The sequence below is a fragment of the Poeciliopsis prolifica genome, unplaced genomic scaffold (genome assembly GCF_027474105.1).
Source record: "Poeciliopsis prolifica strain line A6 unplaced genomic scaffold, Auburn_PproV2 SCAFFOLD185, whole genome shotgun sequence".
Lineage (NCBI taxonomy): Eukaryota > Metazoa > Chordata > Actinopteri > Cyprinodontiformes > Poeciliidae > Poeciliopsis > Poeciliopsis prolifica.
Genome location: NW_026562560.1, coordinates 48,021 through 118,636, shown reverse-complemented (window position 1 = coordinate 118,636; position 70,616 = coordinate 48,021). Strand labels below are relative to the sequence as shown.

Here is a 70,616-nt window from a genome sequence, read left to right as displayed (position 1 = left end):
CACAAACAGGTATGATTTTGCAGCTGGTTAGCATCTCAAAAACTCAGCTAATACCTGAACTTTGACCCCAAGAGAGAATCCTTCCATCATATCCAACGTCTCTTTATCCATACGGCCAGACAAGGTCTTAAAGATGAGCAGCAAAGCAAAGGAGGTGGATTAGCACAGCTAGCTAACAACTGATCATTCAGGACGTGCTACGGTGGAATATCGTCTCTGCTGCCATGACATCGAGCTGTTAGCTTGTCAGTTGCATAGCAACAGTCTTCAGTCAGAGGCCTCTTTGATTTGTTGTGAGACTGACTGCTACTGGGGATTCATCCTGTTCACACCATCAAAAACAACACTTAAGATACTTGGATTATATCAGATATGATGACATTTAATTTCCCTTTGAGATAAATAAACTTCTAATTGAATTGAATAAATTTATGCTTTTATATTTAAAATATGTGCCTTTGCTCCCAGATCATCTTTGATTGATTCATTCTCCAGGCTGACCGTTCTACTGGTTCTTCAACTTGTATTTTTATAATTAATACTTCATCACCTGCTCCTGATTTCCCTTTATATTAGCAACTATCATGAAAACATCCTGAGAGACTGACAGGCTCTTAGCTTGTTTTCCTCCTGTGGATTTCACTTCCTGTTTGGTTTTTTACATTCTGTCCCCATAACAAGGATGATTTATGACTTTAAATCTGCAGTGAATTGTAATGTTGATGTTTGTGTTGCAAGAAGGGTGTTTATTTGTTTTGTCTCTAAGCCACAGCACAAAACAGATCCTAAAATTAGCCGCGTAAATTTCCAAACAAGAACAGGAGTGTTGGAGCTGCACTGCGGTGGGCCAACATCCTGCAAACCAAACACCATCAGATCCTGGTTACTTTGTGGAGGCAAAGCAGGAACAGCGAGAAGCTGTGATCAAAGCCTTTTTCACTCTAGAATTTGTGCTGTTTAGCTTTTTCTGCTCTGTTTGTGCTTAAATCAGGTTTATACATATTTAATCTGCCAATGAGGCGAGCGGAGGCTGGTTGTACTGAGCCTGTGGTAAAAACAAAGGATGTCACTGAACAAAATGAGGTTTACAGGCCTGAACAGAGGAACTGCATGACTTTTCCTTACCAATCAAATGAGAGAACTTTTATCCTAATCTGTTTACAGAGGCATGGAAAAGTTTTACCATATGATAAAATAACATAACATACTTTTAACATACATTACAATTAAATGTCATGGGAATTATACATGCAAAAAGAGTATCCCTCATTTATTTATTCACAGAATTCATTTTTCTCAAAAATAAAACAAACACATAAACCATAAGCAACTTTCACTATGTTCTGTGTGTGTCGGCCATATTGGATACCAAACGTCAGGCTGGTCTTTCACATTTCCAACTTCGTGGGGCTTTTCTGGAGCTGAAAACTCAGAATCTTAAGTACAAAGACGCCACACCCAACTAGCATCTACTTCAGCCTAGAGAGAAGCAACTCCTGCACTGACCATGAGGTAAAACATTGGCTTCACATCTCGGTCCGCCATGGTTGTTGGGTTTCTTCCCGCTTGCAGAATCAGTGACGTTTGTCGAGTATCAGTGACGTCCAGCTGGGGTGAACCCAGTCTGGTCAAACAAACTCAGGCCACAATGAGAAGATCAGATGCTTATTGGATGTCCATGAAGCCTGGGTTGTGCTAGAAAAAAATCTGCTGTGTTTTGTTCTGATTTTAAGTGAGTTTAACGTTCTGCTGCGGTTTCAGGTTCAGCCATCCCGGTGGGCATCGATGTGCAGGTGGAGAGCATCGACAGCATCTCTGAGGTCAACATGGTGAGTTTCTGACTTTTCCTGTAACTCTGTGAAAGGCCCATAAAAATCCCTGCAATGCCGACTCCCATCAAAGAGAGAAATTTAAAAATAATGACACAATCCAAACATCCTGGATTAACAACTGAGAGCGGTGAGAATCTCCTGAAGTGTTTGTATAAATATGTTCTGTGAAAGTGGATTTATTTGCTGCTCCATTGTCGTCCATGAAAAGAGGAAGAATGACGTGGAGCCGCTCCCTGCGGCTCTGCGACCTCCAGGTTAAGCTGCGACCTCCAGGGTTCAGCTTTGAACTGGGTTCAGCTGCGGCTCACGCAGAGGAAGGTTTGGTCATGAACTGGAACGGAGAGCCACATTTAACTCTGTTAAACCCACTAATATTCCTAAATTAGTTAATAGTTTTATGACTTTATTCTCATTCAGATTTTTTCTAGTGATATTATTCTTTGTCAAATATTTGATTATTTACATTAATATAAGACTGATATAGATTGGAACAATTTCAGTGTTTTTAGGATTTTAGCCTCTGCCCCCTGCTGATGTGAAATGGTACTGTTGGCATATTTTAGGAAACTACGCTATGTAAAATTAGCATATGTTTCCCACAGCATCTGAGCATATAAAATATAGTTTTCACAATCAAAAATACCACAAAACCACAAAGAAAATGTAAATATTCAAACAGAAAAAAATAAGTAGGAATGATCTGAAACTGTCAGGAGCTTGTTTGGTTCAGCTGATTCTAAAAGTTAATGAAGGTGAAATTAAAAGTGGATTAATGCCTCCATCCATCAGGACTTCACCATGACTCTGTACCTGCGTCACTACTGGAAGGACGAGCGGCTGTCGTTTCCGTCCCGCACCAACCAGAGCCGGACGTTCGACTCCCGGCTGGTGAAGAAGATCTGGGTCCCTGACGTCTTCTTCGTCCACTCCAAGCGCTCCTTCATCCACGACACCACCATGGAGAACATCATGCTGCGGGTTTACCCCGACGGAAACATCCTCTACAGCGTCAGGTACAGACCACAGAAAACACAACGTCCTCTCACTCCTCAGCTGCACAGAAACCTCCTCAGCCTCTCTCAGAAAAATCACAAACTCAAAGAAAGTCTATTCACAGGTGGAAATGTATCCTCTGTTAATTCATCAGATTTTACTGTGGGAAACGTTTCACCTGAAGGAATATGGCTCCTTCTGTACTGTATCCATGCTAAAGTTATACTTTTTTCATTCATTTGTTTTTATACTTGAATATTTTATTTGTTATAAATATAATTCTGCAAGATTTTTCTTGCTTAGCTTGAAGGAATATTCAAATCCAAAGCCTCCATAAACATAACAAAGACAAATATGGAGTTCCACACAGCTCAGTATTTGGTCCTGTTGTTTTTAAATCCATGTAGACTGCTGAGGATGTTAAAGATGTAAAATGAAAGTTATTTCTGTGTGTATGTGTGTGTGTGTGTGTGTGTGTGTGTGTGTGTGTGTGTGTGTGTGTGTGTGTGTGTGTGCGTGTGTGTGTGTGTGTGTGTTGCAGGGTGACGGTGACGGCTCTCTGCTCCATGGACTTCAGCAGTTTTCCTCTGGACACTCAGAACTGCTCTCTGGAGCTGGAGAGCTGTAAGAATCAAATCAGTAACAAATCCCTCTGAGCTGTTAACCTGCTCAAACTGTAAGACAGAAACAGTTTCCCCCTCTTTCTGTTCGTAACCTGCAGATGCATATAATGAGAACGACCTGATGCTTTACTGGAAGAACGGGAACGACTCTCTGAGGACGGATGAGATCGTTTTGTCCCAGTTCTTCATTGAGCATTTCCATGCCTCCAGTGGCCTCGCCTTCTACAGCAGCACAGGTACGACACTGACACACTTTTCATCTTTAGACTTAATGATATGCAGAATCATTTAACTGTGCTGCAATCACAGCTTTTTGTTTTTAGAGACAAAAAGTTGTTTATCACACCTAATATGGCTAAAATCACACATGAGCCTGAAATTTATTCTGTTAAACCTCAGATGTTTAGTTTGATGCTCATAAAGAAATCCATCTGAGGCTTCAGGAACCATACGCTGCAAAAACACTAAAGATTACTAAGTATATTTATCTAGGTTCTTGTGCAAATTTCTTCGTATGCTTAAAATAAGACAAAGCCAGCAAGATAAATAAGCTTTTAAATAAATTATTATTCAAAATATAATTTAAAATAGTAATTTATCTAGTAATATAGATAAATTACTACTTCTACAGGCAGAGAATTTCATGTGAAAAACGTCTTGCGATGATGAATTATCCACCAACCAAGTAACAACCAGTTTATAGTTTGCACTTATAAAATAACATTTGGAACAAAATGAGTTCTGTTTGCATATTTATAAGTACATTTTTGACAAAGAAAAACTATAACAGTGATTAGCCACATGGCTATAGTGTGATTAATCTGATTATCAGAGTTATTAATCTCGTTATCAGGGTTTGGAGTTAATCTCATTAATCTGAACTCAGAATAATTTCTGTCACGTCTCACACATGCAGAAGTCTAGATTATTCTACGTATGGCCATGTTCTGCATTGTTATACTTTGTTCTGTTGTTGCCACATTTTGGAGTGAGACACTGTAAAACTGAGTTTTTAACTGCGTTAGTTTTTATTTCCATTTCCATCCTTGGTGGCCGTAGAAGAGACTGTTGGTTCTGGTTCTCTGTCCGGAGTCGTAGATCGATCCCAGTCTGTTTCTAACTCACTGCGACTGTTAGTGCATGTTGTATGTATGTCGGATGGTGTTAATCCATCTGTCAGACTTTTGGAGTTTTGCAGTAAACACTAACAACAGGAAGTTAACCCGTTGTGTGTGTCTGCAGGTTGGTACAACCGACTCTTCATAAACTTCATCCTGCGGCGCCACATCTTCTTCTTCATGCTGCAGACATATTTCCCCACCATGCTGATGGTCGTCCTGTCCTGGGTTTCCTTCTGGATCGACCGCAGAGCCGTTCCCGCCCGCGTGTCTCTGGGTAACACACGCATTATGGATGCTACTTTGAATTATTTCTTCCTTTAAATAATGCTGTTTCAATGTCACCACCTCCCACACCTTTACATTGCGTCTATCTGAGCAGAGATTTGAAATATTCCTGGATAAACTTGAATTTTTTGTTATTAAGAGTGTAAGATTATAGTTTCTTTGAATGGTAAAGTATTCTTGGTAGTTAAATCACTATCATATTATGATAATAGCATGACACCCAGTAAATATAGTAGTTTATTACATTAATGAGAAGTTTGTTTATGATTAAACTGATTTTTTTTAAAGATATCTAGGATTTTTTCTGTTTTTTTCAGTATTTTCTTAGGAATAAGCAGCAGATATATTCTAAAAGCACAGAAAACTGCTAAAACTCTTTTTGTTGCGTTACAAACTGCAGAATTGACATTATTTTAGCCTCTTCTTCCTTTCCTTACTTCAGGCCAAACAGGCGCACAGCGCCCTCTGTTGGACTTTTGTGAGAATGACAGTGATTAGGCAGTAATGTCTGACAGAACCGCCTGCTGTGTCCTCCTGCAGGCATAACCACCGTCCTCACCATGTCCACCATCATCACCGGAGTGTCCTCATCCATGCCTCAGGTCTGGACGTCTCCATGAAGACGGACACTTTCTCAGACTCTCATACTGACTCTGGTTATTTTCTGGGTTTCTGCCTTAGTTTTCTAAAGAAATCAGTGAGATAGAAACATGGAAAGACAGTCACCTTGGAAATTATACTAAATAGCATATAACTTTATACTTTCATAATTCAACTAAAAACTTGAATGTAGCTTTTTAAAAAGGTTTTGGTCAGAATCAGTCCAGTTTTGCTTTTCAGATGTTTATATTTGACTTTTTTTTCTCTGCAACTTCTGCTACACATGCCATCTGACCTTCAAAAAAATTAGCTAAATAACGCAATAAAAGTTTGACTAGAAGTAAATGTGGGGTTAAAAAGGAGCCGTGTTTCACTGTGCAGGTGTCGTACGTGAAAGCTGTGGACATCTACCTGTGGACCAGCTTCCTGTTTGTCTTCCTATCTGTCATCGAATATGCTGCTGTCAACTACTGCACCACCCTGGAGGAGATGAGGAAGATGAGGAGGGGGAAGGTCAGGAAGGAGACCCTGTTTCAAAACCATAACAACATCTACAGAATTATGGCTTACTTTGTCTCCCCCCTGTGGTCACACTTTGACATTACAAGAAATTTCTAATTTTAGAAAAATAAAAAATTCTTTGTCAAGAGCCTTGAAATTGATTTTAATTTTGATGTAGAACTGGATATCAGATTTTTTTGTTTTCCTTCACATTTTGAACTATTAACATCTAAAGCAAGAGCATCTAAACATCTAATGTCTTCACTCATTTACTTTTATTTATTTAACAATCTTAAATAAATACTCTATGTAATAAATATTAAATTAGATATAAATATGAGGTGGTTTTTTTTTCAAGCAAGTGGAATATTTTTAGTTAGTGCAAAGTGGATGCCTGAATTAAAAATTAAATGTTTATTTCTAACATTGTTTGAAATTCTGTTGGAAATAATTCGAAAATAGTTTAACAGGATTAAGGCACATATAAATTCCTTCCACTTTATATATTGGAGGTTATTAGCATGTAATAATAATAATAGTAATGTTATTTGAGTGACACATACACATCTGGGCTATTTGTTCTTGATTTATTTGAATATATTAAAAGAATCTCAATATTTTTTAAATATATTTTTGTATAGCCATAATTTTAGAGCTATATTTTTAGATTTTCTTTATTGTCCTAACTATGAATATAAACATTAAAGTAACTAATAGCTACACATCATATAATTATGACTAAATTTTGATAATTAGATATTTTATTTCATAAAACAAATCATTTCTTGCCCCTTTCAGATCCCCTCCACCTTCAACGCCAGCCAGGCCATGGCCTTTGATGGCTGTTTCCATGACAATGACATCGAGCTGACCACCTTTCCTCGGATGGCGACGGCACTGACCTCCGACCCCCTTACGGCCCCGAGCCCGAACTCGGACCTGCGGCCGCCGGAGGGGACGCGTCTGCGGCGGCAGCGGTCGGTGCGGGAGAACGTGGAGCTGCTGGTGAACAACAGCTACATGATCGACTCGTACTCACGCCTGGCCTTCCCGCTGTCCTACCTGCTCTTCAACACCGTCTACTGGAGCCTGTACTGCTGACCGGGTCCATGCTGACTGGGTCCGTGCTGACCGGGTCCATGCTGACCGGATCCATGCTGACCGGATCCATGCTGACCGGATCCATGCTGACCAGATCTGTGCTGACCGGGTCCATGCTGACCAGATCTGTGCTGACCGGATCCATGCTGACCGGATCCGTGCTGACCGGATCCATGCTGACCGGATCCATGCTGACCGGATCCATGCTGACCGGATCCATGCTGACCGGATCCGTGCTGACCGGATCCATGCTGACCGGATCCGTGCTGACCGGATCCATGCTGACCGGGTCCATGACCGGATCCATGCTGACCGGATCCATGCTGACCGGATCCGTGCTGACCGGATCCATGCTGACCTGATCCATGTTGACCTGATCCAGGTTGACCGGGTCCATGCTGACTGGGTCCGTGCTGACCAGATCTGTGCTGACCGGATCCATGCTGACCGGATCCGTGCTGACCGGATCCATGCTGACCGGATCCATGCTGACCGGATCCGTGCTGACCGGATCCATGCTGACCGGATCCGTGCTGACCGGATCCATGCTGACCGGATCCGTGCTGACCGGATCCATGCTGACCTGATCCATGTTGACCTGATCCAGGTTGACCGGGTCCGTGCTGACCGGGTCCATGCTGACCAGATCTGTGCTGACCGGATCCGTGCTGACCGGATCCGTGCTGACCGGGTCCGTGCTGACCTGATCCATGTTGACCGGACCTGTACAGCACAATCTGCAGAACTGGTTCAGTCAGCCAAACGCTCAACATCCTGACAGTACAGCATTACTTTATTTGGATTTTTTAAACTGTGATGGTTTTCTTTTTGTGTTTTGTCATAAAATGTTATGATATTTGTTTATAAGAGCTAAAATAAAGTTGAATTTATGTAAAAATGGCTTCCTCTAAGTAAACCGTCCAGTTTGATTGAGGCGATAAAACTCAAACATGTTAGCTATAAATTCTTGTCACAATATGTGGCAGAACTGTGGAATATGGAAAAGGGGGTGGAGCTTAAAGCAGTTATGGATAATTGATTACTAATCACTGGGATGTGTTTAAGAACAAACTGAAGCTCAAACACAACTTGTCAGATTGTAACACAACAATCTCACTACAATTATTTATTTTACACATAAATCGATGGTAAGAAAAAAAACAATAAAATCAAGCCTAATAATGTTCTTAACAAAAAATAAACATTTTAGAAATTTTACTTGTGTTTAGAATCAAGTATGATAATATAATATAATACAATACAATACAATACAATACAATACAATACAATACAATACAATACAATACAATACAATATAATATAATATATAATATAATACAATACAATACAATACAATACAATACAATACAATACAATACAATACAATACAATACAATACAATACAATACAATACAATACAATACAATACAATACAATACAATACAATACAATATAATATAATGTAAATGATATAAAATAATATAATATAATACAATACAATACAATACATTTGTTTGCTTTGTGCGCGCGCATCCAATCAGCGAATGTTGTTATTTCTTCCGGCGGTCCCTCCCACTGTTTCCATAGCAACCACAGAACTTAGGTATGAGCAGCAAAGTGTCAACGGTTGACGCTTTCATGGACGCTAACGCGGAGAAAGTCCCACTGCCACGAACACGGTGCGAGAAAACCTCTAACCCGGCGTGACTCGAGCCCACGGAGGAGGCGGGAAGGAGGATCCAGGTGGGTTTCTGAATCCGGGGAAACGAGCCGAACCGAACCGAGCTGCTCTCTGCCGAGCTGAGCGCCAAAAGTTAGCAACAGCTGGAACCGTTAGCCTAACAGACGTTGAGCGGGAGGATAATTGACTGACTATTGAACAGAAGAGGTTATTTATAAAAAACAAACAAAAACAAAACAATGCAAACAGACAAACTCGGGTGTATCGACCTCGGCTAGTTTGAGCCAGAGAGGCGGAAGCGGTGATTTGTGATTTTCTGTGAGGTTTTTGTGTTGTTTACTTCGAGCTGTCCGAGTTAAATCGGCTGTTTGAAACGGAGAACTGACGCCAAGCTCATCAAACCACAGCAATGATGAATATTTACACCGAGAGACCTGGAAATGTTTGGGTCTAGTCTGTTTCTTAGAATTTTAAACTGGGAATATGTTTTAAAATGTTTGTATGTAAAGGGCAGGGCACAGCAAGTTGGCTGGAAAGTGACGCAGCCGTTAAAAATCAGTTACTGAACTCCAGATTTGTGATCAGTTAAAAGCTTTTACACAGTTCCTGTTACATTTTTAAGGTTTATATGTTACTCAGCCAGCAAGATACTGCAGATTAAATAAAAATAAAAACGTTACAGATCATCTGCGCAAGTTAAATCTTCTGAAACTTGATCTTGGCTTTAGGTCAGTTCTTATGCAGATGTTTTAATGATTTCTATTGCTACTGTGTTTGTATTTTGTTTTTTCCAAACAGGTCTCTTGTCAATGAGTTTTATCTCACTCGTACAACTTGTATGAATAATGGTTAAATAAATCACAATAAATGAAAAAGTATTCCTGTCGCTGGTGGGTCTGGACCACGATCTGGACCACAATGCGGTCCAGATCGTAGTCCTGCAGCACGGGCCTTTTCTCATTGGCTGGCAAAGAGTAGAGAATCACCCAGCAGGTCTTTATCTCTGCTTGCCAGTTTTCACTTTATCCAAAGATTTTCTGTTTTATAGTGAGCTGGACGTTTTCAGGTTTGGTGCGTTCAATGAAAAAAGAGAAAGGAGCTTCAACTTGGAAAAAAAACTCAAAAAACCTTAATTTCTGACATGTAATCAAATTTAAACTTTCAAACTCAATTTACTTATGTTTGTTTAAAATGATAACTTGATAAACATTACATATTGAATTACTTGTAACAAATTCACTTTTTTTAAGTGTAATTTATTTTTCCAATGGTCTAGAAAACACTGGAAAAAGTTCTCACAGGTATCTCAACAAGGCTGAGGCCTGGACTTTGACTGGACCATTGCAGCTTGATTCTTCGTGTTTCTTTCTTCTTTTTTTTCGCTATTTTATTGTTGGCCCACGTCTCATTTTGAGTTCACATCCATGCTGAGTTAGCTAACTGCTGCTCTGCTCCCCCCAACAGTCTCCGTGGCGACCAGCAGCAGCAGCACTCGTCCCATTGAGCCGACGTCCTCCATGACGTCAGAAGTGAATCCGTTCTACCCAGCTGATCTAGAGGTGCAGCTGACGCTCGGAGAGCTGGTTCCTGGTTATTACTGTGTTTACCAGGTAAATCACCTCAGAGGGCCTGTCGGTGTTCAGAGGGGGGCTACAGACACATGATGCGTTTTCCTTCCAGTGCACTTTTACTCTCTGCTTGTGATTATTAAAGGAAATCTAGCTGTCACTGCAGCTTTCTGTCATGTTTCTAGAGCCGACTGACTCATAATTCAATTTGTTCAAAAAACAAACAAAACAAAACTCTGACTATGTCAAAAACAACATTTTATCCACACCAATTGCTTTTCATTTCTTTGTTTAAGGTGTATGGTTTTGCATGTTTTGTTAATGTCATGTTTTATCATTTTACATTATTATTGCTATTTCACTAGAAAAACCCATCTAGGGCGAAGTTTTGCACATTAGCTTGTGCTATTAGCATCATGATTCAGGCGTGGGACTGCTGCTTCATTCAGGTTGTCTGTTATTGTGTTTGTCCCTAACAAATAAAGCTAATGAGTAAAATCAAAAATAAAAGAAGGATCCTCTATGGACAGATTATCCTCACACATGGCAGGTTGAGAAGGGAAGGACCTGGAGGGGGGAGGGGGATTTCCTGGAAGAACCCAGCTCAGTGATTGGTGGGCTGTTGGATCATGTGACTCCTCTCTGTCTGTGCCCTAATTCAAACACATAGACCACCTTCCCTGGGTTGAGTGGCAGGGACATGTGAGCCCCTCACTCCGGCTATTCTGGGAAGGCCGGCGGGGGTGCGGGGCCGAAGGGGGGAGCGTTCCTGTTCCCGCATGCGGGCCGGCGGCGGCGAGGAGCAGCTGCTGTGTTACTCTCATGTTGTTTGGCTCTTGGTGAGTGCGGCCGTAGCAGACTTGTGTTTTACTCTCCCTCCAGGCCGGAGAAGATGGGCTGCTGCTTTAGTAAGGAGCTCGGCCCCGAGCCGCAGACTGAGAGGAGCGTTCTGTTATCGCCGCCCCTCCAGGACGGGCTCAGCACGCTGACGGAGCAGGTCAGGAGGCAGGCTGAGGCCGTGGCCCACAGCGCCCGCCTGGAGGACCAGGAGCCGTCCAGGGAACAGGATCGGCCCGACCCGGACTGCACCCAGGTGGCTCTGTCTGGCGGTGAGGCAGAACCGCAGCAGCCCCACAAGAGCCCAGAGGCCGTCATCACCACAAATACACGCACAGATATCAGAGCAATGGCTACTGGGACGCGGGAGGCCAGTTCCGGCCGTGGGACGCCTCCCTACATGGAGGTGTCCACCCAGAGTCCGCTCGGCCCGGAGACCCTGGAGACCGCCACGCACCGGGCCGCGGGGTTCAGTGGGGCGCCGGAGCACGGCGAGCAGGGAGGGCCAGAGCCGGGTCCCCAATCGGGCCCCCAGGTCGCAGCAGGACTCCCGCTCAGCGCCGCAGCAACGCACCGCAGCTTCTACAGCATCTGCCCCATCGGAGCCGAGGAGCTGGAGCCCAGCTGGACCCAGACGGCTCTGCCCGGCACACCCTGCAGCCAATCAGAGGCCAGCATGTTCAGGGACCATGCCCACGCAGGTATAGCCTGGTCACATGACCTGGAAGTCATATCTGCTGACAAACTGGATCCTGGCTCGGTTCTGGAGAAGGACGGAGTGTTCAATCAAAAGGGTGAGGCCGCCTTGAGCGGCGAGGACCCTCAGGCATCCACAGTGGACAACTATCAGCTGAAGGACTTCGGCGCCACCACAGAAGAAAAAACATCCGCTTAAGGAAGAAAGAAGCAGAGCAACCAGGGATGGGTCTGGGTTCAGAGCGGAGCAGGAAGTCCAGAACCGTCCGGGTTCAAAGACCATCGAGGTCCGAATGTTGCTCCAGGAGGAAGATGAGGATGACCTTCCTCTGCTGGAGGGGCCGACCCTCCGACTGCGCCACACAGAGGTCATCTGCAGGGTCATCAATGCTAGAGCGACCCCGACCCGACGTGGTCAGAACGCCACCCCGCTGGCTCCCGGGTCAGACTCCTTCCATCAGGAACCCAAAGAGCCGACAGGAAGCACTAAGGCAGCGCTCGTGATGAAGCTTTGCAGGGGTCAGAGGTCATCATTCAGAGAAGCCTTGCAGAGGCTGGTGATGCTGCCTCTGGTGTACAGGAACCAGAGGGTTGGAACCGGATTGGACCTCAGAACCATGAAGGTATAAGCCACCATCTCCCCAGCCGCTCTGGGCCGCCACCTTCCTCTCCTGTTTCCTCCTCTTCCTCACACGAGGAGACGCGGTCTGACAGGTTTACTCCAGCGGGTCAGAGACGCCCCCCCAGCCCGGATCGGACCTCTGACTCGTCCTCAGACAGAAACAACATGGAGGAGATGAAGAGTTTACTTCCCGTTGCCCCAGACTGGATGGTTACTGATGCCAGCTGCCAGGAGAGTTCTGGTTCGGTGCCAGTGGACCCGGATCAGATCGATGTCTATGCCTCCACTCCGTCCTACGAGATTCACTTCCTGAACCAGGAAGTCCCAGCCGCTGAGGAAGAGAAGGAGGAAGAGGAGGAGGTGGAGAAGGAGGGCGGGATCAGGGACATGGTGTCGGAGCTGCTGGGAGAACTGGCCGAGGCGTCCATCTGCCGCCTGTACCCACAGCCCTGGATCCGGCTGAGCCCGGACCAGAACACCGACGCTCTGGCCCAGGGCGCGTCGGAGGTGGACAGGACGAAGGGCGAGGAAGAGGAGCAGATCCCGGCCCTGGTGTCAGAGCTGCAGCCCTCCATGGCCCTGCTGGGGGCCTTCCCCTACAGCACGGCGACGCCCCAGGGGCCCTGCGTCTGGGACTGGCACACCACTGGCTCCCAGGCTGTAAGTCTGGCTCCAGCTCTACTGCTCCATGTGTCACACACATAATTTTGCTGATTTTTTATTTTTTTTAGGGGTTTCCATTTATTTCATTCTATAAAGTGAAACATTCTTTGGTCAAATTTCAGTTTTAATTAGAATTTAACTAAATTATAGCAGAGTTTAAATGTGACAATCAATCAGGTTTATTTATCCATCACATTTAAAAGCAAATTTCTGTTGATCAAAACTTCTTATGTAATCATGTAGAAACAATAAAATATAAAATAACTAAAATCACACAAGATAAAACCATTGAACCAGAGAGTTAATAGCAGCTGAACACCATCTGATCAGCACACTGGTTTCTGCCTCTGGTTCCCAGTCTGGAACTGGGAATCCTTATCAGTTTCTGGTTTGTGATGCTGTCAAAGTTCTGACTACTAAAGTTGCTCCAACCACTCAACCTGGAAAAAACAAGAAATAAACCTGTTGACTCATTTACCTACTGAAGTCTGAACATGAACATTCTGTTTTAACCTGAGTGAACTGAGAACTAGTTAAGGGTTTGATGAACTAGTTAAGCTGTTGTTAATCTGAGAAGTGGCTCAATATGCTGAACCAGAGTCTGTAAACTGAACTCAGGACATTCATCAGGATATGGATTTGTTTCCTGTCTGCTCACATCACCAGCAACTCTGAACATTCTGAGTTGAATGTTGTTTGTTTCAGGAAGCTGCTGCTGCTCCGTGTCTCAACCCTGAAGCTGAAGTATGGAACGACCCCAACCTGAGCTTCCACATCCCCGACCCAGACTACCAGCAGCTGCAGCAGCCGTGGCTGCAGCTCCCCGACAACCTGAACCACCAGGAAGGTGAGCCCAGGGTCCGCCGCCTCACCGCATCACGCCGTCCTCTTTACCTAACCTTCCCCTGTTGCCATCCCATCAGGGTTTGTGTCGGAGTTTGAAGGGAACGTGGGCCTGGCGGAGGCCGAGTATCTGACTCAAACGCCTGAAGCTCTGGCGGTGAACGGAGAGACCTCTGATCCTCCGGTTACAGGTAGGAGGATTCACGCTCTCCAGCAGCAACACTTCTCACAATGTCGGACTGAAAACATCTGTTCTGTTTTCCAGATGAGATCCGAGAGGAACTGAGCAGAGCTCTAGAGTCCTGCCTGACCAGGTAACATATGGAACCAGAGCGGCCGGCGCAGCAGAAAGCTCCTTTACCCACCGTGTTTGCTCTCCATGTGTCTCTGAGCACAGAGAAATGTGTGTTTTGCTGTTTTCTGGATCTAATCTCTCCGTCAGCCTCTCCTGCTCTCCTCTCAGGATTATCTGAGCAGCGACCTGTACCTGAAGTCCCAGATGGACAACGACCAGTACGTCTCTATCGCCACGCTGGCCAGTCTGGACGGCATCAAGAACCTCACCACAGACCTGGAGCTCATCTCAGACATTCTCAAATGTGGCTCCTTGTTTTGGCTCCCACTAATATATCAATATTTCACTCTAAAAAACTTTAATCACCAGAATAAGCTCTAACATCCTGCTCTCTGGTCGGCAGCCATGCCTCTGGTCCAGGTGGCCCCTGCGGGCAGAAGGTCCGCCCCAGACAGAACCGCTGCGTTGTGATCTTGCGAGAGATTCCTGACACCACGCCTGCAGAGGTGAGTCCCGCTGCTGCACCGATCCGCCTGCTGCTCTCTGCAGGCTTTACCGCTCTGTATTCCCCGCAGGAGGTGGAGGCTCTGTTCGAAGGAGAGAACCTGCCCAAAGTCCTGAGCTGTGAGGTCGTCAACAACGACAACTGGTTCCTCACTTTTCAGTCAGAGGCTGACGCTCAGCAGGTACAACAGCTCCTGTCGAAGTCTTACTTGAGTTTCAAACCACAAAGCTGCTGGAGAGCTGGTCACCGATCCAGCTATCAAGTAATATTGAAGACATTCAGTTATCTTCCTGTTATGAACTTGAAGTTGTTGTTATCCATTCAGACGTCTGAGCTGCTGACGCTACAGCCTGGACATTTACAGCAAACAGCAGAAACCACTCCGGGAAGAATTACCAAAGGTTTTGCTGTTTGCTTCTCTGTTCGGTTTTTCTTTTAAAAATCAGTTAAACTGATCCAACATTATCACTCTTATTTAAACCTGGGCTTTGACTGGGCCATTCTGACATGAGTCTGCTTTGATCGGCGCTCCAGTCGTCCATCTGGTGTTCATCATCAGGTCTCTGCTGTAGTGATTTAGTCATAATCAGAGCTGTTCGTACAACACACCAGAACCAGAACCATACTGCATGTTTCACAGAGGTCACCCTGCTGGAAGGTGAACTTTGACCCCAGTCTCAGGTCCTCTGCAGCCTCCAGCAGACCGTCTGCTCCCAGCAGCTTGGCTGTATTTCTGTCAGATCGTAATCCTATCAGTGAGTGGGATGCGCGACAGAGTAACATGGCCGGTCCTTCAGGCCTACAGGTACCTGAGAGAGGAGGTCCGGGTGTTTAAGGGGAAGCCCATCATGGCCCGGATCAAAGCTAAGACTATGGCCATCGCCTCCTTCGCCCCCAAGAACGGCTACAGGCCCGTCCAGTTGGACCAGTGCAGCAGCCGCTACAGCTCCTACTTCCCCCCCACCACGTTCAACCCGTCGTGCCTCCCTCAGCAGATGTTTGACCAGAACAACGAGGCATGGCCCGCCACCGCGGCCCAGTACCAGGAGAACGTGGAGGTGAGAGCAGAACAGGGTTTCCTGACCCGGACCTGGTTCCTTTTGTGGTTCCACTCAGTCATTAACTCTGATTCTCTCTGCAGCCTGAGCTGCTGATGAACAACCTGATGAACGAGTTTCCAGCAGCTTCTTCCTTCAAGCCGCACGCAGCTCACAGACAGAGGTACGACCACCACCCTGCTGCTGCCGGTCTTAAAGGCCAGTGTCAAACTAATCCACTTTTATCAGCTCTACATCATCTTATAATGTCACTGTCTCCTTCAAGAGCAAAAGCCTCAATTCACTCATTCATGTTTGAGAAATCCTTTATTCCCCATGGCAACCATTTTACAGCTGGACCTAGCTCCTCCTTCGAGGCGAACCTCACAGAACAGCTCTCTCCCTCTCAGCTCCTTCAGACTAGCTGCAGCAATTAGCAAACACCTGTTGGAGCTGCTAAGCTCATTGTAGGAGCTATTCGGAGCAATGCTGGTAAAAAAGCTGTTAAAGGGTTAATAGAGGAGCCATGTTCCATGTTCTTCCTGTAGGCAGAGCTTCAGAAATAATATGAGATTCTTAAAGAGACAGAAGCCCAATTTTATGGCCTTAAATTACAATGTTAAATTTCTTTTAAGTGATATTTCATATATAAAGGATTATGACAACTGAAGGTAACATAATCCTGTTTGGACCGTGTCTGAGCCGGTCCAAACCCGGTCCGTCCTGTTTGGACCGTGTCTGAGCCGGTCCCGACCTGTTTGGACCGGGTCTGAGCCGGTCCAAACCCGGTCCGACCTGTTTGGACCGGGTCTGAGCCGGTCCCGACCTGTTTGGACCGGTCTGAGCCAGTCTCATCCTGTTTGGACCGTGTCTGAGCCGGTCCCGACCTGTTTGGACCGGGTCTGAGCCGGCCCCGTCCTGTTTGGACCGTGTGTCTGAGCCGGTCCAAACCCGGTCCGTCCTGTTTGGACCGGGTCTGAGCCGGTCCCGACCTGTTTGGACCGTGTCTGAGCCGGTCCAAACCCGGTCCGTCCTGTTTGGACCGGGTCTGAGCCGGTCCCGACCTGTTTGGACCGTGTCTGAGCCGGTCCAAACCCGGTCGTCCTGTTTGGACCGGGTCTGAGCCGGTCCCGACCTTTGGACCGGGTCTGAGCCGGTCCCGACCTGTTTGGACCGGGTCTGAGCCAGTCTCGTCCTGTTTGGACCGTGTCTGAGCCGGTCCCGACCTGTTTGGACCGGGTCTGAGCCGGCCCCGTCCTGTTTGGACCGTGTCTGAGCCGGTCCAAACCCGGTCCGTCCTGTTTGGACCGGGTCTGAGCCGGTCCGACCTGTTTGGACCGTGTCTGAGCCGGTCCAAACCCGGTCCGTCCTGTTCGGACCGGGTCTGAGCCGGTCCCGACCTGTTTGGACCGGGTCTGAGCCGGTCCCGACCTGTTTGGACCGGGTCTGCCGGTCCCGACCTGTTTGGACCGGGTCTGAGCCGGCCCCGTCCTGTTTGGACCGTGTCTGAGCCAGTCCAAACCCGGTCCCGTCGTGTTTGGACCGGGTCTGAGCTGGTCCCGACCTGTTGGACCGGGTCTGAGCCAGTCCCGACCTGTTGGACCGGGTCTGAGCCGGTCTCCCTGTTTGGACCGGGTCTGAGCCGGTCCCGACCTGTTGGACCGGGTCTGAGCCGGTCCCGACCTGTTGGACCGGGTCTGAGCCGGTCTCGTCCTGTTTGGACCGGGTCTGAGCCGGTCCCGACCTGTTTGGACCGGGTCTGAGCCGGTCCCGACCTGTTGGACCGGGTCTGAGCCGGTCCCGACCTGTTGGACCGGGTCTGAGCCGGTCTCGTCCTGTTTGGACCGGGTCTGAGCCGGTCCCGACCTGTTTGGACCGGGTCTGAGCCGGTCCCGACCTGTTGGACCGGGTCTGAGCCGGTCTCGTCCTGTTTGGACCGGGTCTGAGCCGGTCCCGACCTGTTTGGACCGGGTCTGAGCCGGTCCCGACCTGTTTGGACCGGGTCTGAGCCGGTCTCGTCCTGTTTGGACCGGGTCTGAGCCGGTCTCGTCCTGTTTGGACCGGGTCTGAGCCGGTCCCGACCTGTTGGACCGGGTCTGAGCCGGTCCCGTCCTGTTTGGACCGGGTCTGAGCCGGTCTCGTCCTGTTTGGACCGGGTCTGAGCCGGTCCCGACCTGTTGGACCGGGTCTGAGCCGGTCCCGTCCTGTTTGGACCGGGTCTGAGCCGGTCTCGTCCTGTTTGGACCGGGTCTGAGCCAGTCCCGACCTGTTGGACCGGGTCTGAGCCGGTCCCGACCTTTTTGGACCGGGTCTGAGTCGGTCCCGACCTGTTTGGACCGGGTTGGGGCTGATTATGGTCTGTACCTGCAGGAGGGGCTCCAGGATGCTGAGCTGTGGCGACCGCTGGCAGACCCACCACTCGGACCTCTACCAGCCGTCGGAGCAGCCGTCTGCAGACCAATACTCCTCTCCCTCCCTGAGGGCCCGGCGGGGCCGGCTGAGGGGCGGCCTGCGCCGGCAGAGCCGGGGCGGAAGAACAGAATCCAACAAACAGGTTCTGGTGCCCCCCTCTGACCGGGGAAGGTAATGTATCTGTTCCTGTTGCAGAAGCACAGCTGCTGTATTCATGCTCAGCAGGCCTTCCTGTTCGCTTTGGTAAATACTAACCAAACCTTAGTAGACAAAGTTTTGACTCAGATCGGCTGAATACAAATGCACTCTGCATTTTTCAGATTTTCTTTTTTGTTGTTTTTGTTGGAAGACCTATGCAAAATATTTTCTTCCACTTCACAGTTAATCCATACTTTTTCTTTGTCTTTCATAAAACCCCCCAAAACACTGAAGTTTGACGTTAGTAAGCAATAAAACATGGAAAAGTTGAGTTTAGGTTTACGCTCTGCAACATGAGCATAAAACAGGTTTTTGTTTTCCTGTCTCAGTTACAGCAGGAGGGGAACCTTCAGCCAGAAGAGGAGAGAGACCGAGAAATCCTTGGAGAGACCCAAACTGAACGCTGAGGTAAGAAAACACAGCAGAGGTCAGACTGTGGAAAGTGAACCACTCCCATTCTGTCTCCTCTTCATCAGCCTCCTCCTCCTCCTCTGGAGCTCAGCCTGTCCAGCTTCCCCCCCTGTCTACTGCAAATGTTGCCACGGCGACGACACCTGCAGCTAACGACAGCGTCAAGGTACACTCTCACACACACCCACACCTGAATCAGTTCCAGTCTGACCTGTGTGTCTGAATCCTCAGAGTCCCACAAAAAGCAGCAGCTCAAACTCCTCGTCCTCATCCTCCTCATCATCACTTCCTCCAGTGGAGCCTCAGCCGGCGTCTCTGCTGTGAGTATCCAGCTGCTGCGGCTCTGCGACCAGAGCGGAGGCTTCACATGCAGCTGTGTTGTGCACAGGAAAGACGGGGACAGCGGAGAGACGACGGTGGAGGACAAACCAGTCCAGCTGCCACTGGAACCAGCAGCAGTAAGACACATTCAGGACTCGGTTTATCACCCGGATCAGCCAGAGGGGAAATGTGGGTCATTACATGGTGCTGGTCTGGGTTCAGTTCAACGGGAGAAAAGAACAAAATGTTTCCAATTTTAACAACACAGAGCCTGGCAACAGCAGGCTGTTGCTCCCTGATTAGTCTCTTCAACATGAAACATTTCAACCTTTTATTTAAAACTGTCCCGGGACAAACCATCTCAAATAGTTGCTTTGTTCACCAATATACACTGAATCTCTTTTAAAGAGATTAAACTAATCAGGGATTCAAGATGAAAACCTTTTTCTGTAAATTTGTTGTTGATGTTGGGAGGATTTTATCTGCAGATTTATCGTTTTCTACAAGCGTTCACTGAAGGAACGATGACACTGCATTTTAGGCAATAAACTTCTTTCTTTAAAAGTAATTGAACACTGTTGATTTTCACTTTTTAATGTATTTCTAATATTGCATAAAAGACATGTGAAAAATTATCAGAATATGCCAATTTCTTTTGTTAAAATAATCAGTTACTAAAATAGTTCTATCCGTTTTCTTTTGTGCGGGTTTTAATGCAGCTTATCGGGTCCATTGTGTGATGTCATTAATCGCATCACAGTCCGCTTTATGAAAACGTTGTGGGAAAACCCAGCTGTATTCGAAGTGAATTCATTTGTTGGTTTAAAAACAAACAGTGTTTGGTGTTTGTAAAGATGAATAATTGAAGCATGTCGGTGTTTCCGCCTCCTGACGCCCGGTTCTGTTCTTTACGTCCTTCAGGAGCTGAAGAAGCTGAGCTACGCTGAGATCTGCCAGAAGGCTTCGTCCAACGAGGCGTCGGCGCCGCTGGCTGACCCCGCCCCCTCCGTGGAGTACCAGGCATCCCAACAGCCTCTGCTGCCGCTGTGAGACAAAACCGGTCCGATGGGAATGTGTAGTTGTATAGCTGGCTGTATATTTATTATAAAGATTGATCAGTAAGTAAAGTACCAGCCTTTACAAGCTCAGGATTTTTAATCTTAGAACTATAAAAACTGCTGATGCTGAAGAGAAATTTTTAACACTTTCATTTTTTGGCAGGGAACTGTTAATAATCTGTAAATGTTTTTGTAATTCTTTAGTTTTGTTTCTTGTCTTGTTGGGCTCAGAGGAATGAGAGCCAGGCGTTATTTTCAGGTTTATTGTATTTGGCCGTCGGCTCTGGACAGGAAGTTCTGTCAGGATTCTGTTTTTTATTCTGAATTTTTAAGTCTGAAGTGGATCCTTCCTGTGTTTACAAGCCCAACAATTAATAACCAGATCTGTAAAGCCTTCCTGTATGTTTGAAAGTACTGAATACCAACTCTTTATTGTTGCTCTGACTGTTTTATTTAATTTTAAACATGGATTCAGTTTTATTTGTGTTAAACTGGCCTGTTTTAGTTGTTGACTTTATTTAACTTGCTGAGTTTTGACCGCTGAGCGTCCAAGAACAAACTGATTCAACTTGAAGAAATGTTTTTTCTTTTGATTGTAAAGAGACAAATGTTGTTTTCTGATGTGAAGTTTGAATGTAAAGCTGGCACCACTGTGACATATGTTGCTGTGTACAAATGTACAGAATGCTGAACAGAAATATATTAAAGAAGTGCCTTTACAAGGAACATGTTTAGATTTTTATTTGTATGAAGCTCTGAGTCGTTCAGCCTCTTGCAGATGTATTTCCTTCTCCTAACCAGCAGATGGCAGTAGAGCCACATCACAACTCTAATTACTTTGTTTGGCTCAGCATTTGTTTCATCAGCGGCCTAATGAATAGCATGCAGCATACTAATGAAATGATCCGTCCTGGGCCCAATTCATCACACTTTACTCAGATTAAACTGATCATTTCTGGATCTGCCAGAAATCATCAGTTTCACCAGAACCACACCAGAAGTACCCAATTTGGTCTGAACAGGTTCTGGTTTAGTAATAAATCCTGTCATTGATCCTTCAGGCCTGAGGTCCATTCAGAGGAGACCAGCACACTGAGTCGCAGGTGTCAAAGCCAGGCTCCCACATTTCTCCTGCTTCACAGCAAAGCAGTAAAAGTTTTAAAATGCAGGAAGCTGCTGTTTTTCCTGGCAGGACTCATTGCTCTCCTGGAATGAAAACGGGTCACAGGCTGCACTCAGACCCAACACGTTTTAATTCATTTCCCCCTTCAGCTGCAGGTCATCACAGGGCAGAAACTGACATAAAGGGGACAGAAATAGAAACTTTGCTTTTTTTCTTCATGGGATCTGTAATAAACTTCTCACCTGACAAATGTGGTTCAAATGATCAAATAAATTCAAGGAAATGAATTGTTAAACAGGTTTGAGTTTGGCTGATGACTCACATGTGCTGGTATTTTTACTGAGACTGTGCTGCAGAAAGGGTCACCTGCAAATAGGAATATTACAAAAGGTCTTAGATGCACAATGAAGACATAGCAGGGCAAAATCATAAAGATATGAAAGTGAAATAAAGTGCATCCAATCATGCATGCTCTCTTTTAATTTCATTTGAAAGGGCTCTATTTATATAGTTTTAATGCAATATTGACATGAAATAAAATTTTTGGAAGGAGACATGAGGAAGAAACAAAATTCCTCAAGTCAGTCCAACACAATTATTTTTAAATGAAATAAATCAATACTGAAATTATTTTCAAGTAAGAATATTAACAGTTGAATTTCAAGAGTCTAAACCTGATACAAACTTTATTACACAGTGGAGCATTTTGTTTTTAAATATATCTTGTTTTGTTTTATGTTTAAAATACATTTTAATGCAAGGATAAGATCAAATTAATAACTAATAAAATATTTAAACTGCTTATTTTATTGTATCAATAATTTATTTTCCACAAACATAATAAACATGTTTATTATGTTTTTTTAAGTCATTAAACAAGCAAGACAGTAACTATTTAATTTATTAAAAACAGTTGGTTTAATTTAAAATTAAACATTTTGTTAAACATAAAAATGACACTATTGTTACAGTGATATATTTTAGATATATTTTATTTTTGTAAAACAAGATAATTTAACAGTTTATTCATGAAAACAGTTTTTAGTTAATTACAACTTAATTTAATTCCATTTATTGGATGAAAAATAGTTCAGTCAGCTGAAGCTCTCTGGTGCTCGCTGCGCCCCCTACAGGTGATGAGTGTTACCACCTCTCTCTCTTTTTTACTCCGTACAGTCACGTGACAGCAGCAAGCTTCAAACGGCTGTGAGTGCGGTGCTGCGCGAGCCTCATCATCCTCATCACACCCGCCAACAGAACCTCTGCAGCGGCAGAGAGGAGAACCGAGCGAACCACCGGGGGTCTTCACCGAGCCAAGGAAGCGGCCAACATGGCGGGCCCCCGTTAAAACCGGACCCAGATTTATCCTCTTTGTTCCACCCCGACGCCTCGCTGTCTCTACGCGCCTCCGCTGAGGAGGGGCCGCCGAGGAGAAGGAGAAGCGCTCCCCCCACCGCCTCCCAGCGAGCCAGGAGGAGCGGCTGAGCAGGGAGCTGTTCCCGCCGGAGAGCTGCTTGCTTCGGTACCAGCCGAATGGCGGACCGCGAGGCGTCGCCGATACCGTTGGAGATCCGAGCCCGGCTGGCGGAGCTGGAGCTGGAGCTGTCAGAGGGTAAGGAATTAATTAGAAAATGGGGGAGGAACGAGCGCAAGCCTCCCCCTCCTTCCTCCTCTCCTCCTCATCACCTTATCTCATCTCCATCCTCACCGGTTGTTCGCTACTAACGGAATCCGCGTTCATTCCTGCGGCCTCCTCCTCCTCCTCCTCCTCTTCCTCTTCCTCCTCCCATCCAGATGTTTGTCAGCCGGAGGAACCGGCCTGGGCAGCCCCGTGAGGGCAGAGCGGGCTGCGAGGTCCGGCTGCGGGTTCGGCCCTGGCTCTTTGTCTCGGCCGCGGAACACCGCGTTGTTCTGCCGGTTCCGATCCAGAAACAGAGCCGTGCTGTGACCTTGAGATGTTAACACAAGCAGCCTGGCCTACCTGACTGTGTGTGTGTGTGTGTGTGTGTGTGCGCGTGCGTGCGTGTGTGTGTGTGTGTGTGTGTGCGTGCTTGCGTGTGTGTGTGTGTGCGTGTGTAATAATAGCTTTGTGCTGCGTGACACGGCAGCGCACGGAGGCTCCGCGGCTCCGGCGCCCCTTCCTCTTTCTGCGTGTTTTTCTGGGCCTGCGAAGCGCAGGGTGAGGAGCAGGATGAGGAGCAGGATGAGGAGCAGGATGAGGAGCAGGATGAGGAGCAGGGTGAGGAGCAGCCTGCTCCCTGATTGGGAGTTTAACCCACATCTGAGCTCAGTGTTCCTGACCGGCTTATATAATGAGAATCATATTTTGATTCACATGAAATCTGAAAGTCTTTTATTTTGGAGAAACATTCCTGACAGCAAACTGCAGCTAAATCTGCAGCTAAAACAATCTTTCCAATATGTTTGTTGGAAACTCTGGGATGAATGCTGAATTATTTATCATGTAAGTTTGACACACAATCAGGACTCTTTGATTTTGGGAGTGGACGTCCAGAACCAGCTCGGTCCAGACGCTCAGGTGTTTTTCTGCTGCTGAGCGCTGAGGAGACTGAGCAATGGGTCACCAAATGGGATCAAGCTGTTTTAATACAGGGCAGCGTTTCAGAGGATTAACCAGAAGGCCGTGACTTTTTAAATAAATAATAAATGGTTTTATTTGAAAACTGTCTGGGCGGCCTGCCGGTTGCTCCTGATGTAAACAGGGTTGCTGTTTATGTTTCTTCATAAAATTAACTGGAAAAAATATATTTGAGTTCAACAAGCAGATATTGTGATTTTAAGCTCAGTTAAATGGCATATTTTATATTTTTATGACTAAATATCAAGAAAAACAAAGATCAGTGCTTGGCACTATAATTACTACTAAATAAAAAAGCTAACTAGAGCTATTTTAAAGCTTTTATAGTTTAACAAAACCAAGAAAAGAAGTAGCAATGCACCAAAAATGATTTCAGGATTGTCCATTAGCTAAAGAAGTGTTACAAATAGGAATGTTTCAACAGCAGTGTTTGTTAGTGGTACTATAATTACTGACACACAGTCACAACGATACACGAGCTAAAAAAGTTAGTAAATTAGTCTCCGCTTCACTTTTGCTATCAGAATACTAATACAAAATATTGTGATAAAGTCCTTATCACGTTATTATTATTGGTTGTTATTAACCAATAATAGTTTTTGGTTTCTAAAAGGCCAACAGTTACAAACCAATTATTCCCAAACATCATTTAAATCAGGAGCAGAGGTGATGCAAAACCTTTCACTTCTTAAACTGCCTCTGATCACATAAAGCTCGGATTCTCGACTTGGTTGACTCACCTGTATGAAAACTCCCAGAATTCCTCTGTTTTCCTGCAGTCAGGAAGACGTTCAGTGAGTTTCCCTGCAGGTTTCTGTGAAAACGTGGGAACTTTAGTCAGACTGAGCTGAGCAGATCTGAGTGTTGGTCTGCAGGAACCAGCACTCATGTTTTACGTTCTGAGTTATCAGTTTTGATTCCTAACAGAAATCCAGAGCAGCGATCTGATCGTTAATCATTTTGAATGATTAAAGCCATCAGACTGACTCTGAAAAGCAGCGATCTGTATTTGTCTTTGGTTCAGGGTGGATAATATTAGAACCACACAGGAATGTGTGGATTGTAATACTTCAGATGCCGTTGATCTGCACCCTGCGCAGCTTTTACAGGCTCCACCAGTTCAACGGATTCCTGCGGCCCAGTTGGCCCAGTTTGTTAGACAGCAGCAGCTCAGCTGCTACAGAAAATACTCCAATCATTTGTTGTGTTTGAAGAGTTTTGTTGAATCTTTGGATGTTTAGATAAATATTCCCTCTGGTTTCAGACGCTGTGCAGCCGGAAGAAATTTAGCTTTTACTTTTTTACAACTGGAAGGAGCTGATTAGTATCTCAAAACTTCAACTCATACTTGAAGTACAACTTAAAATCCCAGAGACGTTGAAAAGGAGCAGAGGGAAGGAGGAAGTGCAAACCGTCTCTTCCCGACTCCAGCATCACTCTGACCAGACGACCAGATAGAGAATTAAAAAGCAAAGGAGGAGGATTAGCAGCGCTTGCTGCCACATGTTAAGCTGCTAGCATGTCAAGACAGTCGTACAGTCTTCAGTCAGAGGCCTCCTGAGATTTGTTGCAAGACTGACTGCTACTGGAGAACAGCTGTTTTTTCCTAAAAAAAAATAAAAACATAAAAATGAAAATAAAATAGAAAAATATTATAAAATAGAAAAATATATTATTTTATTATTCATTAATTAAATAATATTTTTATGGTTTTTAATAATAAAATTGATAGGTAAATAAAATTTATTATGAATGAAATTTCCAGTTTTTGAAGATTAAATTTTTTAAAATCTGGACATTTCATCCTGGAGTTTTTGTAGTTCAGGGTGACGTAAACGCACCGCGGTGGCCATCTTGTTTCAAAAGCATTTTTACAGCTTGTCAACTCCCTGAAGGAATGGTTGAAGCAAAAGCCATTTTTTAAAGATCTTTTCTCTCATTTGAATTTTTTCAAGGAACAAAACGAGAAAATAGAACGGCAGATTTATTTGTTAAATGTCCATAGAGCTAAAGTTTGTCTCTGCTTATGCAGCTAAAGTAAAAGGAGGCAAATGAAACTGATTAGTTTGTTTCGTAACACAGAGCAGAATCACCTTGTCTCATCTGTAAGTCATGGAAAATATTTAACATTTTGTCACAATAACAGCCTGATACGACCGAAGTAAAAAGACTGAAAGGGAATCTGAAAACTGCCATTACACATTCGGATTAACTCAAAAATCACAACATAACTTTAATCTGAGTCGACACGGCAACCTGAACGCAGCTTTACTGTGTTTCAAACAGGAAACCTCCAGATTAGCTGCCTGGATGCAGGTTTTTGATCAGTTTTAGTGTTTTATCTACTAACATCCAGCCTGCAGGAGATGAGAGCTGCAGATTGGTGCGGCTGTCTGTCAGATTTGATGGGTTGAGCTGCAGGGTTTGACTCCAGCCTGGCAGATAATCGGCACTCCACCTGTTTATTAGATAAACTGAGCAATTAGCTGACTCTCTGCCGCTGAATCCCATCTCCTCCAGCGCCTTTCTGTAACCTCCAGCCAGCTCTTCTTCAGTGTCTCAGAGCGTCTCGCTGCTGCTGCGCTCGCTACTCATCAGACCAAACTGTGTGCTCTCTGACATGTCCTACACACCTTGAAGTATCCGTTCCAGTTTTTATGTGATGAAGCTCATAGACCTTCTGGAAGGTTTTTTCTTATTTGTCCCATAAATACCTGCAGCTCTCCAGGGAAACTCAGACCAGACAGAACAATAAGAAGATATATCTAATATTTAATCAGTAAAGTGTGTGTATTTTATAACTGGGCATTTAGGAGCGGTTTGTTGTTGATTCTGGTGTTTCACCTCTGACCTTCTGCAGATTGAGAGTTTTCTTCGTTAGAGTTGCAGCCCTGCTTTGCTCTGCATGTGGCCTGCAGCGGTGCGTTTCAGGTCAGCTGTGTTTCTGTGGAGCTGAGATCATTTATGGCGTCTTTTATAATCCCGATTACTTCCTGTGTGACGTGGTTCTGTCAGCTGGCTGCTGGGGCTGGGAAGCAAATTCAACCAAAATAAACAACTTTTACAATAATTTTACAGCTGTTTGAAAAGTTAGACTTTTTAATGTTGGTCTGAGGCGAAGCTGACAAACCTGACCCGGTTCTGCTGGCTTTGTCTGGAGGAATGGACCAGAACTCAGCAAACTGTCGGAGGTTTAAAGGCAACGCTGCCAAATACTGAGGAAATGTATGTAAACTTCTGATCTTGAAGATGTTAAATGAATCTTTTGTATGATCTTTCTATCGTTGTTGAGACTTTTAGCAAATAGAAGTACTTTTGGTCGTTCTGAGACGTTTGGTCTGAATTAACTGCATGTAAACATCTGGTTTCATCTGTATGCTTAGATCATGAAACATTTTTCACTTTCATTAAATTGTGTAATGAAAATATTTGGGTTCAAATATTAAGATTTTTTTTTATTCTAGACTAAAGTATCTGCATTTCCATTGACCATAAAATTGCACAAATTGGAATTCCAAAATAAATTTGCTTAATTGAAAAATGACAATTTTGTAAACTCACATTTTTCTATTAATAAGTTTTTAGACGTATCAAAATTATTGTATTTCTCAAAACTGCAGCACAGACACTTTTTCACATGAAGAGTCATGTGATCAACAACCGGATGTAACTATTGGTGGAAAAAATGAGTAGAAAACAGGAAGTAGTTATTTTTTAAAATGACTTATTACATGAACAAATTTATTCACAACTGATTTTAGTTGCAAAACTGTGTTTTTCCGCATATTTAAAATATTTTGCAAGCATTTGCAGGTATTTTCACCAACACTGAAAAAAGAGTGCAGCTTAAACTTTAAAAACTTGATTTAATTAAAGTAATTCAGTTATTAACCTGGCAACTTAATAAATTAACTCTAATTTGATTACTTGTGAGAAATGAATGCAATATTTTTAAGTTGGATCACCTTTTGTCTTTTTTCTAAAAAATGATTCATTTTTTAACTACTTGAAGTAGCAAATATTCTCAATTTAGATAAAACTGAAGAACTTTGACAAAATGAAACAAAACCTGCTGTTTGGTCCTCTGTTGTCTGTAATTTGCTGCTGCAGGGACGAAACGGTCAGCGGAGGCCGAACGTTCCTCCGTTAGCGGAGGAAACCGCGGCGTGTTTGATCCGGTGACTGCTGGATGCGTCGGTGTGTTTTCAGAATGGAGATGCTATCAGCTGCGTCTGCCTCCGTCGCCTCGCTCCACACAAACACACACAGACACACTGTGAGTTGTGTAACTTCACTCCTCATGATTCTGCTGACGGTCCTCCGTCAGAAAGTCCAGAACCGTGACAAGCCCGTCCACTCTGCTGAGATTCAAGGACTTTAGAGCGGCGATGCTTTTCTTGCGTCCAGTTTGTGCAGCGTCACTTTAGCAGAAACAAAGACGTCTGGCAGGAAATGTTTCTTCTTGTCAGCTTTTAAAGAGGCACACATCCTGGCCTCGGCTCAGATTAACAGATTCTCGATCCTCAGCATGCCCATCATCAAACCCCGATCATCCAAAAGATAATCAGGAGTTTACTGATTGATCGTATCTTCTGTTTCTCTTTGAGATCCAATAGAAAATTCTGATCCAAGCTAATTCATGCTCACTTTATTAATGAAATAACACAAAAAGGCTGAAAGATAAAAAAGTCCCAGTAATAAAACTCTAAATTACCATGGTGACATTTTGTTTTTATTGTTTCACTGGCAGCTGAATAACTGCCTTTATTTTTGTTTTGATATTGTGGTACCTGAACATTTTCATGTATTGTTCAAAGTCCAAGTCTCTACAGCACAAGTCTAAGTCAGTTTGAAGCTTTAAACCCTACATGATTGTAGTGACATCATTTTTATCGTTTTAACTGGCTAATGGATAACTGGTTTTATATTTCTGCCCAAGAAGAACCAAGTAATTCAGTGAATGTGATCAGAACTTGTGTTTGAGGATATAAATGTTTGTGTTGCTGTGAGATCTGCAGCGTTTCCTCCTGGTTTAATTGGGTCAGAGTGAAAAACGTGAGCGGAGCAGAGAGGCGTCACTCCTGCCGAAACATCCGTCTCTGTTTGGTACAGAGAGCAGCTTATGGGCTTTATTCACTCCTGATCAACTGATTGTTTATGATTGATTATGATGAGGCATTTGAGTCAGAAATCAGCAGAGCTTGTGATTAAATGAAAACGTTTCTTACTGATTAAAAACTGAGACATCATTTTCTGGAGGCTCTTCAGGATCATCACAATGTTTCCGGCTAAATTTCTGCCTCTACTTCTCCGTATAATTATGAACTTTGACCTTCTCCGAGACGTTTAAGGCCTGCAGAGCTTTAGATGTTCTCGATTCTTCTATGACTTCCTGAAAAATGTTGATGTGCTGTTGAAGTAATTTTGCTCTGTGGAACTGGGTGAACTGGGTACTGGGTAATACACTAACTGGGAATAATTTGGCTAATTAGTTGCGTCATTTTTTTGTGCTGCTGGTCATTCTGGGTCTGGTTCTGTAGAACTGGGCAGCCGATCCGCCTGCAGCCCAACACTCAGCACCAGGCGCTGACCAAGCCGCCACCGGTTGACCTTGACCCAGTGCTCCAACTGGGCGATCTGTTTCCTGTTCAGTGTTTGTTTACGGGCCGGGCCCAGACGGGCCCAGACGGGCCGCAGAGCTACAGCACGGTGCACACGCGAGTGGACCGCCCGGGGTCGGCTGAGTGTGACACAGGCTGGGTGAGCCGGTCGCCGCAGAGACGATGCGATGCACTGACGACTCGTTTCATTTTTATCAAATATATCAAACTTCCACATCTGGATCCTGCAGCTGCTTCTGCTTCCATGCTGTTCTTATTTTACTCTACAGAATAAAACATTCTGCAGAGAATCACAATTCTCTGAAATGTATTTTGTGCTTTACGCTCCGTCTGCCCACCAAGATGGTGGTTCAGTGGCGCAGATCAGACTTGTGTCATTTAAGTTATAGAAGCTGAAACATAAAAATATTTTTTTGACGCTTAAACACTTTAAATATAAACTGATGTAATTTGAACAGTTAGAATAGTTTTAAATAAATGCTTTGTTTGTTACGGTCTCTTCCTCTTGTCTCATCATTCAGACAGATTTCTAGACCGTTTCTGAATCAGAAGCAAATCAAATCTCTAGACACTGAAAGATTCGTATCTCTGCTGATTCAAACATTTGGACTTTCCTCTGCTCCCAACACGGCCTCAGAAACATTTGGTCCTGCTTGCTGCTGTGGACTGAAGTCGGAGGATGGCTGAATAAGTCGCTCCATATGACCAGATGTGTTGCCGGTTTCAGAATGTGACATTTTCAGCACATTCTGCTCCGACGCTGCCTATAATGAGCCATTTATTTTTACATTGCATGATAAATGTCAAGTTCCTGAATCAGAGCAGTTCCAGCATGTATTAGAGCTCCAGAAAACCCAACAAACGGAGCTTAAGAAGGAGAAAACCAGGAGCTGAAATGAGGCTTTGGAGAAAATCAAGCGGTCAGCTCTGTTTTCTTCCAGATGGCACTCAGCCATCTTTCTGGTAACAAGAATTATTTCCAATTCTTTGCTCTGTTTTGCTATTATCTGTCACACTTTGCGAAGCTTCTTGCTGCGCCACCAATGCTGAACCAAAGCCACATTATGATTTTGGCTGGACAGTTAACCAGGCAGTCGGGGTTTGAGTGGGAAACACAAAATATTTAGTTTCTTAAATATTTATGTACATGCACAAAATGTCGATTCCCAAATTTTCACCTCAGTATCAGCTGTTGTACCTCATAACATCCAGAAGGATCTCCAGTAGCAGTCAGTACTGCTACAATTCTGAAGAAGCCTCTGACTGAAGACTTGCTATATGCTAATAGCTCAATAGCAGAGACAGTAACATTTTAGAGATTATTTTGTAACTTTCTTTTTATTTTGTGTTTAAGCATCATTTACTATAATAGGATTTGTTTTGGTTATTTCAGGGTGATGAATATGTATTATTTCTAACAATGACTTATTGATCAGTTTATTTGCGTTAAACGTTTACAAGGTTGAAGGATTTTTTGTCAGTGTTTTGTTCTCAGACCAGTCAGCTGTAAAAGTTGTGAGAAACACATTTAAATGTTTTATTTCAGTTTACCTGCTGTAGAAAGTAGATACTATCACGCATATTTTAGTAATTGATTAACCTGATGACTATTAAGTTTAATTGAAAAAACTGATTAAAAATCATTCTGCAGATTTTTCATTTTAGCCTTTTTGTACAATATTAGAATACATTAAAGATGTAAATAAATTATAATATATAATATAAAATAATTATAGCTCTGATATTATGGTTTTTCATTAATGGTGTTTTTTGAGTCTGTGTACTCCAGTTTTATTAATTGATAACTATATTTGATGCCGATTATTTTATTAATAAATTCATCACGATCAATCTGATTAATCGTTTCAGCTCTAATCACAGGACATGATTAATAACAATGATAGATGATCATATAGTGAATATAATGGTGAACTGAAACTGGTTTTTAGTTAGTTGTGCAGTGTGGCGCTGGAAAAATTTGAAAACGTACTTTGAAAAGTTCTTGAATTTTCTGAACCATGAAAATAAAAGTCTGGATGTGTAAAATCTTCGTAGCAGTTTTCACCTTCACCTCTGTTTTTAAAAGGTTTGAGCAGATTTAGGAAGTGGCTTCAAACAGGCCGAGAGCGAGTTCAGGACCAGAAGGGTGCCTGTCCCTTTAAGATAGAGCCGAGCAGAAAATCAGGCCTGATGGGTTTGCTGCAGAGGAGCATCACACACAGGTGTGTGTTCAGCCCAACAAAAGCGTGTTCAGAGAGCGGCAGACCTTTCCACCGCTCCGCCGCAGAAAAACTTCAGTCTGTAGCTGCTGCCATTCCTCCTCTGCGCTGCACTGTGTCATTAAAATCACTGAGCAGGAGGAGGAATTAATTAGCCTGCGACAACACACACACACACACACACCACACAACACACACACACACACACACACACACACACACACACACACACACACAGCCCAGATCCAGACATATTCATCCACCTTAGCAGGTACCGTTTGAGCACCTCTCTCATCTGATGCTCCAAATCCAAGATGGCCATCTCAGGCCTTCTCCAAGAGAACCGTTGCTAGGCAACACCCTCCCAGCTCTGCTGCGCTGCGAGTGGAAGATGGCGTCTCCCCACGGACCTCGGTGGTGTTTGTAGGAGAGTAAAAAAAGAGAACAGAGAATGTTGTTCCACTGCGGCTGATCAGAGAGGAGAAGAAGAAGCTGGAGGCCTCCGTCCGTTTTTACAGCACACAGACGAAGCTTACCGGCACCGATCTGCAGATTGGACCCAGATGTTCTGGCCGTTCTCCACCATCAGATTATCAACTCTTTATTTCCCTCTCTCTCCAAATTTGAGTTAAATCAATCCATTTGATTTGATTCTGGGTGATTAAAAAAATCTGTTTAGTTTTTTCTGTCGTCTGTGATTCAGCTGCAGACCGACACCTTTCTCTCATCACAACCCTGCAGCGAATTCGCTTTATTTTCCCCTCATTCGGGTTTCTGCTCACACATCTCCTCCCTGCACGCCACAGACTCCCCACAGCTCAGCATACGTTGTGCATGAAGTCAGCAGAGACGCTGCTCCAGGAGAAACCTGCTTCATCTGAGACGAATCTACAGGATTCGTCTCACATTCGGTCCGCTGAAGAGTTTACGGCGTCTACAAAAGAAGCCCGAGAATCACGCCTCCCACACCGTGCTCAACAGATTGTGTGATGATCATTTCAGGATACATTGGCACCAGCCCTGTTTAGTCTGGTCCGTTTGAAGGTCCGGTTTGTTTGGAGAGCTGTGAATATGTAATCAAAGTGAAGTCCTACAAACCTCAGTCTGGGTTCATTTGAAGTGAACTCTGATGCGGTTTGAATGCATATACAAACAGCAAGCAAACCGCAGACCGCTTCAATAGCAGGAAGTGGACTACAGCACAGGGCATTCTGGGTAAACAACCAAAACCACACTAGCCTAGCGCTAACAGGAGAAACGGCTCGTGGTCTTTACCAAAAACAAAAAGATATCCTCCAACTGCTGAAATCTGACGGCACTTCATTTTTATTTACATTTGGTGAAGGAGGAAGTTGCTCTTAGTGTCGTCAGAGGTTTTTGTGTAATTTCTTTCAGTGTTCTTGGTGCACCGCCCCCACAGGCGAGGAGGGGAACAGGTTGCTCAAATGGTTTGGTTTGTTTAACTCAGTGCAGCTGAAAATGTTAGAAATGTTGAGACTTTGGTGTAAAAATTCCTTAGTGATAGTTTTTCTCCTTTAAACCTTTCCAATCAGCCATACATGCTCATTCCTCTTCACCTCTCCTGTCAGAACGTTTAACCTGCCAACTGCAGAGTCTAAGATGGAGCTTGTGAGTTTTTTAGTTAACTCTGAGATCATGGTGGACTTACTGGGAAGATTTACAGCTGCAGAATGACGTCAAATAGTTTGGAAATGTGCTTAATTCTCCGTCCAAAACTGATGTCAAGCAGCAGTTTCTTCTCTTAAGCTCACTGCTGTTGTCTTTCTGGTTTGGCATTGAACTCTGCAGGCCAGCAAACTGGAAAAAGAGCAGCTTTGTGGACCCGTCCTACTGACGATCTGCAGCACCTGGTCACTGCTTTCCATAGTAAATGATACATCTTTGCATACAACTTGGGTCGGCAGGGTTTCTGTGAATCTTTAAAGTCTTAAACTCATAAAGAAAATGTATGTTTATCTTGAATTTGTTAATCACACATGTTGAATGTTGCAGAACCATTTCATCTTGAGTTCTTCTGTGTAGTTGTTTTCTCACAGGACAGGTTAAACGTTGAGTGATGCGCAGACATCTTCACTGCGTTTGTGACTCAAGGCCATTGAAGCTACGCTAACTAGCTGCTGATATGCTATTGCTAGCTAGCTGTGTGGCGTCACCAGTCCTTCCTAGTCTGTCCAGGTCTCACATTTTCTTCATAACAGTCTTGGAAAGGTTTTAAAAAGTTGAGTTGGTGAAAGCTGTAAAACCCTGTTCAGGTCATAATGATGTATTTTTATTATTTGCTGAATCAGTGCTTTCTTGTCCTCATGTCTGTAAACTCTGCAGATGAAGAAGCTGTTATTGTTTGGTTGTGTTCAGGCTGACACACGCCTCCATTAGTCCTGCTGTCTGCAGAAAGATCCGACCCAGCAGTGATTTATTTTGTTTTCTTTGTTCACCTGAACCCAGACGGATTGCCCTCCAGAACCCGTCCCAGTCTAGCGGCTGACATGTTCCTCCATTACTGGTTTGTTTGGGTCGGGCTCCACATAAATCATCCCGCTGTAGGAAACACCCACTGCAGCTCTGGAGCAGGGCTGAAAATACTCCACACAGATGCTCTTTCTGCTCGGTTTAGCAACATTTGCTGAAGCTGTTTGTCTTGTTTAATTTTAGAAAACTGTGTGTCAAAACACCAGACATTAAAAGGTTGAGGAGAAGTGAATGACCGCCTGAGTTCTGGTAGTTTGTCTGCATTTCAGGACTTAGAGAATAGCTTAGCGAGTGGAAAACATCCACCACTTCTCTGCAAGTACAAATTATTCCCCATTTTCTCCTGCTATTGGGAAAACTGTGAAGCATGAAGTTACGCATCTTCAGTTAATCTCCCTGACCTTCCAACGAATAATCAATATTCAGCAACTGGAGAGGCAGTTTAACATTTAATAGGACAAACCAGAAAGTGTCAGCAGATTTTAGCGGTGCTGTGCAGACCGGAGGATGTGATCGGTAGCTGGTGATTGTGTTGGTTTGGTGTAAGGTTGCCATGCCAGTGAAGACCCTCCACCTCTCCCAACCTCTGCGTCTGTCCACTGTCATGGCCGCCCTCGGTTTGATGACACGGCCGCTGATGTTGTCGTGTCTTCGGTTGCAGAGCGCCGTTTAGCTCATGTAGCTTCTTGGGTTTCCTCACTAAGACTGATGGGGGAACTTCTGCTCTGAGGTAGTTAATCCTGGACCGAGTCACTCACGCGTCTCCACAATCCGTTGGAAAACCTGCCTGCCATCACCCTAATCGCCAGCTTTCTCCAGGTTCTCTAATCAAGTCCTGATTCGGACTGACAGGCTCGGAAATGTTAATATGACGTCCAGTCAGAAGGAAGATGTTGACAAAATGAATATAACTTTAAACCACAAACGTGGAAAAGCAGCATTCAGCTTCTACACGCCACAAATCTGGAACAAACTTCCAAAAAACTGCAAAACAGCTGAAACATTGAGAGCCTTTAAATATAGACTAAAAACCCACCTGGTCAGAGCTGCTTCTAAAAAGATTAACGATGAAACTAAATGTTTTGATTGTTGCCTATGAGTTTGTATCTCCTTGTATAAAAATCATTTTGGCAGGCCTTGTTGCTGAAATCTGCTCCACAGATGAAATTAGATCTTCTTTTTAAATCTGCCAGAAGCAGGAATAATTTCACGCTCAACTGCTTGTTGTGCACAATATGCACAAGACCTTATGCAATGTCCTATAAATATGAAATGCATTTATTCAAACAAACATAAAACTAAAATACTGACATTAACTCACGTTGGGGTCGTTGATGTTGAACGATGCCTGCAAACATCTGCAGGTTCTGGAAGAACCCGGAGCTCCGACAGCAGAACCAAAGACGTCCAAAGCTTTAGGTCTTTCCCCTTTAGATTTCACGGTTCCAGGAATCATGCCAAGTCGTTTAGGAACGAATCAACCACTGACCATCACACTGCCACCACCATGTTTCACTGTTGTGCTGCTTTATTTCCTGAAACTGTCAGTTTTACAGAAACTAACCTGATCTACACCTTCGAGTCTCTGGGATCTTCAACATGATTTCTGGAAAGTGTTTATAATTCAGCAGCAGCTTCAGTTTTTGTTACCTCATGAACTGTAACATTAGTGACTTTTAGATGTGGTTCTGGGTTGTTTTGGGATTTGTTGGATCAGTTTTAGACGTTTTGCTGTAGTAAACTTTGCTGGTTTGCCATTCTCCACAAATCAGTCGATGGAAACATGTAGACTTTTTTAAAGTTCGCTCTAAATTCACATGATTTGGATGAAACATAGCTCACTTTGCTTTTGATCAGTTCTTAAATGTTGCTGCTAGATTCAGAACTGCTGTTGGTTCTGGGATATTTTAGCCTACTTCATGTCGTCAGACAGGCTCTGTTAAGTGATCTATTGATCCTTTGCACAAAGCTTCAACCAGTTGTGGTTGTTTCTAGTGAAACTGGATCAGAACCATGCGGTTAATCATGTTTAAGTCATGATTAAGGGGAACCATATTTCCACATTTATAGATAATTTATAAACTGCTATTTGTTTTTACTCAAGTTATCTTTGTTTGAATGAAAAATTGGTTTATTTCAGATAAGAGGATGGTGATTTGGTTATGATTTATGTCTTGTTTTTCCATTCTTCATTTTCATTATCATCCATCACATTTTGTTTTCTTTATGTTCACATTTTTCTCTTTGATTAACAGTCAGATAAAGACATTGAAGACTGGGAGAGACAGAAAAGGCTGCGGTGATTTTCCTAAAACCAAAAGATGATCCTCTGTGCAACCAAAACATATCTGATGAAAGCAGCAGCGTCCCTCGCAGCCAGCACTGCCTCTCTCACTCTCTGTCTATCTATCTGTTCACAGGGGACATCACTCAGAAGGGTTATGAGAAGAAGAGGTCCAAGCTGATCAGGGCATATGCTGGAGGTAATTTAGCGACCTCTGACCCCCTCCACACACCCGCTCGGCCCACTCAGCTGAAATATTCCCATAGCGCTGCTGGAGTATCGATCTGCTATCAGGAGGAATACAGTAGTCTGAACACTGTACTCTATTGATGGAGTCTTCAGCCGCCATTAGTGATGTAGGTTAGGACTCCCTGGAGCTCAGCTTGGGCCTGCTCCTCTGAATCAGTCGCTGATCAGGCTGCAGTCGCTCCCTGCCTCTAAACACACACACATCACACACACCAGGGTGAGCTTTGGGTCGAGGGATGCTGAGAGATGTTCTGTTGCAGAGCAGAGATGCAAGAACTGCATGTTTCTGGTTTTATGTTGGTTATTTTGGGTTATGAAGTCAGAAAAATTTAATTTTTCTGCCGTTTCAAATCACCTCCATGTTTCTGTTTTTCCTTTTTTGCGCTCTTATCTGTTGCTTTCATGTGCATATACATGTTGTTCCTGTAAAACCCGTCCGTGTGTCCACAAGCTTTTCTGCCTGCTTCTGTAGGTATGGAGGGGCCCATGTCTCATCGGGCCCCGCTCGGCCCCCCGGCCGCCGCCCGCTTCCACCGGCGGAGAACGTCCGGAACCAGAGACGAGCGCTACCGATCAGGTACGGGGATCCCGCCTGATCCACGCTGCGTTGCAGAGAAACACCAGCTGCACCGTTTTATTGTGCTTTTCACAAACTGAGCAACACCTTGCAAATCTTTCACAGTCTGTCTGCAGTCACACGTCTCTGGGTTTCCCCCACAAATCCTGCTAAACCTGCTGGAAGAGGCGCTGAGGCGTTAAAAAATGTTAAAACTTTACAGAAAATATGAAAACATATGTTATAGGAAGAAAGTATTGGCAATACTTAGATACCAACCAGCTTAAGAAAAATGCTAACACAGAAAAACACAATTAACATAAATAATTGCACTAATCAGCCAGTGAATGACATGTCAAAATTAAAAAGTAGGCTCAGGCTTTGCAGGTCACATCAGAAGACTTGGTCGCTTGAAAACGACAAACAGGTTAAAGGTGGTCCAGTGTGTCTGCAGACGTGTCACTTCCTGTCTCTGTTCCTCAGACGTCCACACAGAGGCGGTCCAGGCTGTGTTGGCGCGACACGTAGAGAGGAAGATGGCGGTGCCCATGCCTTCCAAACGGCGCTCCCTGGTGGTGCAGACCTCCATGGACGCCTACACGCCTCCAGGTGAACACGCACAACCTGCTCTCACTACTCCAGGTCATCTCCCAGGCGGACTCCAGGCTTTTCCCTGATCCACCTCATACAGATGCTAACGTTAGCTGTGATGTTAGCAGAACGAGTTGCTTCTCCTGACTCCACCAGAGAAGCAGCTCTGTGCTCAGACAGGATTCTCTGGTTTCTCAGACGGCTCTGACAGAGGAACGCTCATCCCACCCAAAACTGCAACCAGGCACATTCTCTGTGGCGAGTTGAACCCATGGAGGGATTCACAGAGAAACCGGCCATAGGAAGCTGTAAGAGCTGAACCCTGTCACCTTCTGCAGCATTTCTGCTGAGAGACGGGCCAGAAAACGGACCAGCGCAGCTGACCTTTACCTCACACATCAGCTCATTAGATCATCCATAACCACAGTTGATGGAATAATTTTGGTGTTGATTGAATCTTAATGAAGGAAATATAATAAGTTTGTTCCTTTGTAATTTGCTCCTTAACCTTTGAGAACACGGCTAAGTGGAGCTGACGTGTCCCTGAACGCATCATGTCGTGTTTTTCCACCGTTCTGGCAACGCTTCGTTAAATGTCTGCACACAGCGGCGCTCACCGGGCCGTATCGGCTGCTCTCACAATTATCTGCTGTTCAGAGGAGGAAATTCAGCCGCCTCAGGCATGTTGGACCCAAATTGGTTCTTGTGGCTGTTTCACTGACAAGCCACAAGATCCGATTCACTAATTACTGACATTTGGTGTCTCTGAGCTGCTGAGCTTTTCGCCTCAGTCACTGAAAGGTCACAGTTCTGCAGCGGCGAATTTATCTTATTGGAAATCTTTTTCTTTCTGGACTTTTGCATTAATAATCTCCATAGTTTAGATCATTATAAGTTAATTTCTTGTTTGGAAGCTCAAATGTTTTGTTTTCTGGCCCTGAACTGGTTGGTGTGGAGGGATATGAATTTTGTAATCAAACCCAGTTCTGGTCCATCTGTTTGGTTAAAGTGAACTCTGCTGCGGTTTGAATGCATATGTGAACAAAAAGCAGAGTGGAGACCGCTCCAAAAGCAGGAAGCAAATGACAGCGCAAGGCATTCTGGGTAAATGCAACCAAAACAAGCTTCATTCTTGTGCATCTTAATCTGGGATGTGAACCTTGGACCAGCAGGAACATTATGTTTTATTTCCTGGGAACTGCCATCAGGAAAAGTTTGGTTTTTCTCATGAAGTTCTGCAGGAATGGAGGGATTTTCACCTCCGTTTCTAGCGCTTCGTGTTCCCGCCTGCTCTGGAACAAACAGCCTGAGCTGCTGGGATCCAAGCACAGGAACAAAAATCCAAGACAAAACAGGACCAGAAACACCCAAAACGGCACCGAGCAGCAAATCAATAGCAGATTGTTTTTCCTCGTCGGATACACAGCAGAACTAAAACCACCAGCAGCACAAATAGAGATTGAACACCACATTTAAAAGCAATCAGCCCTTCTTTGTAGTCATTTTTATTAGTTACACTAACATTTTCCCATGACCCTCCAGGCCTGTCGCCGCTGTGCTCCGATTCGTCGTCGGGCTCAGAGGAGGAGGCGGGGCCGGGCGACGACATGACGGGCATGGAGCACTGGATGAGCCGGCCCTCCCAGCTCGGCCCCGCCCACCTGGGCTCCACCTCCTCGTCGTCCTCGTCCACGCAGAGCGGAGGCAGCGGGAACGCCGGGCGGCTGGCCGACTCGCTGGCGCACACGCACATCGCGCACCTGGCGCACCTGGGCCACCCTCACCTGGGCCAGTCGCACCACCAGCAGAGCCTGCTGTCACAGTCGCATCATGGTGAGAATGTCGCCCTGTGACCGGCTGAAAACTTTATCATACATATATATAAAGCAGTATATTTCCGGCAAAATTAATCTCAGAAATATTCCAGAAAAACTTGGAGTTTCAAAAATCTGATTTTTTAAAAAACTTTTATGTTTTTATCTAAAGTTCATCTCGGTTCTTTGGTGGAAATTTACATCTTTTTTTCTGTTTGCAATGGCCCTAATTTCCCATTTTACTTTTAAGTAAGATGGCAAATAAATTAATTTTCTATATAATCAAATTTTTATTTTTTCAGCTTTATTTGGTTATAACTCATTGAGAAAGCACAAATTAAAACTGTTTTAATCAAAAGCCATAAAATAAAATGAAGAAAATTGAGAAAAATCCTGAGTATTCATTACAACAGTGTCTTTAGTCAGAGGCTTCCAGGGAACCGCTGTAATACAGACTGCTACAGGAGTTCCTTCCTGCCCATTCTTCAGTAATGAGTTCCAACGTTTCATTTATTGAATAAAGTATTTTAACCTGGATATTAGGGTGACTAAAGCTCCGTGTCACAGCGTTTGTTCCTGCAGCATCTCGTGTTCTGACCCGGTTCTGACACGCACCGTGTTTCTGCAGGAATCGGCCACCTGTCTCTGAAGAGGAAGGGCGCTCTGAGCGTGGCGGAGAACGGCGGCTCTCTGCGGCGGTCCTGTGAGTTTGGATCGGACATGCTGTGGCCGCCGCCTCTGGAGTCAGAGGGTAAGTCCGGACCGGGAAGGTCCAGACCGCCCAAATCCAGCTTACAGAATGATCCACTAAAACGGATCCAAACTCCACAAAGACCTAAATTTAGTTTGTTTTTACCTTTTATTCAGTAAAACACCTTCAGGTGCTTTAACTCTTTAAATTGATTCTTTGTTTTCAAGCTTTAATGAGTTTTATAATCAAACTGCTAAGTTTTGTAACAAAGTGCAACATAACATCTGATTAAAAGTCCAAATTTTGAAAACGTTATTTTCAGCTAAAGAGCGACATTTTTATCACTATCTGAAGTTAAATCAGGCTAAATTTTTACTATTTTAGCAAATTACCAAAATTATTTCTGTTTGCTAAATGCCAGACAATTTAGCAGGATTTTTTTTTTTGAGATTTTATTTTGTAATGTTTTTTGTTCTGTAACATTAATATGAGCAGGAAGTTAGTTTAACTTGTCTGGATTGTTCCAATGAAATGATATTTATTATTCCTAATGACTTATTGATCAAATCAGTTTGGTTATTGAAATTGGGGAATGTGTTTTTTTAATTAAATTTGTGTTTTGTGAATAGATTGTGTTAAAAAAATGTTTGAAAATGTTATATTTTAGATTATCTTATCCTTCTGTAAGTTTAAAAACTTTCCCTGAACATTTTTTGAATTTAAAATCGAATGAATCCTGCTGAATGTGGACGGATTCACGTTGACCTGATAAGAACCTCATCAGTTTTTTATAGATGAAACTAGATTATGTGACAATGTTTGGAGAAGCTGCTCGCTTCACATCAGTGCTTACATGAACAAAACGCTGAGTCATGGAACAGCAGACTGCTGAGCGCAGCAGGATGTGACACAATGTGACGGTCAGACGGGTCTAATGGAGCGTAGCGCCAACAGGAAGTGGCACTGACTGACTGCTTCCTGTCCGTCCTCCTGCAGAGAACCATTCGGCGCCGCCGGACGTGACGGGATACTCGTCGGACTCGTCCCACTCTCACACCGAGCGGCACCACATGTCCAACATGGGCACCATCGCCAGGAGCACGCAGAAGTATGGCAACGCCGAGCGCATGGAGACGGGCGATGGTGAGCCGAGGGCGGGGCCAGCAGATCTGTAAACAGGAAGTGGGGGGCGGGGCCAACAGATCTATGAACAGGAAGTGGGGGGCGGGGCCTTTCCTTCTGTTTTAGTTCCTTGATCCCTTCCTTCCTCATTTCACTTCCTTTCTTCCTTCCTGGTATTTAACCTTTGACCTGAGCTGAAACAATGACTCCATAACAAATTTCTCTATTAGCCTTTTAAAGTTGCAGTTCTGGTTGCTCTGTTTTCTGGCCGTTTTGTTTCCAGCTCTGTTTTCTGGCCGTTTCCAGCCGTTTTGTTTCCAGCTCTGTTTTCTGGCCGTTTCCAGCCGTTTTGTTTCCAGCTCTGTTTTACAGTTGTTTTGTTTCCAGCTCTGTTGTCTGGCCGTTTTGTTTCCAGCTCTGTTTTCCAGTCATTTTGTTTCCAGCTCTGTTTTACAGTTGTTTTGTTTCCAGCTCTGTTGTCTGGCCGTTTTGTTTCCAGCTCTGTTTTACAGGCCGTTTTGTTTCCAGCTCTGTTTTACAGGCCGTTTTGTTTCCAGCTCTGTTGTCTGGCCGTTTTGTTTCCAGCTCTGTTTTACAGGCCGTTTTGTTTCCAGCTCTGTTGTCTGGCCGTTTTGTTTCCAGCTCTGTTTTACAGGCCGTTTTGTTTCCAGCTCTGTTTTACAGGTCGTTTTGTTTCCAGCTCTGTTGTCTGGCCGTTTTGTTTCCAGCTCTGTTTTACAGGCCGTTTTGTTTCCAGCTCTGTTTTACAGGTCGTTTTGTTTCCAGCTCTGTTGTCTGGCCGTTTTGTTTCCAGCTCTGTTGTCTGGCCGTTTTGTTTCCAGCTCTGTTTTCCAGTCATTTTGTTTCCAGCTCTGTTTTCTGGCCGTTTCCAGCCGTTTTGTTTCCAGCTCTGTTTTCCGGCCGTTTTGTTTCCAGCTCTGTTTTCCGGTCGTTTTGTTTCCAGCTCTGTTGTCCGGCCGTTTTGTTTCCAGCTCTGTTGTCCGGCCGTTCTCAGCCTGCTGTCTCTGCTGGGTTCTTCCAGGTGTTCCGGTCAGCAGTCGAGTGTCGGCGAAGATCCAGCAGCTCGTCAACACGCTGAAGCAGCCCCGCAGGCCGCCGCTGCGCGAGTTCTTCGTCGACGACTTCGATGAGCTTTTGGAGGGTTAGACGCCGCCGTTATGTCTGCATCACTTCCTGCCTGTCGGTCCTTCCTCACTTTTTACTCTCAGTTCAGCTGCAACGTGTTTCATTTCCAGGAGAGTTATTACTAAAAAAAGTCTAATTTTATTCCCGACTTCTGGCTCCTTCTGACAGAATCCAGACTCGCTCCCAGTCGAGATGAGATGAAGTCAGATCGCTGTTCTCTGTTAATGCCGAGTCGTGATTCTTAAACTTCTGCACGGTTTTCTATGAGTTTCCGTGGTGAATAGTTGCCATAGAAACATTTATGTCATCGCGAGAACCTTAAAGCTGCAGACGAAAATACTAATATGGAAAGATTTTTAATTCCTTCCTTATCCTTACTAACTTCCTTCCTCATTCCACTTCTTTGATTCCTTCGTATCCTTTATTTCTCTTTTGTTCATTCCTTTTCTTCCATGTTTCCTTCTATGATTCCTTCCTTCTTTCTTCCCATCCTTTTCCTATCCTTCGTTCTTGTGTTTTTTCATCTGATCCTTTGTCTTTTCTCCTATATGTCCTTTCTCTCTCCATTCCTTCCTTTTGCACCTCTTTCTGTCCTTGCTTCTTTCTCCTCCACTTCTTTCCTTCCTTGTTTCATTTCCTTCCTTGTGTCCTTTCTTCATTGCTTGTCTGGTTCATTTTTCTCCTTGTACTCTCTCTTCCCCTTCTCTCCATTTCTTTTTCTGTTTTTTTTTATATTTGTGTTTTTTTTTTCATCTCCTTCCTGCGATCCTCCTTCCTCTTTCTCTCTTCCATCCTTCCTTCCTTGTTTCCTTTAAGACGTTCTCGTCTGTCAGAGTTTATTTTAAAGTTTTCTGTCTGCAGAGATTCATAATGAACTTTAATGTTTTACAATGAACATGAAGGAGTCATGTGAGGGAATGAAACCCCGACGTTCTGGCAAACGGCGATCGCTCATAAAGTTTTCACTGATGGTTATATTAATATCAAACTTTATGGTTGATATTATGTTTTTTACATCTTCCTGGAGATTTTTGGTTTAATTTCCTTCTAAAAATCCACGATGAATGCGTCTCCATACAGTTAATGAAGGTCAGAAGCCGTAGATGGAGACTAAATGTTAACAGAACATCAGAGATGAAGATGACCTTTGACCTGTGCCACTCTGAGGCGTAATGCTCGGTTTGCTCAGACTTCACCATCTGTCCTGCTTGTCCATTTTCAGTCAGCAGCCATTGACTGTCTTCCAGTTCCTCATTTATACAAGAAGGATCCAAATACATGAAGCAATGAAACAAATTAATCAATTATTGAAATAACCATCAACCGGTTTAGTAATCGATTAATCATTAACTGAAATATCCAGACTCTTGAAAGACCATTTAAGAATAGATTTTGTGCAAAGAATGTTTAAACTTTAGATTTCAGAGAAGAAAAACTTTATCTGTAAATATGTTTATGTTGTGTTTAATTTGTAAACCAGGAATAATTTTCTTTCCACTTCAAAACGATGCTTTGTGTTCATCAAATGAAATTGAAATCCATTAAAATCTGCTTCGCCTCGTTGCCGTCAGTAACTGCAGCCATGTTGGTTTTGCAGCAGCGAAACGTTACGACACTCAGAGCGTCTCTGCTTCCCCTCCAGTCCAGCAGCCGGACCCCAACCAGCCGCGGCCGGAGGGGGCGGAGATGATGCCGGTGAGGGGGGAGCCGCTGGGCGTGGTCACCAACTGGCCTCCGTCCCTGGAGGCGGCGCTGCAGCGCTGGGGCACCATCTCCCCCAAAGCGCCCTGCCTCACCAGCCTGGACACGGCGGGGAAACCCCTCTACGTCCTCACATACGGTGAGCCGACGCTCTGCGGGCCTGGCGCTCACAGCCACGCTGCAAAACCACGAAATCTAAAATACCTTAATATACCTGAAAGAGGACTAAATTAACTTACAGCTTAATTTGTGGGAATATGTCATATTGTTTATTAAGTATCATAAAAAAAAACCTTTCATAATTAGAATTTTGATTAATCGTTGTCTTGATGAATTTCAGTTGAAGCAATTTTTTCTAACTTTTACAAAAATATGTTTTTCTTCCATATTTGTTTCAACTGTCACCAAGTGATGACAGTTTATGAGACGGATAATCTGTGAAAGCGTTGATCTCCTCCACCTTCTGGCTGAGCTACTGCTGCAGTCTGAAGACCGGAAACAGCCAGTCAGCGTCAGGAGGCGGGTCTTATCGCTGCCAATCATCGGCTAGATTTGCTAAGGATGCTGATTATATCACCCAATCCTACTTATCAGTAACTTTTCAGCAAAGATTGAGAGCTTATTGTTGTTTAAAGTCAGTAATTTTCTAATACTGATGAAAAGTGCCGGTTCTCCAAACAAGGGTTTTGTTTTTTGACCAAACATCTTTAATTTGGCTTCATGTGTCAAAATGTTGCAGCAGCAGCTGGTTGGACTTGATGATTATCAAATAATCAGGATCATTTAGTCTTATAAATGGCATTAAGCATTGAGGGTGTTCTTAGTTTCTCCCGGCTGACGCTCTATCAGTCTATTAGGAGCTGAATCAATCGATGGCACTTTCTTCTTCCAGACCTTTTTTAGAGAACAAAGATTCTCATTCTGACTTCCTGTGGACCTTTTCCAACTCCTACTCTCTGTGCTGCCCCTGCAGGGAAGCTGTGGTCGCGCAGCATCAAGCTGGCCTACAACATCCTCCACAAACTGGGCAGCAAGCAGGAGCCCATGGTGCGGCCGGGCGATCGGGTGAGTCACCTCCGACCCCTCGCAGCTTCCTCTTTCTGCCTGTCAGACACCGGCTCCTTCATGAATCAGCTGCTCATCAGACGTCATCTGACATATTGGCTTCTATAAAAATACATCTACGATCCGTTCAGCCAGATCGACTCGCTGTTCTGTTCCTAAGTAACACCGTCTGTAAGACAAGAAATAAAGCAAATATGAAGCTGAGTGCAGACAGAATCTCATCGGTTCAATCTGACTAAAAAAGACTTTTAAAGTTCAAATGTTTTCATGTCCTTTAAACCTTTGGACTTCCATTTATTCTGGGATGTTTTGACGTAAATTTAGCAAAAATCAGAAGAGAAGAGTGGCAGCCATGTGTATTATTTACAAAATAGAATAGGCTGATGACGTTGGGTGACTGTGCAGATGTTTGAGGTAGAACTAGGCTTTGACTAGGCCATTCCAACAAATGCTTTGATTTAAACAATTCTTATTTCCTTCAGTATTTTCCTTCCAGTATTTTTGTCTGGTTTCTAGAGCAAATGAAACAAAACCAATAACTTACCAATAACATGGAATCTTGTTTCAGGTCAATAATTCCTTTATTGATGGAAAAAGTTTTAATTCCACTGGTGGATTATTTCACTTATAACATGAAAAAATGTCTTTACGAAAAAAAGTTTCAAAGGACAGAAATACTTGAGAATATTTTGTGTTTTTGCAGTTTTGGTTTCGTCTGTTTGCGTTGCTGGTTAAACCAGGCCTCTCTGCTGTTCTCTCTGTGTCCTGCAGGTGGCGTTGGTGTTTCCTAACAACGACCCGGTGGCCTTCATGGTGGCCTTCTACGGCTGCCTGCTGGCTGAGGTGGTTCCTGTTCCCATCGAGGTGCCGCTGAGTCGCAAAGTAAGTCAGCCAGCCAATCAGAGACGCTCCTCTTCTTCTTCTTCTTCTTCTTGGCTCTTTGAGCTCCTCGTTTTGCTCCCAGCTGGAGGTCAGGTGATGTGACGTTAATCCCCTCCAACTCGTCCTGTCAGCGTTTCACCTCTGACCTCCTGCTGGATGTGTTTCTGTCCTGTCGGTGATGATGGGAAAACTACTTCGGATCGTCGGTCTTATCTGCTTTTGGCAACGAGTATTCCTGAGAAGTTAATCCGGTCTGAACCGGGAGCAGCGGGAGGAGAAACATGTGTCTGTTCGCCCCCCGCCTGTTTTGGGACACGGGGTCATGTAGTTGACCTCTGAGGTGTGAACCGGTTTGAGGCCTGTCTGTCCTCTGACAGCAGCTTCTATCTGGAAACATGTCCGTTCTGCCGGTTTACTGAGTCTCCAGCTGCCAGCCGTGCTTCGGCACGCCGAGTCCTCTAATCTGGGAGCCAACACCGAGACGTGCTGCCTGTCACGGTTGGCATGGTTACACTCTGATTACTTGCTGCAGTAAGAAAATGTCTTGCTGCGCGCTGTCCACCTCTCTTAACCCCCAGCCAGCAGCCTGTGTTTCTGCTGCAGGGTTTAAGATGTCGTTGCAGCTCAAGCATCAGTTTATTTGCACACTGTAGATAAATTTATAACGCACAAATCTGGCTTTTCCTCCTCATGTCCATTTAGTTTCCTTTGAGATCAGATCTGATGAGTCCAGTTATGATTGAAACAAAAGAGAAGAAATCCTATAGACGTTTCATGCAACATTTACAATCAGATTTATTTGACGACACTGCAAAAACACAAAGTCTTCCCAACTAGTTTGTCTCGTTTCTAGTTTGCAGATTTCTAGAAAACACAAAACTAACTTATACATAACTTTACAGCAAGATAAAGGAGCTTTTTTAAAAGTTATTAATTTCTTAATATTGTTGGAGAACTTCTAGTTCCACTGGCAGATTATTTCACTGAGAACATAGAAAAATAAATGTCTTATTATCAGTGGAATAATCTGCACAATCTGCATAATCTGTGTTTTTAGAGTGTAAGATTGTAGTGCAAACAAGAAACATTAGGTACAAATATGTAATTTCATAACATTTATTTATTTTGCAAATGGTGCTCTGCAGCGCTGACTTTTACTTTAAGCATGTCCAGCATGTGTAGGGTCTGCAGAGATGTTAGCTGCTCTGTTTTGTGACCCTAAATTTGGATGAAGGGAAGGTCAGCCCTGACTTCTCTCTCCCAGCTGGAGGTCAGGTGACCTGATGGATGATTTGAGTTCAGCAGAAAATAAAGGAATTTTAAGATTATTCCTGGAACTGGACAGCACGTCCTGGATGACATCATCAGCTGTTAGCTAGCTGCTAATCCTCCTCCTTTGTTTTTGCTGCGCCTCATTAAATCTGTCTGGCCGTTTGGTTAGAATGACGGATGGTTTGAACTTCCTTCTTTTCAGCTCCGTGGGATTTGGGGTCGTAGTTCAGGAGCTAGTTGAGCTTTTGAGATGCTAATCAGCGGCTCCCAGTTGTGAAACAATGCCTCGTTGCCATGGTTACCCATCATAAAAACTGTCTGAAAGTAAAAACGTAAGATCAGGAATCCTTCCAGCTTCACAGCATCCAAACCCAGAGGGAATAATTGTCCAAACATTTAATGATCCAACATGAAAAATGATGAATAAAAGAAAAAAGAATAAATCAGAGCAAATGTAGCAGATTTGCTGCCATAAAGAGCCGCGCTGTTCTAGAAATGTCAGATTTTACTTTTTATCCTCGAACGAACTGGAAAACATGTCATATTTTCTGTATTTGTGAGGGGAAATCAGTTTATTCTGGTCTCCAACCGACTGATTGGTGCGTCTCCAAAAGCATTCAGACCCTTTATCTCACACATAAGTTGTTGATTTAAATGGTGACTGTCGTTTCCTGCTTCCCTCTGTCGTCCAATAGGATGCCGGCAGCCAGCAGATCGGGTTTTTATTGGGCAGCTGCGGCGTTACCGTGGCGCTGACCAGCGATGCCTGCCATAAGGGTCTCCCAAAGAGCGCAACAGGAGAGATCCCGCAGTTCAAAGGTTGGAGTGCAGGTCATTAATCATGGCTGACACTGCGCTCAGCAGGAATTTACATGTTAGCGCCCCCTGCAGGATGGCCCAAGCTGCTGTGGTTCGTAACAGAGTCCAAGCATCTGTCCAAGCCTCCCAGAGACTGGTTCCCCCACATCAAGGACGCAAACAACGACACGGCGTACATAGAGGTGAGCTTCCAGACGGACCTGGGTCAGAACCGGCAGCTCCCTGGTTGGGTCAGAACCGGCAGCTCCCTGGTTGGGTCAGAACCGGCAGCTCCCTGTTTGTGTCAGAACCGGCAGCTCCCAGTTTGGGTCAGAACTGGCAGCTCCCTGTTTGGGTCAGAACTGGCAACTTTCTGTTTGGATCAGAACCGGCAGCTCCCTGGTCGGGTCAGAACTGGCAGCTCCCTGGTCGGGTCAGAACCGGCAGCTCCCTGTTCGGGTCAGAACCGGCTGTCCTCTGTCAGATGCAATGAAACCTGCACAGCTTCAAGTTTTATAGTAATTCAATATTTAATTAAAAAAAAACCAACAAAAAAACATGTATGGCACTAATTCAGTTAAAGAGTGTCACGTTATGCATCTTAAATACACACAGTGATAAAAGAAACTAATAGAAAAAGCTTTTACTGTTTTAGAATTTCACAGAAGCTCGTTATGGAATTCTGTTTGCCAACAGGAGATAAATCCCCAAGCAATCCTGTGGAAAGTTTAGTTGAAGGAAGATCTGTGGTAGAAAAAAGATGCACAAACAAAAAAATAACCACAAATTGGATAGAGCTAGGAAGCAAAACCCATTTAAGAGTCTGAGGGAGATTCACAAAACAACATTCACAGATCATTTCACCTAAAACATGTGAAACTGTCTTGCTATATATGGAATAATCTGGGAATAGAACGAGTCCTGAGGAATTACTGATTTGCGAGGATTTCCGGATAAGAATGAAACATTTCTGACAGAAGATCTACAGCAGAATGAAGGACACATTCATCTGATTTACATTTAAACTGCGTGACGTTTCAGATTAAAGCTAAAGATTTTGCTAGCTTGTCGCTGAAAGCTCCGTCTGCTGTTTCCCTGTCAGTATAAAACCTGTAAGGACGGCAGCGTTCTGGGCGTCACCGTAACGAGGATCGCTCTGCTAACACACTGCCAAGCTCTCACCCAGTCCTGCAGCTACACCGAGGGTATCCTCACACACACACACACACACACACACACACACACACACACACACACACACACACACACACACACGCACACAGCAGTTCCTCCTGCTCTGATGGAGGGTTAACCCTTTCTCCTCCTCTGTCCAGCTGAAACCATAGTGAACGTCTTGGACTTTAAGAAGGACGTGGGCTTGTGGCACGGCATCCTGACGGTGAGAACACACACCAGACGGTTTTCTGTTCCTCTCAGAAATACTTCCAACATGAAGCAGAATGTGAAAACATCAGAAATCTTACATTTACTGCATGTATTGTCCAGACATGTATATATATTTATATAACGAACTGTTTAATTGTAATTAGAGGGGATGAACAATCATTATTTTTTTTAAATTCACCAAATCACACCAACAATAATTGATTATTGCTATTATATATCGTATCCAACAATAATCACTAATCATGTGATGGTTTGTCCAGTTTTATGGTTCCACACTTTGACTCCACTTACTAATGCAAAAACTTTATTCTAGCAGTTCTTAATTTGCATGTTTTAAACTTTGACTCACATATAAATATGTTTTATTCTTTTCCAGTAATTGTTTATTTTTGGTTTTGTAAAGTATTGGAGCTTCTGTAGTTTCACTGACAATTTGAATTATTTAGATTTTACAAACCGTGTTTTCTGCATGTCCCATCGTACGGATTACGATTATTGCTCTTAATGCCTGTAGTGTAGTTTCTGTAACTATTACCCTGGATTAGAATAGAGTGAGATTAATGATCAGCAGAGTAATGTGATGTAATCTGTGACCGAGCTGGATTTGTTGAACAGGTGCTTTGGACGTACCTGTTGTGGTTTCCAGTTGAGTTTATTGTCAATAATGACGCTGAGAAATTTGTCTAGAAGTTTATCTTAGAAATCTTAAATTGCGTATTTAGCTAGGAAATAAGCAGGAGCTGGTGTGTGTGTGTGTGTGGGGGTGTGTGTGTGTGTGTGTGTGTGTGTGTGTGTGTGTGTGTGTGTGTGTGTGTGTGTGTGTGTGTGTGTTTGCAGAGTGTGATGAACATGATGCATGTGATCAGCGTGCCGTACTCCCTAATGAAGGTCAACCCTCTGTCGTGGATTCAGAAGGTCTGCCAGTACAAAGGTCAGCCTCCGTCTCCCGGCTCTCCTCTCCTTCCTGTCAGGCAGATTAGACGTTAACTCCCTGCATGTGCGCTTCCACCTGCAGCCAAGGTGGCCTGCGTCAAGTCCAGAGACATGCACTGGGCTCTGGTGGCCCACAAGGACCAGAAAGACATCAACCTGAGCTCGCTGCGGATGCTGCTGGTGGCCGACGGTTCCAATCCCTGTAAGCTGCTGCTCTGCTTCTCTGCTGCTGGGAGATGGAGGAAGCGGGTCAGGACAGAACGTCTCTGTGTGGACAAGTCAAGTCTGAGAACCTGGAGGAAGAAACAGAAATCAGATCAACAAACATCTGGTTAAAAATGAGACATAAAATCTGTGATTATCTTAAACTGGAGCTGCAGCAACAATAGTTTTAGTAAAAAGTTATTTTAGTGAACGAATATTCAGACGGTTTATGATATTCTAGTAATTTATTGATTATAGGATAATCGGTTAGTCTGCCGATTAATTGGTTCATCTGATTAATTGATTATTTTGATAATTAATCAGTTGTCCAATGATTAATCAGTTAGTTTGCTGATTACTAAATTATTATGATGATTAATTGATTATTCTGACTATTAATTGATTAGCCTGGCAATTAACGGTTTAGTCTGAGGCTTAATGGTGTTTTTGATTAATTGATTAGTTTTATAATTAGTTAATTAGCCTGACGATTAATCAACGATTGATCTGATAAAAATAGATCAAAATAGGTTTTGATTCAAAATTGATGCAGAATTCATGTGTCTTTGTTTTTTACATTTTTCTCTGAGTGTTTGTGGATGATCCTGTGTTTTAGGGTCCATCTCCTCCTGTGACGCCTTCCTCAACGTGTTTCAGACCAAAGGGCTGAGGGCAGAGGTCATCTGTCCCTGCGCCAGCTCGCCTGAGGCCTTGACGGTCGCCATCAGGAGGTAAACACGCTGCGTCGGGAATCTGAACACATGAAGCTTGCTTCACGTTCCTCTGGCATGCAAACACATCCACAGACTGAAAACCTGGTGAAGAAGGCAGAGTTTTCCAGATTTTGTACTACAGTTGATCATTTTCAAATAAAAATCTGAAAATATCAGGAAGATTGCGCTGCAAAAACACAGAATCGTCCAGAATCGTCTAGTTTATAATGTAAATGTCTTCATACAATTGAAATAAGAACAACTTAGAAGCAACTTTTCAGCAAGAGATAGGAGCTTATTATGAGTAAATAATTCCTTACAATTGATTTAAAAAAACAACTAGATCCACTGAGATGTTATTTCACTTATAACTAGTTCTTTTCATCGACATTAAGGAATTATTCATTTAAGCAAACTACTATATATTGATGAAAAGTAATTTAGTTTAGTCTGTTTCCAAATGTCCTAAAATATTTGCACTAGAAACTAGACAAAAACATTTGGAAAGGTTTTGTGTTTTTGCAGTGTGAATAAAAATGTACTCCACACTTTTCAGCTTTTTATTTGACCAGTCTTTTTAATTTGCAATCAAACACGTTTATGCTGAACGGCTGCATTCAGCCAGCAGCTGATGGGTGTGTGTGTGTGTGTGTGTGTCTGGGTGTGCGTGTGTGTGCATGCGGTGTGTGTGTGTGTGTGCATGCGGTGTGTGTGTGTGTGCATGCGGTGTGTGTGTGTGCAGGCCGGTGGAGGACAGCAGCCAGCCTCCGGGCCGCGGCGTCCTGTCCATGCAGGGTCTGAGCTACGGCGTGGTGCGGGTGGACACGGAGGAGCGTCTGTCTGTCCTCACCGTTCAGGACGTCGGCACCGTCACACCAGGAGGTAACGGCTTCCTGCTGCTTTCTTTCCATTTATCCTTCCTGCTTTTCCTTCTTTGTTATATTTATTTTTTGTATCATTAGTTCTTTCTGTTTCCTTCTATGTTTTCTTCCTTCTTGCTTTGTGATTCCTTCCTTTTGTCCTTCTTTTATTCCTTCCTGGTTTCCTTCCCTCTTTTGTTTCATCCTTCTCTCCTTCTTTCCTTTCTTGTGTGTTTTAATTCCTTCCTTTTCTATCTCCTTGTTTCCTTCCTTGTTCCTCTCTTGCATCCTTCATCCTTCCTTCTCTCAGCCTCCATTTCATTCAAGAAACTCCAGATTCATAGGAAACTTTACTGATTTATTTTCTCTTACTTTGTTGTTGTCCTTCACAAAATGTTCATGTTTAGATGCAAAAATATCTTTGGAAAGTTTTGGGATTGTCTTGTAAACTCTAATATTAATGCTGACTGGATTACTGTAACTTTTTTATGTTAATAAATGTGAAGCAGCAGAATCTGAGCCGTGTGAAGAGTTAAACTATCAGCTGTCAGAGTTTCATGCTCTGCAGGGCAGAGAATCCATTAAGTCCATTAAACTGTTGAATTAGTCGGAGGGCGTATGAATGTGTGGCCTCTCCTCTTAATCATTGTCCATTTTTCTGGGGCTCGCTCTCTCCACTCATCACTGCTCTCCCTGTGGAAGTTCAGAAAAACGCAGAAACCAGAGTTAATCAAAGCTGCCATCCGTCCTGAGCAGCAGGCTTCACTCTCTGGTTTTACCTGATGAACAGTTCATCCTCTGAGTCATTATGGCTGAACAGCAACACGGATTGATTCAGGTTCTTCTAAATAATAAAGAAAATGTGCAGCAGTCATTTGTTGAGACCCAAACATCAGACTGGAGACCAGGTTCGGTAGAAAGAGAGAAAAGAAAAACTATAAATCATGCAAATGGAAATTATTGAGCTTGTTTTAGTTTATCTTGCTTAATTGATTTATTGTGACAGGAAACTTCTGTCCAATCAGAACGTCTCAGGGGTCTTCAACATGCGGCTCTGGAGCCACCTGTGGCTCGTTGGTCCTTCCATGACAAACAGGACTAATTCCACTGGCAGATTATTTCATCTATAATGAGACATTTTTCCTTTGTTAATCTGAAATAATGTGGCATTTTCATTAATATTAAGAAATTATTTACTTAAAACAAACTACTACATTTTCCTGAAGTTTCATCTGATTTCAATCAGTATTTCAAAAGATTTTGTGTTTTTGCATTAAAAGTACAATAATCACTCTTTCCATTAACCAGCAAGTGAATAATATTAATCTTTCATTTGATTAAAGCCTCTCTGGGTCTTGCGTGATGCTGATCGCTCTCAGCTTTAACCCAGTTCTGGTTCTGTTGGTACACAGACATCAGCCTTAACTCAGACTAGAACGGCCTATTTAAAGCTGCTGCAGGCTGCAGACGCCTGGTCCACTTTCAGAACCAGGTGCTGGCCGTTAACCGCTGGCCGTGTGTCCTCATTCCCGTCCCAGGCCTGGTGTGCGTGGTGAAGCCCGAGGGCGTCCCTCAGCTCTGCCAGACGGACGAGATCGGTGAACTCTGCGTCTGCTCCGTCGCCACTGGAACGTCCTACTACGGCCTGACGGGAATGACCAAGAACACCTTCGAGGTGAGGCGCTGCAGGACGCAGCTCTGCACAAACCCAAACCTGCTGCAGGTGTTCAACCTGCAGAAGGAAGCACTGGATGTTCATATTTCATAAAACAACGTTTGAGGAAACAAACTCAGAATTTAAACAGATCTGATGTCCGATTTTAATCTTTCTTGCTCTCTTTTCTAAATAACAGAATTCAAAACGTGTCTTTTATTCCAGCCGTCGTCTGTGACGAAGTATTAAGGCCTGAATACAAGAATTATGAGAATATAGAGACAATATTACCAGAAAACTAGTTTTAATGAAAGATGACTGGAATAATATTTTTTTTGTTTTGTTTTATTATAAAATTTCCACTTAGTTTTGCTGATATTACAACTTTATTTTTGTAATATTATGATTTTATTCTGGTAATAAAAAACTTAACCTGGCTGTTGTATTTCATTGTGGAGTTGATCTGAATTCAAATGTAAGTAATTATAAGCTGTAAAAATCCAGATTTTCCTAAAAATAAATCTTCAAACACCAAAAATCAATGAATCAATAAAACTGATTTATTTATTATATTTATTTATTGGCCACTAAGAATCAAAAGTTTCAGTTTTGATATTTTAGACCTTGAAAATGTTGGTTGTTGATTAGAAATGATTAAACCTGACGTCTGGTTTCAGGCTCCCTGCTTTTCCACCAGCAGTTTGAATTTTTTCTGCTCTCCGCCTCCGGGCTGCACACCTGGCTGGTTGCCACGGTGACGCTGTCTCCTGTACCCGCAGGTGTACCCGGCGAGCGCCGGCGGCGGCCTCATCAGCGAGTACGCCTTCGTGCGGACCGGCCTGCTGGGCTTCATCGGACCCGGCGGCCTGGCCTTCATCACGGGGAAAATGGACGGCCTCATCATGGTGAGCGGGCGGCGGCACAACGCCGACGACATCGTCGCCACGGCGCTGGCGGTGGAGCCCATGAAGTTCGTCTACAGGGGCCGGTGAGTGGAGCCCCCACCCGGAGCGCCGTCACTCCCTGCTGTCGCGGTGATGAATGAGCCGCGCCCGCCGCATTATGAATCTAATGAAGTCGAGCGACGGCGGATGAATCGGGACGCAGCAAAACGGAGAAACTTAATTGCATCCAAAGCCGCTGAGCAGGAAATTCATCTTTTACCCGACAGGCTGTGATGAGGCTCACTGCAGCGATTCCACGTTTCAGCTGCAGGAACCCACAGTTGGTCCGCATTAACTTGGGCTCAAACAATTAATCGTGATTAATCTATATAATATTGAACTTTTATAGTTATGAGTTAATGATAACTGGAGCATAGAAACTCTAAAAAAGCTTTTATTTCACTCAGCAGATCAGAATCAACGTAAAGTCAAGCAGATTTCAACATGTTGGTGTTAGAAAGATATTTCTAACGCAGATGAATCTTCTGATGATCACTAAAGGAATATTGCTGCATTTAGGCTCAGTGTTTATTTTCCTGTTTAATATTGTTTATTTATTTATTGTTTATTTTTATGTTTAATATTGAATAAAAAGCCTTAGTGATTAAATACAGCTTGCAGAATACGGCAGTTTTTATTAGTTTATCGTTAGACTAATCAATAATTATAATAATGTCATAATAATTAATTGTCAGTAGAATATTTGATTGTCAGATGAATTGATTGTTCGTGAGAATAATTGATAAATTAATAGATTAATCATACAAATCAATTAATCGTCAGAATAATTGTCAGAAAAATTGATTAATCGTTATAATAATTAATTAACTATCCAAGAAGTGTTTAGAAACTCCCAAAAATCTCAGATCACCTTCATCTGGACTCATTTTTTAATGCAATTATGCTTTTCTATATTTATTGTTACATAAGTTGAATAATTTGGCACATGAAGCCAAACGGTGCTTTAAATAGGAGCTGCAAAAACAAATGAGATGGATTATCCGTGCCGACACCTGATGGTTTCGTCCAGGACAATATGCACTACTGCTGATGTCGGTGACTGGTCCTGGAGGTCCGTCCTGACCTCTGACCCGATGCTTCGGTCCGGCGCCGACCGTGTTTGCGTTCTCTGCAGGATCGCCGTGTTCTCCGTGACGGTGCTGAGAGACGAGCGCATCGTGGTGGTGGCCGAGCAGAGGCCCGACTCCACGGAGGAGGACAGCTTCCAGTGGATGAGCCGGGTGCTGCAGGTACGGGACGCCTGCACTGCCAAAACTAAATGTTAACAACTCCTTTGCTCTAGTTTCTACTGCAAATAGAAAACAAAACTAACATGAAAATAACTTTCCAACAATATAAATAAGCTTATTTTCAGTCAGTCTATGAATATAGATGCAAAAAGGAATAGATTATTTCACTTAGCAGAAAAAATGATTAGCCAAGTGATCTGCCTGTGGAATTAGCAGCTCTTTATCCATACTAGAAATTACAGATTTAAAATAAGCTCCTACATCTTGGTATTTGCAAGACTGGAAACTAGAAACAGTGTGGTTTGCACGGATCTTTCAGAACTTCAGAAACTGTCAGTGACGGTTCAGTTTTTTATGTCGGGTTGCCAGAGCAACAGTGAGGCCTACTCGTCTGTTATTCATCGCTCCTCAGAATTGGAGGTAATAAGTTTTATTGATAGGAAATGGATTGAAACGACAGATTTTGTGGGATCTGCTCCTCTTCAGGCCATCGACAGCATTCACGGCGTAGGCGTGTTCTGCCTGGCTCTGGTTCCGGCCAACACGCTCCCCAAGACGCCGCTGGGCGGCATCCACCTGTCGGAGATCAAGCAGCTGTACCTGGAGGGGGGGCTGCACCCCTGCAACGTCCTGATGTGCCCCCACACCTGCGTCACCAACCTGCCCAAACCGCGGCAGAAGCAGCCAGGTGAGACTCGCCTGTTCCCGGTCGGGCCGGTTCAAAAAAGCCGGAGCCGATCCGGGTCGTGATCCCGGTTCCGTCCGTGTGCCGCAGAGATCGGACCCGCCTCCGTGATGGTGGGGAACCTGGTGTCGGGGAAGAGGATAGCTCAGGCCAGCGGCAGAGACCTGGGGCAGACCGACGACAACGACCAGGTGAGAAGATCCAAACCTGGAAACATTCGGATCCATTCAGGAAAACTTCGTTTCAGTTCCAGCAAATATTGAAGAAAAACTTTCTGCCGGTTCCTCGATAAATAAAAATCACATTTCAGCCGACCTCCATCTCTACTGAAAAAACATCAGGAGAAAGTTTAACAGATTTATTATTGAAATAACTGCTAATGACTCCACAAATACAGAAAAACCTTCCAGGTTCAGCAGTTAAAAGTGAGCACTTTATTTGTACTAAAAACCTCCCGTGTTTTATAGATTCTAGCATTTCTTTTATTTATTCTGTTGTTATGAAACTGGAGCTGCAGGATGTCATTACATGTTGCCTCTGCATGAGCTTCAGGTTTTCTGTCATGACGATCTGCATCAGCTGTTCGCTTAAAGTCCATTTCCATTTTTATTTTAGGCTAAAAATATTACTGGTATGTAAAGCCTGGTTCCTTATTATTAAAGCCTCAGACATTTCAGCCATATTTTTACCAAAACAAGATGAAATGCATCAAAAATCTTGTTTGGCAGCAGAAAAATGATACAGTTTTGCTGAATCAGTCCACCTTGATGAACTGATTGATGAACGTGTGATTGAGATTTCTGCAGATCAGATGCTAAACGTTCTGCTGTGCTGGTTTTGTTTCTGCCTTTCTGAGCCGTCGGACAAAAGTTCAGAACTGCTTTTCTTCTGTTTCTGACTGAATCGGTTGAAATTCAGGACAACTAGGAGTCCATCAGATTCAACACCCTGATGTATTGATTAGTGTCAGCAGCTCTGGTGACTCAGGCTCCATTTGAGACTGAGATGTGTTTAAAGACGCCCTGCAGTCCTGCTCCGGTGCTTTATGGCTCCTGTTAAACGCTGATGCTCCAATAATTAGACAGAAAAGCTCAGTTCTGCATCTCTGCTGCAGTTTGAATAGGGAGTGCTGAAGAACTTCAGTTTTGGTCTCGTTGAACTCGTCTGATGTTGGTCTTTGTTTCCAGTTTCTGTTCCTGTCAGAAATCCTGCAGTGGCGAGCCCAGACCACCCCGGACCACGTCCTCTACACCCTGCTCAGCTCCCGGGTAACTGCCCTCTTCCTCAGATCAACCCATCCAGCCGCAGATTGTGTTACGGTGGACATTCAGTCCGGTTGTCTCATCTTTTGCTCCCCAGGGGGCGGTGTCGAGCTCCCTCACCTGTCTGCAGCTGCACAAGCGGGCGGAGCGAGTCGCAGCTCTGCTGATGGAGAGGGGAGGCCTGCAGGAGGGAGACCATGTGGCTCTGGTTTACCCACCAGGTCAGACCGGATGCACTGGCCTGATCAATGAGTCGCCATTAATCGATTACTAAAATAATCGTCAGCTAATTTACTAATCGATTCAATGGCAAAATATGTCAACGCTGGAAGAGCAACACAGTATGTCCAGCAATTGAGCCAAAACTGTACAGAAAAATATACATTTTGAATATAAGATGGAAAAAAACTTCATCCGTGAATTTGCTCTTCACCTGGTTCACATTCTGTTAAAAAATCTATTAATCAGGTTTTAATCCAATTATTGACCAACTAATCAGAAATAACCTGCACTGTGCTGGAAGGGCTGAGTATTTATTGAGGTCGTTTTTAGCTGCATCCTTTGCTACCTGTGCTAAAGGAATGCTGTTATTGCATTTCACACAATATGATGTTTATTTTTATTTTAAAATGTATTAAATTATTTGTGTCTTTAAATGTATTTTTAATATTGCATAAAAAAGACTAAAATAAAAAATCTTCAGAATTTCTCTGTTTAATCAGTTAATCTTCTGAATAATCGATAAATTAATTGGATCAATTATTAGCTCCAGCTTCATTTCTTCAGGTTTCTCCTCTCTGCTCCGCCTGCAGGCATCGATCTGATCGCGGCGTTCTACGGCTGCCTGTACGCCGGCTGCGTTCCCATCACGGTGCGGCCGCCTCACCCCCAGAACATCTCCACCACGCTGCCCACCGTCAAGATGATCGTCGAGGTTCGCCGCCGCACCATCAGCGCCGCCGCACCATCAGCGCTGCTGCACCATCGGCGCTGAAAACACAAACCAACATGTCTGCCTCCTCCCCGCAGGTCAGCCATTCGGCCTGCGTCATGACGACGGCCGTCATCTGCAAGCTGCTGCGCTCCAAGGAGGCCACGGCCACCGTGGACATCAGGAACTGGCCTCCGGTTCTGGACACCGGTACAAAACGTCTTCTGTTTTAATCAATCAGAAATATTTTAATGGTCAGAAAAAGAGAAAGAAAAATACATCCTTCCTATCATCCTGGGTTTCTTTCTATCAAAAATGTATTTCATAAATTTAACTTTTAGTCGTTTACTAGGAAGGAATTTAAATCTTGAAAAATTAATTCTTTATTGCTGACATAAAAACATGTAAAACCCAGAAAAAGTAAAATCAGTCTGAACTGCAGCTGCTCTCATTTCTGCTGATTCTCCCCCTGCTGGCCCAGAGAGGCACTGCAGGGAGAAAACAATAATAATATAAACAATACTGGTTCCACTGGCAGATTATTTCAGTTAAAACATGGGAGAAATAAGTATAATAAGTAAGTATGTACACCTGCAGGAGGGTGTACTTTCTTTTTTCTGAGTGTGTTTGTTCTGGATCAGAACCAACCTCTGAGTTAATGACCAGCATCAGGTGCAGGTCGGTTGTTAGTGGAGCATCAGCTGCGGCGCGGCTCCATCAGCAGCTCTGGGGTCACCCAGAGGTCACCTGGGCTTTCCCAACAGAACCGAATGATTCTGTTTGATTCTGTTTGCTCTGCAGACGACCTGCCAAAGAAGAAGCCTCCAGCTCTCTACAAGCCCACCAACCCCGACGGCCTGGCCTACCTGGACTTCAGCGTGTCCACCACCGGCATGCTGGCCGGAGTCCAGGTCAGCCGAACCGGGCAGAACCGGGCAGAACCGGGCCTGCTCTTACTCTCATCCTCTCCCTTCACACCACAGGGAGCCTCGGTTCAACGACTGTAATGGGAATCTAAACAGGACATGAAGGGAGTTTTATTTACAGCAGACTGAAAACTTTGGGCTCTAGAAATATTTAAATTATTCCAGATTTTTACTTCAACATCTGATTAGAATAAAGCAGAATAATGCAGATGCTTTTGCACATTTAGGGAAAAATGTTTTAAAAAATGTTTAAATTTGACTTTTATTGCAGTAGCCTCACATTGAATATTTTAATTTAATAACTTAATCATTCAGTGAGTGGGGAAAAAAACAAATTATTATTGTTTTGAATTGAATTCAGAAATATTTAAATTAAATGTCGTTAATCAGGTTGAAAAGTCGTAGATGGTGATGCTGGAAGGATCTGCTGCAGCAGTCAGTCTTACAACAAATATAAAGACGCCTCTGACTGAAGACTGTTGCTATTAAAATATGCTAACAGCTCAATAAATAAATGGCACCATCAGTTGCTCTGATAATCCATCTCCTTTGCTTTTGCTGCGCCTCTGGCCATTTGTTTAGAGAGATGTTGGAGTAGAGGATTTGTTTCTGACTCAATATGATGAAGGGAAGATTTAGTTTGAACTTCCTCTCCTCTCTGCTCTGCAACCATGAAGCTTTGTTTTCTGTTCCTCTGGGATTTGGGGTCAAAGTTCAGCTGTCATCAAAGATTTATTAAATTTGGAAGTTGTCTGTTTTTCTTTTCATGAGGCAACAATCCGAAACCCTTTTTATATTTTTGATCTTTAATTAAAATGCCATTCTTCGTTGAGCTCTATAAAGTAAATTGTTATTGTGTTCATTTTGTGACCTGTCACTCGGTTAAATTTGCCGGTTTGGCCTCTTTGTGTGAAAGGTTTGTACAGTGTACAGATTTAATTTAACTGTTTAAAGCCTAAATGTTGTAAAAAGAAAACTAACTCTAGTTTCATGTCTCCATTCGTCCCCGTCCAGATGTCCCATAATGCAGTGGGAGCCTTCTGCCGCTCGGTGAAGCTGCAGTGTGAGCTGTACCCGTCCAGAGAGGTGGCCATCTGCCTGGACCCGTACTGCGGCCTCGGCTTCGTCCTCTGGTGTCTCTGCAGGTCGGTGAAAACAGGATTCCCCCCGACGGGAGCTTTGTGCCTGGATGTGACTCTGCGTGTCGTCCGCAGCGTTTACTCGGGCCACCAGTCCATCCTGATCCCGCCGGTGGAGCTGGAGACCAACCCGGCTCTGTGGCTGCTGGCCGTCAGCCAGCTGAGGGTGCGAGACACCTTCTGCTCCTACAGCGTCATGGAGCTCTGCACCAAAGGACTCGGCCTGCAGACCGAAGCACTGAAGGTCAGGATGATGCAGAACCCTGACCCGGCCCGTTTCTGTGCTTCTCTCTGGGTGGAGTCGTTCATCTGAAATCACAAACCAGTGGAAATCAGTAGAAATGTTTGTTTCAAAACCTTTGAAACAGTTCAGATTCAGATGGATTCCTTTCAGAGACCCAACGGTTCTGTGTAAGGACTGGACCTGTCCCGGTCCTCCGGCTCGGTTTAATGAACTCCATCTGCTCAGCCGGAGGCGTCCGCAGCGATTGGTCACTGATGGAAGTTAATTTTAGAGATCATCTGTCTTTACGTGGCCATGGAGACGCAGAGCGGAGGAGAAGCGGCTTTTATTTCTGGCTGTTTCTTCATAAAACATTTTCCTCGCTGCACAGCAGATGCGTCTCCTGGGGTTTGGTTTGATTTGAGCGAAAGGCAGAAATAACTGATGCGTTCCCGTTTTATAAAAAGCTTCTGTTTGTGTCCTGCCTGTGTCGGATCCAGGCCCGGGGTCTGGACCTGTCCCGGGTCCGGGCCTGCGTGGTGGTGGCAGAGGAGAGACCCAGGATGGCGCTCACACACTCCTTCTCCAAGCTCTTCAAGGACCTGGGCCTCCACCCTCGCTCCGTCAGCACGGCGTTTGGCTGCAGGGTCAACCTGGCCATCTGTCTGCAGGTAAACACGCCAGGAACACGCGAGGAAGACGTCCATAACACGCCTAGGACACGTTAACGCACCAGCAACACGTTTGCAGTTAATACCCTCTGATTGGCTGAAGAATACCTGTTTGTGATTGGCTGGTTGAGGAGCAATCTTTGGTCAGAGGCGTCTTTAGATGGGCTGCACAACAGACTGCTACAATCATCAGCCTCTTAGTTTGAGTTACAGCGTTTAATTTCCCTTTGGTATCAATAAACAACATGAGAGTTAAACTAAATAACTTTGTCAAGTTGCAAGAGCAGACAGGGATAAAACGCTCCACTGTAAATTGCTTTATTTTATTTATTTATGTAAAAAACTAAAGATCAAGCAATCAGTAGGACATGAGGATTCATAACCAAGGATAATTTCTTTATTCCTACTTTTCTGTTTGAACAGGAGAACGAAGCTGTGAACATTTCTGTCATCCGATCTCTTTATTTATTATCCTTTGGTCACAAACATAAATGCTCACATCAGTCTTATCTGTAAAAGTGCTTTTGCACAAGTTATCCACTTTTTAAAACTAAAAACACAAGTATAGTTTGTGAGCCGGCCTGTTTCTGCCCTGTGATTGGCTGCAGGGGACCTCAGGACCCGACCCACCACCGTGTACGTGGACATGAGAGCGCTGCGCCATGACAGGTCCGGCCGCTGCTTCCCATCATCCTCCTCTGCTGAGGGAACGGTTTTAACCCTGATCTGATGCGTTTCTTGTTCAGGGTCCGGTTGGTGGAGAGAGGCTCGCCCCACAGCCTGCCGCTGATGGAGTCTGGGAAGGTGGGTGAAGCTGGACCATAAATCTTCATTTCCAGCAGGGAGACGAGTCGTGACTAAAGATTTAAATAAAGTTTTGATAAAAGTTGTGGCAGAAATCAGAGACAAAGCTGTGAGCTGACAGCGCAGAGATGAGGAGTGGCAGCCGGTTCTGGGACTATTTCTGCTGCTTTTCTCTGCACGTCCTCCCACATGCAGTGAGTCACAACAGACTGCAGGTCTGAGTCCAGCAGGAAACCATCAGCCTCCCTTTCTCCACTCATCCGGGGAGAAAAGAAGCAGGAAGAACTCATCGGCTCTGCGCCCACATTCAGTGAATAAACAGTTTGAGCTGAGAGGCCCGGATCCATTTTATCAGGACCTTCAGTTTAGTGGTGAAAATAGAAGCTTGAATATTAATCCAGGCTCTTTATGGACCTTAAAGGAGGAAAGGAAGGTTAAGTGGTGCTTTTATTTTCCCAGATCCTGCCGGGAGTCCGAATCATCATCGCCAACCCGGAGACCAAAGGACCGCTGGGAGACTCCCACCTGGGAGAGGTCTGCAGCTCTACTGATCGATTATTCTGATCATTGATCAATTATCCAAACAAAAGATATTGACACATTATACAGATCTTTCATTTAACTAAATTTCACTAATTGATTAATCATGATTAATCGTTTGCGCGGTTCCTCTGTTGGACCTGTCGGTTCAGTCTGATGTGTTTTGCTCTCCTCCTGCAGATCTGGGTCCACAGCGCTCACAACGGCAGCGGCTACTACAGCGGCTACGGCGAGGAAGTGCTGCAGTCGGACCATTTCAGCTCCAGGCTCAGCTTCGGAGACACCCCAGACGGTCTGGGCCAGAACCGGTTACCTGGGTTTCCTCCGCCGCACCGAGCTCACCGACGCCAACGGAGGTGAGGACGCGTCCGTCCCCTGGGAGACGTTGGGCGGACGCAGCAGGACTGACTGTGTTTGGGGTTTGTGAGCAGAGAGGCACGACGCGCTGTTCGTGGTCGGGGCGCTGGAGGAGGCCATGGAGCTGCGGGGGATGAGGTACCACCCCATCGACATCGAGACCTCCGTCACCCGCGCACACAAGAGCATCATGGAGTGGTAGGTCCATCAGCGCCAGGGAGACGCGTTCGGGTCAGACAGCGTCATCTGAAGCACGAAGCTGCTAGCACAAATCATGACAAATGTTTGTTTTCATGGCATTTTAGGCAATAAATATTTATTTCATGCCAAAAAAGTTGGATGCACTTTTCAATCATGGCACAGAAAAGGCTAAATGATCAAATGAAAATCTTAAATCTCAGCTTCTCTGCCGATTAATCGATTAATCGTCAGAATAAATTGTCTTCTAAGCCGCTGCTCTGCAAACAGGAAGTTGTGTTTTCCTTAAAGCTGTGTGTCTCCGCCAGCGCCGTCTTCACCTGGACCAACCTGCTGGTGGTGGTGGTGGAGCTGGAGGGCTCAGAGCAGGAGGCCCTGGACCTGGTTCCTATGGTGACCAAGGCCGTGCTGGAGGAGCACTACCTGATCGTGGGCGTCGTCGTGGTGACAGACGTCGGCGTCATACCCATCAACTCCCGCGGCGAAAAGCAGCGCATGCACCTCCGCGACGGCTTCCTACAAGACCAGCTGGACCCCATCTACGTGGCCTACAACATGTAGCCTGGCTGTGTGTGTGTGTGTGTGTGTGTGTGTGTGTGTGTGTGTGGTGTTGTGTGTGTGTGTGTGTGTGTGTGTGTGTGTGTGTGTGTGCTGCTCATATCGCCGTCGTTGTTCATTAATTTCCCAGAAATCCAGATGTACTGTATTTTTGAGCGTTGATTTGACGTGTTCTGCAGTCGTTTGTTTTCGCCGGCTGATTCCAGCCGATGGATCGTTTTTAACCCCTCGCTCGACGCCGCGGCCAACAGGAAGCCTTAGAGGAGCAATGTGTTCAAATCTGTGGCTTCTGTCTCAGTTCCACCACTAGGGGGCGTCAGAGTATTGTAAAAACTATAAATACTGTACATAAACATAATAATCTATATGGAGAGGAACTAAACAGCGAGGTGTAGTAGCCCCTAATGCAGCTCTCTCCACCCGCACCCTGAGTGTGTGTTTTAGTGTGTGTGAGTGGTGTTCACCCGTCTGTGTCGATGTGCGACAGGAACATTTTCTGTGCTTTTAAACGCAGATTTTATTCAAAACGATCAAAGAAAAATCTAAAACTGTGTGAATCGCTGCAGCTTCTTTCTGTTGGGGGCTAAAAGTTTGTTTTATCTCAAAAAGAAGGAAAAGCGTCTTAAAGCGGTCGGTTTGAACCAAAAATAATGCTGCAAATTTCAACAGGAACAATAAAAAACATTTCTGTATGTGAGCAAACTCAGAAATTCAGTCCTGAAGCACCAAAAGCAACTCGCTGAGCAAAGTGCACTGTGTGAATATAACATAAATAAAGCTATCATTATTTAAATAAAGTTTTAGAGAGAATACATCTTCAGCATCCAGATGTTACTGCAGAGGTTTTTACATGTGAACAAAAATAAACCAAATGACTTTATTTAAATAAACATTTATCGTGTTGAGGGTGTTTCTTCAGATTATTTAAATGAATTAAATTATTAAATTAAAGGTTTCCGTTGAAACGTTTAACTTCCAGGTTGGAAGTAAAATTTTGTCCTGGCACAAACATCTGGAAGCTGTGGGGGTGAAGAGGAAGATGAAGTTTACATGAAGAAGCTCCCGTTGTAGCAATAATCATCCAAGGTTGTTCTCTACTGTTCTGTGGATTCTCAACACATCGCAGCATTTACAATCATATCTATACATAATGTTCTCATTACTGCATTTATTACACGTTTCCCAGAGTGAGCCCCTTCAGAAATGCTGCTACGGTGGCCTAAAGAGGACAAAAGTAGAGCTGCTGTTTAAATGCTGGCTGCAGTTTGCTATCTGGGCCACTAGATGGCACTACGTCCTTCAGACAGGACCTTTAAGACGTGAAACAAGCTGCTTTTTTAAGCAGTGAGACATTTTCAAGAACTGAATGTCTAAAAATGTTTTCTTTTCATTTTTGTTGCATAGAAAATGTTTTTTAGATGTCAAAATATTTCTTGCAAACCTTTAAATCATAAAAATGATAGTTTTTTTTGTGCATTTTGAGCAGGAATCCTCAGTAAAGAACAACCTCGGAGCTACCGCCTGATGTGCACTGACTCAAACATTTCCTGAGGTTATAGAAGTTTTAACAGATGATGAAAAATAAATAAATCTATGAAGAGTTTAAATAAATGTCATTTTATGGCAGGATTCCTGCCCATGTAAAGCGTTTTACTCAACAATCTCGATGTTTGGATAAATTTCGTTTACACGCCTGCGGGTGAAAAACGTCTCATCGCTTTTTGTTTCACATCATCGGAGAAAAAATTATGCATATCAGAGGTTTGTTTGGATTGTTGGTAGCAGCGTATCGATGGCGTCCCGTCAGAAACCCGGAGGACCGTCTGTGTTCAGGGCTGAATGGGAGAGAGACTGCACGCGTGTGTGTTGTATGTAAATAGTGTTGATTTTGTACGGTAAAAGTGTGTGTGTGACTTGTTTTGTACACATGATGAAAAGAGGAAATGACACTTTTATAAGAGCCTGCTACCGGCTCCCTGTCACACTATACAGTGCAATAAGTGCTTTGATTGGCTAAAGCGACTGGCCGATTGTTTTCATTCGCTGCAGCAGAGACGATCCTGATTCTTTTCAATACGATTTATTAATGAATCTTCAGCTGAAATTGAAACGTAAACAAATAAAGTGGAAACCCAGACAATGATACCAGAATCCTGTATGATGGTTTTTTTTAATCTGAGGAAATGGGTTAATTTATATCTCAAATTGAATTGGTGAAAAGTCAAAGTAATGTTAGCATCATAACTTCACATTTTTACATCCTGCATGCGGTGAATTTCAAATTGAAAGAACTTTAGCAGGTTAAATATGCAGATTTATAGTTTTTATTATGCTGCACAGCTACGTTATTATTGTTACTATACCAAGTTAAGTTACCCTTCAGTTTGGCTGAATAACATCCTAATATTCACCTGAGCTAATTAGCATTGTTAGCCTTCAAATTATGTCATGTACCACTGTGATTATTTTTATTAGGCTAGGTGCAGAATTAGCATTTTAATTAAGAAGTTAATATCTTTAACTATTTGAAGTGACAGAAGTATTCAGTTATAGTGTATAGATGGTCTTCAAATTATGTCAATTATCATATTAACCATTTTTACCAATTAGCAATCTGTTCATGTTGAGCTACATCTGCTAACTAGCAAAGTTAGCATAATTTTATGTTGTTTAAAGTATAGAAGTCACTCAGTTAGGCTGATTAGCATGGTTAGCATTCAAAGTATGTCAGCTATTTCTACCAGGTAAACGTTTCAGTAACTGTTACTTCCTCCCTGTCCGTCTAATTATGCAAGTATCTAAATCAGTGTTTTACAATTATAACATTTCAAATCATGCTAAGTTTGAAAGTTTGGGTATTTTAAGTATGTGGCTGCACAGCTAAATTATTGTGTTTGTGTTCAGAAGTTAATCTTCCAATTAGCTGAGTAGCAAAGTTAGCAGTTCAGCTGTTCAATTAGCATCTTAATTAAACTCATTTACAGAAATATTTTAAGTTTGCTAAGCTTTGCTCCATAGCATAACTGATACTAAAATAAATGTTTCTACTTGATAGTATTTGACAAAAATATTTTAAAAGTAGCATATTTGGGTAAAATATTAATAAAATAATTTAATTATTTCAAGTTTTTTTTCTTTTTGTAATAACTTTCCTCGTTGATTTTTACTGTTTTTTTTTTTATTTGCTACTGTGAATTTTTTTTTATTAGCTAAAAAAAAGTATTTCCTTGTTGCTCAGTGGATTTAGGCTTGGGCTTTAACTAGGGCATTTTAAAAGATTGTGTTCTCATTAAAATCTTTATTAATGTTCTTTTTTGAACATATTGTTTTTTAATTATTAACTGATATTCTAAATAAACTGATAGTTTGCTGTTATTCTGCTGTGAGCAGAAGGCGCCGCATGAGGGCGCTGTCGGCTTTATTGCTCTGACTTCTGGGTCCTCTCTGGTTCTGGGGGCCAGCGGGGTCCATTTGTCGGTGACGCTCTTCAAATGCAGAAGGAGAACCGGAACCAGCAGAACCACAGAGTTCCGCCTCTTCGGGACTTTATGCACATTCAGCTGAACTTTTCTGCGATTTAGCAAACTCTCGCGGCTCGATTCGGTTCGGTCTGCACATCTGAGGCGCTGGTGAACAGAAGAGCGACCGGGACTGAACCGCGCGTAAAGGTCTCCCACCAGCCAGCCTGCGGTTCGGTTCGGTTCGGTTCGGACCGCTCAGGATGACAGCAGCCAGGTGAACTGCAGGTGGATGAGATGCGACCATGTTCCTTCTGCTGCTGCTCGTCTCCATCATCCTCCACACGGTCAGTCTGATGCTGCATGTCTGAACCCAACTGAAAATTATTGATCCATCAGATTCGCAACGTTTTTCTGTTTCTTTCATAAATGCATCATAAAAACAATAAACCTCACCAAGAAACTTTTCAGCAAGACATAGGACCTTGTTTTAGGTCAATAACTCCTTAATATTGATGAGAAGTTTTACTTCCACTGGAAAAATGTTGCTTAAGTTTAATAATCTGCTGGAGGCACAAGAACTTCCATCAATATGAAATAATGATTGATTCAAAACAAACTCATCTGTTGCTGGAAAGTGACTTGAAGTTAGTTTTGTCTGCTCTGAAACCTGACCAAATCACCTGGTGATGTTTTTACAGTGCATTCTGTCAGAGACGTGGTTTATTTGGGATTTCTCCATGTTTTCAGTGTAAACTGTGAATCTTCTTCCTCTTGGTGAAACGCTGCCAGCCAAGGCGACACATTGCTGATAAACCAGCTCCTTTTTCTGGCTCTGCTGCGTTTCACTGGAAAAACACGAGCAGATTTATTTTCTGGCTGCCTGAGGAACATTTTAAGATTTCCTTTTGGCTCAAATCTGGAAACTAAAAACCTTCCAGGGTTTGGATTTAACAGTTGAGTTTAAGTGGCTTTTTGCTTCAGGCTTTTTGCATCCGAGGTGAAAGTGAAGACAGGTCAAGATTTACACCTCAAAACACAAATTCTTACCAAATATTTTTGCCTAGTTTCCTTAATATTGATTTTGATTATTTCACTTATGTTGTTAGTGAAATATCTGCCTGCAGAACTAATTCTTATTCAATAAAATGAAGAATTATTGACTTAAACTCCTATTTCTTGCTGAAACTGACTTGATTTGCAGCAGAAACTAAATACCAATTCTTTGTAAGATTTTGAGTTTTTGCAGTGCGAGGAGGGATTTCGCTCATGTTTAATAAAGCTTTTAAAAATTCCACAGCATCACTTTGCAAATCGAATCTAGTAATTTTATTGCCGCTGATGCGTCGTCTCTGTGCAGCGATGAAATCTGAGAAGTCTGAACGTCTCAGAAACAGCAAAGAATCGATGTTTGATGAGCGTTACGGTCAGATCGCGCCCATGTTTCTGATTCGTCTCTCTGCAGCACAACAGTCTGCAGACGGGAAACGACTTCATTTTTGGTTCATTATTCATCCAGAAAGATTAAACTCCTCAAGAGATAAAGTTGCTTTGCAGGTTAGGGATCAAAAAATGAAAGAAAGAGGGCTTTATTAAAGCTCATTAAATTAAAATAACATTTTTGATGTTATTCTCCAACATCACAGCTTTAAATCCCTTAAAATTCACATTTGCAGCATTTTACTTGCACAATAAATGACATTTTCATCGTCATGTAAAGAAGTCAGACAACTTGGAAAATGTTGACGTTGACGTTTGAGGAAAACTTTCAAACTACGACGGTGAATTCAGGCCTTTGCAGATAGAAAACAGGGAAAGGAAGAGAACATTTCTGCTAAAAAATTCAGAATTCTTTAGATAAATCTCTAAAATCTTGAAATAATCTTGAATAATCCTTGAAAAGTGAAAAATTTGCTAGAAAATTTTCAGAAATTTTGACATTAATCTGATACATTTTTTAAAAAACAAATAAAAATGTCTGAGCTTGAAAATAAAAAAGCTAGAAAAAATTCAGACATTTAATTTTACAAATTTTCTTGAAAAACAAAAAACAAAAAAAATCCTGAGTTTCAAAAGTAAAACCCTTTTGACTCTGTAGGTCTTCTGGGTTTCCCCAAAAAATTTTTAAATTAGTTTTGCCTCATTTCAAGTGAATTAACATGTTTCCACTAGAAACCAGACCAAAGAAATGTGTTAAGATTTTGAGTTTTTGCAGTTTTTACAGGAATATGAGCTGGAAGACGCAGATAGGAAAACTATTTCTGGACACAATAAGGAGGCAGGTTGGTTCAAAGCAGTAACAGTCCCAGCAGGAAGTGAGGAAAGCTGAGGAAAAATGTGCGTTCTGAGCGGGCCGACGGCGCTGACATGTTGGCAGTGTATCCCAGTGTAAACAGACCCCCCAGCACTTACACTCACTGCATCAATGGAGGCAGGTTTGGTGTGAACGCGCTCTGTTGGAGTTTTTCCAGCT

At 43.8% G+C, this 70,616-nt stretch overlaps 4 protein-coding genes and 1 pseudogene across 4 annotated transcripts; all 5 read left to right on the top strand.

Moving 5' to 3' along the window:
• The window catches only part of LOC129356674 (gamma-aminobutyric acid receptor subunit rho-3-like), a 17,668-nt pseudogene extending 10,515 nt beyond the window's left edge, over positions 1-7,153 (top strand).
• Positions 7,154-10,256: 3,103 nt separating this feature from the next.
• LOC129356689 (uncharacterized) lies at positions 10,257-12,046 on the top strand. Its single transcript, XM_055026254.1, has 2 exons — positions 10,257-10,347; positions 11,188-12,046. The coding sequence occupies exon 2, from the start codon at positions 11,198-11,200 to the stop codon at positions 12,035-12,037; it is 840 nt and encodes a 279-aa protein (XP_054882229.1). The 5' UTR covers positions 10,257-10,347; positions 11,188-11,197; the 3' UTR covers positions 12,038-12,046.
• Positions 12,047-12,356: 310 nt separating this feature from the next.
• LOC129356688 (la-related protein 4B-like) lies at positions 12,357-14,947 on the top strand. The gene is made up of 7 exons (XM_055026252.1): positions 12,357-13,120; positions 13,829-13,970; positions 14,047-14,157; positions 14,232-14,281; positions 14,430-14,565; positions 14,665-14,767; positions 14,837-14,947. The coding sequence occupies exons 1-6, from the start codon at positions 12,626-12,628 to the stop codon at positions 14,730-14,732; spliced, it is 1,002 nt and encodes a 333-aa protein (XP_054882227.1). The 5' UTR covers positions 12,357-12,625; the 3' UTR covers positions 14,733-14,767; positions 14,837-14,947.
• Positions 14,841-20,929, top strand: LOC129356690 (la-related protein 4B-like). The gene is made up of 9 exons (XM_055026255.1): positions 14,841-14,947; positions 15,564-15,824; positions 15,908-15,987; positions 18,174-18,386; positions 18,743-18,821; positions 18,890-18,990; positions 19,056-19,144; positions 19,213-19,282; positions 20,067-20,929. Coding segments are annotated over exons 2-8 (774 nt in total). The 5' UTR covers positions 14,841-14,947; positions 15,564-15,614; the 3' UTR covers positions 19,215-19,282; positions 20,067-20,929.
• Positions 20,930-22,511: 1,582 nt separating this feature from the next.
• On the top strand, positions 22,512-64,727 carry LOC129356678 (disco-interacting protein 2 homolog C-like). Its single transcript, XM_055026248.1, is given in 40 exon segments — positions 22,512-22,938; positions 36,676-36,738; positions 37,261-37,365; positions 37,828-37,953; positions 39,478-39,768; positions 40,378-40,500; positions 41,437-41,583; positions 42,605-42,724; positions 44,351-44,548; positions 45,383-45,474; positions 46,246-46,356; positions 48,324-48,447; positions 48,520-48,629; positions 49,529-49,631; positions 49,761-49,825; positions 50,671-50,764; positions 50,849-50,968; positions 51,587-51,701; positions 52,426-52,565; positions 54,082-54,218; positions 54,977-55,185; positions 56,277-56,391; positions 56,878-57,079; positions 57,167-57,267; positions 58,264-58,344; positions 58,436-58,559; positions 59,151-59,272; positions 59,368-59,479; positions 60,071-60,180; positions 61,210-61,340; positions 61,410-61,578; positions 62,058-62,228; positions 62,837-62,855; positions 62,858-62,897; positions 62,975-63,032; positions 63,492-63,566; positions 63,753-63,856; positions 63,858-63,928; positions 64,004-64,127; positions 64,436-64,727. Coding segments are annotated over 40 exon segments (4,854 nt in total). The 5' UTR covers positions 22,512-22,859; the 3' UTR covers positions 64,689-64,727.
• The last annotated feature ends 5,889 nt before the right edge of the window (positions 64,728-70,616 follow it).

Coding starts and splice junctions, on each gene's coding strand:
- LOC129356689 (XM_055026254.1), top strand. CDS start 11,198: ATGGGCTGCTGCTTTAGTAAGGAGCTCGGCCCCGAGCCGCAGACTGAG.
- LOC129356690 (XM_055026255.1), top strand. CDS start 15,615: ATGGCCCGGATCAAAGCTAAGACTATGGCCATCGCCTCCTTCGCCCCC. Junction 18,822..18,889: donor GACCCAAACTGAACGCTGAG/GTAAGAAAACAC, acceptor CCTCTTCATCAG/CCTCCTCCTCCTCCTCTGGA. Junction 18,991..19,055: donor CAGCTAACGACAGCGTCAAG/GTACACTCTCAC, acceptor CTGAATCCTCAG/AGTCCCACAAAAAGCAGCAG.
- LOC129356688 (XM_055026252.1), top strand. CDS start 12,626: ATGGAGGAGATGAAGAGTTTACTTCCCGTTGCCCCAGACTGGATGGTT. Junction 13,121..13,828: donor ACACCACTGGCTCCCAGGCT/GTAAGTCTGGCT, acceptor TGTTTGTTTCAG/GAAGCTGCTGCTGCTCCGTG. Junction 13,971..14,046: donor CAACCTGAACCACCAGGAAG/GTGAGCCCAGGG, acceptor CCATCCCATCAG/GGTTTGTGTCGGAGTTTGAA.